This window comes from Phycodurus eques, chromosome 20 (genome assembly GCF_024500275.1).
Source record: "Phycodurus eques isolate BA_2022a chromosome 20, UOR_Pequ_1.1, whole genome shotgun sequence".
NCBI classification, from domain to species: Eukaryota; Metazoa; Chordata; class Actinopteri; order Syngnathiformes; family Syngnathidae; genus Phycodurus; species Phycodurus eques.
Window position 1 is genome coordinate 6,848,091 of NC_084544.1, and position 62,602 is coordinate 6,910,692.

Consider the following 62,602-nt stretch of genomic DNA (forward strand, 5'->3'; position numbering starts at 1 on the left):
GGACCCACCATAGTCAAACATTGCCAAAGTGCTACGCTTTGGAGCTTACCCACATTTTGTGGGGAAAATAGGCTTCAAAAGGTCAAAGCTTAACTAGTTCAGTCCATTGTTCTTGATGGGTCAAGTTAAGTCCTCAGTGTGCTTTGCCCTTTTTGTTTGCGATGTACCGAAAGGTACCAGTGATGGCAAAGATGTAAAGTGATAAATCACAGAACTTACTGTTACGCATGATACTTAAATACACACACATTTATAATGACAAGCATGAATATGACCAGAGAAGCTTTCAACCTCTGAGTATTCCTTTAATGTGAGCAAGTTAATGTTAAAATATTGGCCGTACATTTAAGTTGTTTTAGATGGCTTGAGTTTGAAACGTTAAGACAATATTGAAATTTTTGTTATAGGATAAAATGCTTTGAAATTAGAACTTTTTAAGTCAAGACAGGATTTTGTTCAACCTTGGCGGCGCCGCTGTGCAAACAACCCCAAGGTACGAAAAAATGCATTAAACCATGACCTGAATCCAAATGACAGCCATAAAAACCTGACAAATTACAGTCATCTGGCAGCTTTTATTTTACACATCACGACAGTAACAACAAAGGGCTCTTCCTTCTTCAGAATGATCCAGCCCAATTAAAAATGTGAGGCCTTTCACAAACCCCCGAGTGGAGCATTATTAGCGAACACGTAGCATTCTGTGGAACCAGATGGGCCTAAGGTTAAAAAACAAATCCAAAGAGTGTAGGCAGCACAATGTGAACTTAAACTCACAGCTATCTGTACGTTAAACACCGCTAGAGGAGACATGAGAACAGAGACCTGAAGAACATCACGGACCGTTCATGCACCATCAGAGTCCCCATTAATCACACTGCCACCCTCAAGAGAGCGTTACCATGACGGAACGAGTGAGTTGTTATTTAACCTTCTAGTAAGTTACTTGCATTGTTCTATCAACATTTAAAGACACTTTAAACAGTATGTGGATTAGATTTTAATATTGTCATCATGCCAAGCTCTCTACTGCTTACAGCCTGGGATGATGAAAGACTGCAAATTCAAAGTGAATTGGGGGCACCAAGGTAGAGAACAACATGTCAATCTAAAAAAAGAATCCACGTCAGTGTGTGTCACATTTTCGACAACCATTCGTGCCAAAGAAGCTAATCAGACATGAGTGGTTTGGAGGGAAACAAGTCTACACATCAAAGTCCTTTTGACAAGCAACTCTTGCAGAAAAACTATAACTCACAGGAAACAGGAACTTCTTGACTTCCTCCATGGCGTGGGCCATACGCAGGTAGGCTTCGGGCAAGGGGGCGAAAACCTCGACAAACACATGCAACTCCATGGACAGGTGGGCATACTTTGGCTCACCGCCGATCCTCAACTCCTCCTCCTTCAAATAAAATAAAATAATTTGATCATTATGAGAGAATATATTCCTATCCTACTAAGAGCCAACCTTCATATTTGTTAGTCTGTTTTATTTGATTGAATTTCCATGGAAAGTTTCCAACTTTGAAAATCCCCCGTGTTCATACCTTAGCTTTGTCTCTCATGGAGCCCTTGCCCAGCACAGAGATCTTGGCCCCAGTCTCCTCCTGCAGACGTTTGATGGTGTTGCCTTGGGGTCCCAGGATCTTGCCCACAAAGTTGAACTGGAGAAGGACAAACAAAGCACAGAAAGATTTGACTGAGAACACAAAGGCCAATTTGGCGTGGCGGGAGGGCGAGGGTGCAATCACTGTCAAGGGTCTAGCTTATTGACACTCAGGGAGAGGTTGTGAGCCCGAGGCTTGTAATAGTCACAACAAAAATGTGCAAAATAGCTACCTCGCCCACACGTGAAATAGCTGACATGTATGGTTTTGGTTTTATTTCAGGTATTTTGTGAAGCCACCACAGAAAGGTACCTCTGAATGTAACATGTGCTCATCACCACAGAACTACAGTTGGAACTTACAGCGAGATATTGAGCAGACCAGGCCCCTTTGGAAGTCAAGTCTCTCTCTTACTGATCTATTTAGTCTACGAAGTGTAATCAAGGGTTGAGTATTTAGTTCAACAAACCAGTAAACCTCTCTTAATACTTTTAACAGTTAAGAATGTAAAATTTGAAAATAGAAGAAATTGCCTGTAAATGTAAAGGTTTTATAATGGAAGTTCTTTGAACAGACCTAATAACTTTGCATCAAGTGTTTTGAAAATAGAACAACTCAGAAGCCAGACAACATCAAGGGATAGATTGGGACCCGCTTTGGTCATTCCACTGTGCTTTTAAAATTAACATGCAAATGAAGGATTAACTTGCATAATTATTTTAGTACACATAGAATCCTCACATCTATTGCCCCCATAGCCTCATGACTTAAACCAACACAGCTGCGAGTCTTGTTGTAAATTACATTTATATGGCGAAGACGTTGACGCATTTAGTGAGTCCAAACAGAAGAGAACCCCAAACAGCGGGACAGAATGGAATTGAAGGTAGTGGAGAAGCAATGTTAGCATTATGATCCCTGAAGTGATATTTATAACACTACACTGCTATAATCATGACACTGAGTCTCAAGATCAAGGTTAAGACTAGTAATTTGAGACTCCGAGTAACCCTGTGGTTTTATGTAATTGAACCTCAACTGCAGCGGGATAAATTGAATCACAACAGGGAATAAAGATGAGGTAGATTTGTTGGGGGGACGGGCGGCAAGTTCACCTTGGGGTACTGTTTCACAGGTATGAGGACCCGTTCCTTGAGTTTGATGAACTTGTTCGTGAAAAGATCAAGGTATGTGTCTGGCTCCTTCTTCGACTCGCCCTTCTGGACCCTGTCGATTTCTGCAAAGGGGGAGGGATTTGGCTCAGTCAATGTGATCATGCAAAGAGGTACCGGATTCAAAGACATGTTTAAATTACCAATTAAGCACAGATTTTTTAAGACTCAAAATACCACAATTAAGAGAGTATTGCAATTGAGTCCCCGACATGAGAATGGGGGTCCCCAACCAGGGATGCAGAAATTTCCATTTCCCCCCCTCTTCATCCTATTTTAGGGCAGACTAACCTTGGAATGGTCACCAGTCAACCACATGGCGATTTTGAATGGGAACCAGGCCAGCTGGATGAAAGCCATCCAAGTGAAGAACTACACTGCCAACATCCCCATGTGTTTTTGAAGTCTTACTCATATTGAATAAGAATTGAGCCTTCTTTGAAAAAGTAATCTACAGCTATATTGCAATAAATCATTGTCAGAAGGCGTTTTTTCACATCTTCACTGGCAAGTACACCAAATTCAAAATGAGTTTAACGAGTGCAGGAGGGCGAGTTCAAGCAATTGAGCAACATTACAAGGATAGTTCATCTACCTCTCTCCCCGCTCACAGTCAAAAGCCTAAATGTACACAAACTAGTCCCAGAACAAGATATGTTCACTACTGGAATTTACAAGATGGTCACAAAAACTTAACATTACCACTACTTTATTTGCTTTGCGTTGATAATTTCAAATGTTTTATGACATGTATTCATTTGATGCAATTATGATTAAAACAGGAATCTAAAGTAGTCCATACTCACTGCGGTTGAATGGGGCTTAATTCAGGGAGTCCTGACGTCGACCCCCCCCCTCAAAAAAATTAATATTATTGAACACTATCTAAGAGTCAAGTATGTGTGCTTTTTTTTTAAACAATATTCTCTCTTTGTAAAGCCTGCCCAAAAACGGCAAGTTTTTTTTTTTTTTTTTTAAATCAGTCTTCGTTACCCATGTCACCCCGCCCCCCCCCCCCGTCTCTCCTGTCCATAAAACTCAGCGACGCCCATGGTAAGAGGCACACTATCCCAGTGCTTACGTTTTTTGTTCGTGTGTTTTACCATAAAAAATACTTTAGTAATGACGTTACTACGTTGACATAGGTTTGTTTTAGACCACGGTGCATTCCGACTTGCGTACAAAGTCGTAGCCGTAGTACGAACGGAACTTAGTCGTAAACCGAGGACCCCGTGTAGTGTGTGAACGCAATAATGCGTTCGAAATGTGTGGTATATTGTATTTTCACATTGGATGTGAAACACCTAAAAGACAATTGTTTATCACAAATAGTTGCTTTGATATAACATATCGACAGACTAAAGCTAATTACGAACATGCTAAGTTTGCTAATGAAGACAAAGAAAGTCTATGGCAGTTGTGTGTGTGGGGGAAGGGCTTATTGCCACTTGAGGACTACCGATTTGACTAACTCAAAGCCCCACACATTTGAGAGTTAAAAATTAAAGAATGTAGGAGATTAAATAGGAAAGCGGTCGACGACTAACGTTTTGTTTCAAGAAGAAAAAGACGGGGACGGCGCTTTGAACCTTGCTCCAGGAAGCGGGACGTGAAAAAAAGTTAAAAAAAACAGTGCATCTTAAATGGCCAACACTCGTAACAATATTCCACACAAATTAGACTAATTGATCTGTAATTTAAATTTAACTGGGCAAAAAGCGCCGGTGGTTTGCTTCCGCTTTGAGCCATAATGGAGTATTCCGTCCCAACAGTCGCCACATGGCGCTCGACGGCGTCGTCGTCAGCCGCCTTTCCTCTCGACAAAACTTCGAACAAACGCACGAAAAGGTCCGACAAAAAAAACACAATAATTCGTTTTACCTGCTTCTAAAAGTTTCATAGCGTGTGTGAAAGACGAGTCCAGGCTGTCCTTCTCCGCCAGCAGCTCGGGGAGATATTTGTTGTCGCCGTTCTCCATTTTGAGTTTGGAAAGAAGAGAGATGTGGGGGGGGGGGGGGGTTCACTTCGGGTGGAGTTAAAAGCTTATGGCGACTAAAAAAAAATCCCAACGGAGGTGGAAAAAGTAGTCCTGTTATGTAGCTACGGATTGACGCGTACAGAATTATCCTTTTAGCAAATGCTCTACGGTGGTTTCGAAGCCGGACGTGTCCGCTACTTTGTAGTCACCGTGGTTGATCCCGTCCCGATCCACTCAGCGACGCCGACTGGGTTGGAATGAGAGAAGAAGAGGAAGAAGAGCCGGGAAACAGAACTGCGAAGGGCGGATGTGACGTTGAAATTGCGTAACTATCTAGAGCAACGCCCCCTATGTTTAAACTGAAGCTGATTTTAGCTGCGTGCTACAGTCTAAAATGCTAAATACGCAATCGTGTAATGCAATGATTTTTAATATTAGTGTTTATCATCAACTACACTGACTTTAAAAACATCCTCCTATTTCCTGAGCTAGATAAAGTCCTTAGAATCATTCTCATGATTATGTAATAGTTGAATCATCTAAACGTGGTTACTGTAATTGAAAAGAACAATAATCAACATTTAATTTAGTTTACCATCTCGACTACCTATTGTTTGCCTAATACTAAGCACGCCTTTGACAGAGGTGGATAAAGTATTCACACAGTGTACTTAAGTAGAAGTACAGATACTTTTTTTGTTTTACAGAAAAACAAAAAAAGTCTGGAAAAAGTTGATGTAATGATTCCTCTGATACACAACTATATGTTGTGTATCAGAGGAATCATTACATCAACTTTTTCCAGACTTTTTTTGTTTTTGATACACAACTATATGTTGTGTATCAAAAACAAAGAGGAACTATATGTTTAGTTTTACAATCAGGTTATTTGTTATACAATCACAGCAAAACTTTCTTTGCCACAAACCTGTTACAGATACTCAGCTGAGTAAATTCTTAATGGTAAATATAGAAAGTATGTATACATTTATTTGAATTGTTATTTAAATTTAGTATTACTGTAATTACATGAGTAACAGGTTGCAAATCAATGCTGTTAGTTTTGCTCAAGAGTACACACTAGCTTTGTTAGCTGCTATGCTAGCTGGTCAAGAACAAACATATAATAAAAGAAGAAAAACTGATATTTTTTTCTGATACTAGGAGTAACATGGTTGCATTGGTTAGCGTGGCACAATACATTATGCCGGAACACATTGAAAATATAGTAAAATAGTCAAGAGAACTTAGCTTTGGTCTTCCAACTGTTAGAGCAATTAGCTTGATGTAATTTCTGCTGAGTAATGTAGCTCACTTTTTTCCCTCTTAGGCCTGAGTAAAGGTGTTGCATATAGGTCGAGAGACAACTTCAGAGAATAATTACTACTTTTTAAAAATGTGTCTTTGATAAAAAAAAAAATTAAACAATTACCAGGAAGACATTAATCAAATCATACTCCAAAAAGTTCAATTTAAATTAAAATGTTCTATTATATTTGACATTTAAGTTTGTCGACAAAGGGGAAAAAAGCAATTTTAGGGATTTCTCAAGAGCTACATACTTGGCATTTGAAATAATATTTAGGAATGACTTTTCCAACAGTAACAGTTACATTTTGTCGGCTAAAAAATAAAGACAAGTACAAATACCTGAAAAATCTACATAACATTACCTCCGACCACGGGATAATGCATGCTGCTGTACACTGGCCTACATGACGTTCTGGAAACGCTCCTGTATTTTCCATGCTTTGAACGTGTAGCTCTTTACTGGCCCTCAGTGGCAGTGCTGATCATTGCAGAGAATGTGCCACATAAAAAGCTCCAATTGGTTCCATCAGAGGACTCCCTTTTCCTCCCCGCTAATATCGATCCCACACACTTAGTGCAGAAGTGAAAAGAGCGAGGAGGGAACGTCAGGAGCGGACCTTTCGGGGATTGATTCCTCTGGTCTGGATGCTTGTAATGAACCTGTCATGCCATTGAGTGGAGCGCACGAGCGGGTCAGACGGTTAGACTTGACCTAATGCATACAGAGCGAGTCCAGGTCAGTGCTCGCAGAGTAGCAGCAGCAGTGAACAAACCGTAAAAAAACAGCAGGCCATTTGTCAGTACGCCGCCTGAGAGAGAACCATTACAATTAACCGCAAGGTGCATCCAGGCGTACATCTACTCGGAACAAATGAGCTTCAAAATGTGTTGGCGGCGAACACATACAGCAGGCCGGAGACCAGCTCGTGCTATCTATGATCTATCTATGACCATTACGCCGTTATTAGGACTGGGGCTCGCAAAGGGCGTCCTGACTCATCTTGTCATTGACAGAATGCCTCTTCTTCGCCTGTGAGCGGATTTCTGATGGGCTCATAAAAGGAAGAGTTACTCCTCTTGGCAAGTGGATGAGTTCCAATCCGTTAGTTGTGTGCCGTCCCTGCAAAGAAAAGCTCCACAGTTCGGGGTTAACAGGTGCAAGATGGAAGCTGGGAAACACGTAGAAGTTTCTGCTCCTCCGCATCGCCGCCAGTCATGCTCCAAAGAGTTCACAAAATGGCAATAGTACAGAATTACCTTTGAGACCTTGGAGTACAACTTCACAAAGTTTAGAAAACAGTGGGGCCTTGAGATACGAGTTTAGTACAGTCTGTAACCACGCTCATAATTTTAAACACACGTATCTCAATTCATCTTTCCCCCCTTGAAATAAATGCAAATGCCATTGATCCGTTTAAGAGTCCCCAAAAAGAACAAAAAAAAATTTTTTGAGAAGAAAAATATCATTCTATATTATACTTTGTGTCACTGATGGTGTAGTGATACACTCGCCTGATTTTGGTGCAGCCAGCGTGGGTTCAGTTCCCACTCAGTGACAGTGTGAATGTGAGTGCAAATGGTTGTTCGTGTCTATATGTGCCATGCGACTGACTGGCGACCAATTCAGGGTGTAGTCCACCTTTTGCCCAAAGTCAGCTGGGCTGATAGGCTCCAGCGCCCCGTGACCCTAACCAGGATAAGAGGTGTTGAAAATGGATGGATAGATTATATGTGTGTGTGTGTGTGTGTGCATTTACAGTATGTGTGCAGCATCAGAACATTTATGTCAAGTAAATGAGCGAGAGGTTGCACAGACTCTTCCTCCTCTAAAGATATTCACAGGTGATTTATCATGCACAGCCTCATTTATTGGGCCCAAATGAAAAGCCAATAAGGGTTAATATATACACACACACACACGCACACACACACACACACCTATATATTTTATGTATCCGCACATTATAGGTTTTTATAGTCGTGCTCACCTCAGGAGGCAGTTTGCATTCGACCACATCAGTAAGCGAAGTGTAAAGTGGCAGCGAAGAATACACATTCAAGGTTATTAATGATATCAGTCTCGGCCGGGGTCACCAATTGCCGTGCTGAATCAGTCTTACTTTTTGTCGATTCCCACACTGGTTGCATTATGTTATTGTTTAAGGACCTTTAAGTGAATTGAGAGATTCGTTTTTAAGTAAAGTACATGTTTTTAAGATAATTACTGAAAACATGTGCCAAGACTGAGAACTATGTTGTACTCAGTTGTAGAGATATACTGTCGTCTACACACCGAAAATGCATCGTCCCTTTTAATAGTCCGCTAGCGTGGCCACTTTAGAGTTCCTTGTTGAAAGCCGTGAGTGTGTACACGCCACAGTGCGAAAGGCGAAAGCGCGAGGAGAAGAACAGACGGGGAGAAGGGGAGGGGGGTAGCATGACTTCACAGCCAGCGTGTGGATGGGGGCTTCGCACTAGTGTGGCTGCTTCGGTTCGCCTTCTCGGCCGTGAGTGCCCGCACGACTCAACCAGCAAGATGGAAGAGCGGTAAGGGAGGAAAAAGATAAAAAAAGAAGTCTGATTTAACAGCCAGTATGTGTACTAGGGCTTCGGGACGGCGCAGCAGCTTTAGAGCGCCTTGTTGTCGCGCAGTGGAAAAGCCCTGATATATTTATGCAGGTATATGTTCGCGGTACAAACATGTTGCTATGTGTAGGAATAAGAAAGATGCTAGACCAAGTAGCATCCATTTTGGCCATGAAATCTGATGCCAGCTGCCCAAGCCTCTCTTTATTGAAAAATGTAGTGTCAACAAAACACAAATGATGAAAACAAATCTCAGAATCCAGTCTAGGATTTTTTATTCAAAAGCAGTTTGTAATTAGAAATACAAGGCTTTCAAAAATGGACATCAGGGTTTATGTATTTTATGTGCTTTACCTGCTTTCCACCATATAATAAAATTTGATGCATTTACAGAAATACTACTTACTGTGAGTCATCCCGCGTCACGTTTTTTTAATGATGCTAAAATGATATCTACCTAACATCATACTGTTGCTTCAAAGATGTTTTTTTTTCTGTTAAGGTAGAAAACACAAAGAGGGGCCGAGCTCCAGCCTTTCAGCCTCCTTCCAGACTTTGCTTTGATCAGATTCTGCACGTGTATAGACGTGTGTAAGGACACACACACACACACAGCAGACACAATGTCTAATAATTCCAACAAGAACCATGTATCATTACCCTTCATCTTGAACGGTTTTTGCGCTCATCAAATATGCAATTTATCACCTCTTTGCTCCATAGCATGTCTACAGCAATCCATAATTCCATTTTCTTGTTCATTTAAGAACAATAGTTCTGACTCATCTTTTCAGCTGAGACTCAACATCCAGTTTTCCTTGATTCTCAACCGTGCATTGTTCTCTTTATCTTTACAGCACTGTGTGGCAATGGTAAAGCTGTGAAACGAATATGTCTCATCTATATATATATATATATATATATATATATATATATATATAAACACACACACACACACGCTGTTTGCTTGGAGTGTGAATTTCTTTTCCTATATTTAGCAATGGGAAAGAAAAAAAAAAAACTTAATTTGAACGCGCATGTCAGGCACGCTGGAATATACGAGTAGAAAAGTGCCCCAAACACCAAATAATCTGTAAACTGTGCAAAACCAGTGAAAGATTGAATCTGAATTGTTTATTTTGCCACATGTTGATAATTTTTAACAATACCTTTCTTTTGACTTTTTTAATGTGATGGTGTGTGCGGGGCAGAGAGGGTGCACCAACTCAGTCACGATCTTGAAGGGGGAAAATATTGCTGTAATTCAGGGATTCCCCAAACTGTGGTGAGTGCACCCCCGGGGGTGTGGATGTGCCTTCCACATGGTGTAAGAAGTGTAATAGCGGTCTGTACAATAATTCCACATTTACTGGTGTGATTTTGAGTATACACACTAATTTGGGATACTTAATCCGCAGTGCCTGTCGTGCCTGCAGTGCCATGGGTGTGTAATTACACATTTACATGTTTTAATAATAAAACAGTCAAATAAACAGTCAAATACAAAATGAAAACACTTGCAAGGAGCTTTGAGGTGACAATACATTTTTAGTTGTCTTTATGAAGGTAAAGCTTTGTCTCCAAAATGGCCATAAATCCAAATCCCTGAGGAGGTTTTTTTTTTTTTGTCAAAATATCAGGAAAGCCACCATTCCCCCCCCCCCCCCCCCCCCCCCCCCCCCCCGTCGTCTTGGAGAATCAGACTGGTTGTCAGGGCCGCATCCCACTCACGTCCAGGTGACAGGGTCCTTCTCCAAGTGTCGGCGCCAATTTGTCCACTGTGGCCTTTGAGTCAAATTATGCATATGCGCACAAAGCCCTGTGGAAATAGAGCTGGTGGAAAAAAAAAAAAAAACATTCACACACATGCCAAGGGCAAAGACAAGTTGAGCCCTTTTGAATGGACCAGCACCTGAATCCTGACACTTGCTCCAATGAGGTGTTATGATGGCCTTGAGCCGCTGAAGGTCTGCATTCTAAATGGAACTGTCTCCAAACTCAACACATGTTAAGAGTTCTTTTCCATTTCCCTTTCTGAGCAAGAAAGTGTGGAAGAAATGACATAAACTGTCGTTAACACACAACATGCGCATACACAGTAGACATACAGGGCACACATAGCGAACCAACCATTAGCACTCACACAGATGAATATTTTAGTCTTCAGTGAACCTAACTAACATGCATGTTCTTTGATTGTGGGAGGAAGCCAGAAGAAAAACCCTCAAAACTCTTGGTCTATGCACTTTTGTGTTGAAAGCTCTGTCGCACTGATGTTACCATTCTTCAATATCACCTTACCAACTCTCTCATCCATACAGAACTTTGCCCTTAGATTTGCCTGTGTCTCATTTGAAGATGCAAGAATTGCCTCCCAAAATTGCTGTCAGGGCAATTAATAGCTTCTCAATAGGGTTGAGGTCAGGGGAAGATAGCGGTCACACCATGAGTTTTCTCCCTTTATACCCATAGCCACTAAAGCTTCAAAGGTATTTTTTTCAGCGCAGCATTGTCCGTTGTCATGCTTGAGAATTATTTTACTGCTGAAGCCACAGTTCTGCTTTTAATAACATCGCAGGACAAGGTTAGTTAGCAACTCAAAACAGTTTTTCCTCGAAGCATACTGTTATTCAGCCAGCAGAAAGTCAGCACAGTCACCTCTAAACTGTGTGCAATGTTCTCCAATTTATTGCAATGAGACAATTCACCACTTCAGCTCTCTCTCCCCCTGCAGTTCTGATTATGATGATGAGCCGAGGAGTTAATAAGCTTATTAATTACCTATGTAGGAGACAAACTGGCTCCCACAGAGCACTCAGCCCCCCCATGCCCTTGTTCCCCTCCCTCCCTCTCACACACACTAACAAAGCACTGTCATCTTTGCCCGACTGTCTCCAAGGTCGCTCTGCTTATAACAGTGCTGGCTTTGCTACAGGAAGTCTCTAAAGTCACACGGTAATGAGCTTAATTAGAATAATTCAAGGTCAGGTAGGATGACAGCGATGTGTAGAGAGAGTGGGTCATAAAAAGGATGAACAACAAAATAAAACAAAACCATATTTTGCTGAGAGTGGGTTTAATGAGATGATGCAGTATTTCATGGTTAATCACTGCACATAAGGATGCCATCTTGTCTGAATTTCAACACAGAACTGCCTTTTTTAATTGTGGGCATGTGTAGAAACAGACAGACAACACAGACCCCCACCAGGGCAGAAAAATCACCTTTAAAGGAGATATGTTGTGTATTGGTTTACAATTTAAAATAGATCCCAGGAGTCATTGCAGTTTTTTCAGCGGGTGGGCAATTAATCTTTGAAGGGGCCATGTGAGAAACTGAAGGGGTTGTCTCGGTCCACAACAACACGTTAACCTCAATTGTAGTAAATATGAATTTGTCTTTTTATAAAGCAATCAATTATATTGTTCCAATAAGCTGCTACTCGTGTAGCTATGGTATATATTGTTATAATTACGGGATAAACATTAAGATAAAAACAGTTTAACATGTTATTAGGTATTGGGGTTGATCAGATGATGTCGCTGATCTTGGTCAACTGTGGGTCTGTGAAGCCCTTTGAGACTTATAAACTTGACATTAATTTTTCACACTAAAATGACTTATCTACACATTAACATTACATCACTAAATAATATTTTTTAAAAGTTATAAAATGGTTAAAGATCATTATTAACACATTTAAATAAAGTTTAAAACATTTCCTTTGTCATTGACATCATATTTCATCATTTCACACCTGATGGTTTGATATTTGAAAACATATACTGTGGGCTGGATTTCAGTTCTTTTTTGCTTGCTCGGGGCATGTGTACTGATGATGATATACAGTATAAAAAGCGAAGAGAGACAGTTATGAGAGCCAAATGGAGGAAAAAAATCAGGATAATGTATATCTATAAAAGAAAATTCTGAAGCTCAGAGGAGAGGCCTCTGAGGAGTATTTTCAACGAGTATTTCAACCTGCTTATGTCCAGGGGAGACAGCGTTAAGCAAGAAAAAAGAAAAAGGTGCAAAAGGGGTCTTTTTTGGACCATGTGGCCCTGACAGATTCAGGCCAACGTCTGCCACTGTGGCTGCGCTTCCTCCCTTTATTTGTCTTTTCAAAAAGGAACTTGGCATAAAAAGGTTATTTCTCATCGGGGCTCTTTCTTTCAAGGGCAAACTGATTGTGAGACCAGTGCCTAGGAGGGAGCTTTTTTTTTTTTAGTTAAACTGGAGAAAGTAGAATTTCCTTCTCTTATGCTGCCAATGTGGAGGTAACCTTAACAGACCCTCCCGCTTTTATCTGTGTGTGCACCATCCTCTCTTCATTGTATCGAAAAGGACACCGACATTTGAAGGAGAAATTCAAACAGATGGTATGGGACAGTTCACCAATTGGTACGAAATAAGTGAAATAAAAATGGGCAAAATCAGCAGAAAAAGCCTCAAATCAAAACTGCTGCTGGCCGAGCAGTGAAGCAATAAGCGCTGACAAATTGAATTGCATACTTTTCGTGCCACATGTGTCATTGGGGTCCTAAAAAGAAGAAGAAGAAAAAAAAGAAAAAGTTACTGAGGCAGTGAGATGGTTTGTTTCATCAGCAGAGAAGGTGACAGGTCATGAATTCAGTTTTCCACTGGGAAAGGAAAAAACACGCTCGAGAGGGAATGAACGATAGCACGACCACCTTCGTCTCTAAAAAATTAAACTGTGTCGTATAGTAAATTTGAATGTGAAATATTTTTTAAAAACTAAATAAAAATGACTATAGGAAAAATGTTGATGACTAAGGCAGACTGGACATGATGAACACGTTATGTAGATCATCTTAAATTTGGCACAGGGAACTAGATAACAATATGAGGTAACAATGGTGGTTTCTGGCATGTGCAATATGTGCGGCTGCACATGGCAGCATTGCCACAAAAAAAAAAATAAATACTGCGTGAAATGGTTTTCTATTGTGTAAAGGTATAACCTGTTATTCACTGGATTCACATCTGTAACACCAGAATTTCGTTCTTTAGCTGATAGAATGTTTACATGCCTTGACATAGCGATTAATTGGGGCATGGCGTCTATTAGGGTCTGGGCCTGTATTTGAGGAAATAGTTATTGCCCAATCCATAATTTACCGTATTTCCTCAACTAGTTGCCTCTGCACTAATTTAATAAGACACCAGACCCAGTAATTGCTGGATGCGTCATCCAATTGCATAAATAAACACCACACCTCAAATAGATGGCTCTTTTTCCTTCAGTATCACATCTGATATCACCATTATCAACTTTTTAACACAGCTACACTAGAATAGTGACTACACCAGACCAAGAAATTTATAAAGTGTAATATAAAATAGCTCCTCCGTTTTGTATCGTAATATATATATTTGCAATCATTATCAGTGTTATTTGTGAGAGAAAAAAATACATTTATAAATATGATTTACTGTGACAAAAATGGCCATATGAGTAAACATAGTACTGTATACTGGCTGTTATGAAGCTTTATATATAAAGACAAAAGAACAAAAGTTATGAATAATGACACATGATGACATAGTTGATTAATCTTTAGAATTTGCTATTCTCAAATTTTTATTCACACATGGACTGAGAAAAGAACAAGTCCACACATTCACAACATAGTAAAGGTCAAAAAAAGTGTTGCCAGTGTACTTGTGTATTTGTGGCTATGCAAGTAATAGAATATAAATTTGAATAAGGCCTTGAGGGAGTTTAAATGATTATTCGGCCTCTTTTGGCATGCTGCTTTAAATCACGCCCGGGGGCTGTCGAACCACAACTCAACCGTCTAATCGGATCGAAACGTAATTTTTAACGATGACGCAGCGTGTTTGGGAAGTAGAACGTGTCGCATGGGCGCATGAAAACACAGTTGATGTGCCGGAAGTTGCTTCGGGCCAGCTGGTGGGGAACCTACGGCGCGTGGGCGAAAACGTTTGATGTGGCCAGCCATACAATTCTAAATCAAATACACAAGAGGAACCGTTTTAAAAACACTTTCCACAGCGGTTGTCCTCATTGGGGGTCACGGGTAAGCTGGAGCCTGGCCTAGCTGAGTTTGGGCAGGAGGCGGGGTGAACTCTGGACTAGTCACCAGCCAATTGCAGGGAACATAGACAAACAACTCACACTCACATATCTACTAGACAATTTAGTCTTTGATGAGCCTAACATACAGTCCATGTTTTTGGATTGTGGGAGGAAGCCAGATCAAAAGAAATTTGACTCCTCAAGGCTCTATATCCATGAGCAGTGGTTCTCAAACCAGGGTCTCCAGACCCCTGCAGGTCCACAAACTGTAACTTGGTGATCCCGTGCCAGAATAATTATTTTTTTATTTTAAAAAAAAAGGGCATATTATTAGATGTAGTATAGTAGTACTATAGTATAGTCCTATTTTATTTTTTTCCAGATTTAAAAGCAACATTTTATGAGAATAAAGTTGTACTCTTTAAATGTAACTTTTAAAATGACCTACTTCCCTCGTTAAACTTTGACTTAAATACAACATTAGAACTTTAAAAATGAATTTAAAAAAAAAAGTTACGATAAAGAATTTATTGCAACATTTCAACTTTTTTTTCCTAAAAAATACCCAAGTTTTAATTCCCATGGTTTTTAGGGGTACACTTGCAAGTCCAGAGGCGTTAGGATTATGAGGGGGTCGTTGGAGAAAATGTCTCCCCTGTATGTGGTCCCTGGAGCCCAAAGGTTTGAGAAGTCCTGAGACATCAATGATCCTAACATGCATGTTTTTGGGATGTGAGAGGAAGCCGCCCGGAAAACCTGCAGAAAACCAACGTAAACAAGGGGAGAACATGCAACCCCCACACGGGAAGGCCTGATCGGAGATTCGAACCAGGTAACTGTTGATTGTACACCGCATTGCCAACTCAAAAACCTTTAAACCACAAATGTTCATAATAATGCCACTAAAAACATGTTTGGAAAAACCTTAATTAGGCCACTCCAAGCACCACTGCCCCACTAAAAATGTGACGATCAGGCACCAAGAATAAAAAAAGGTGTGTGCTAATGACCACAAGAAAATAAAATGACAAATAAAACTCAAGTCATTAGTTATGTTTAAGTTATGTTTAATAATAGTTAACAAATATCTTGCCTCTCCTAAAGCATGACAAAATATTGTTATTGACAACCTTGGATGACTTCAAACGCGTATTAAAGCACTTAGCCTTTAAGCGTGCATGTGTATGCATATTCAAAAGTTGATTTGATGCTAATGAATGGATTAAAAACATTTATAGTAGATTCAGACATGAACCTCGAGGCCTCAATGTGTCTTTGGGTAGTAAAAGTATTATGACTTTCCAAAATGCCAAATTTTGCTGTTAATTTGGCCTTACGGCACTTCGCCAGCATGCACACCGCTCAACCGCAGATAAATTTAACAAGCTGGAACACATGAATAGGAGACTGGTGATCACTTTCTACGGCTTATGAGGTGGTAAATGTTGGAAATGGCTGCGTAGTGAATTAGGGGCAATGGTCGGCCTGAACATCTAACCTGCAGGCAACATTTCAATGCAATTAACAATGATAGATTGGCTCAGAGCATCAATGTACATCCATGCCGACACAATGCTCGAAGAAATGAGCAAGTAAGTCACAAGAGTCATGGAAGAAGGTTTAAAACAAATTTGGACGGAATCACATGGCCCCATTCCCAAGTTACTGTGGCACTATACACTACTGCCATCTGCTGCTGAGAACTGATGTCTATTATTGTAGTACTTGTATTGTTTGATTTAACATGTTGGAAAATCAAATGAAGAGAAGCACATTTGTGAGTATTACTGGTACGATGCCGAAATGCATTACTTCAAAACTAAATTCTAGCTGGGTACTTATAATAGTCATTATCATCATAATACAGTATAAAAATTATAATAAAGTATACTTTAAGGTAAAGTACATACTGAACAAAAATACACTTGTTTTTGCTCCCATTTTTCCTGAGCTGAACTCAAAGATCTTATAAATGCTTTTAATCATGTAAAGCACATTGAGTTACCTTGTGTATGAAATGTGCAATATACATAAATTTGATTTGCTTTAATACTTTATGTACACAAAAGCCCTATTTTGCTGGAATATTGTTCACAAATCTGCCTACAGAGCACTTCTCCTTTGCAGACAATATTGAACAGAAATAGAACTTTTTGTGTACATAGAAAAAAACCTTTGCTCTTTTTCATCTCGTGCAAGAGTTGCATTTATGTTCAGTGTGTGTGTGTATGTATATATTATATATATATATATATAATATATATATATATATAATATATGTGTGTGTGTATAAAAAACATTTGTTTGTAGAATCTTAATAGCTCATAATGGTGACATCATATTCATTTTCATGACTTCATAAAAATGCTACCCACTTTATCGTAGTACTCTCACTCTAAATGTTCACATTTAAGTAACAGTAGCATTAAACAGAAATTAAATAAAATACAGAAATATAAGAACAATGACATAGAATAATGCAATATAAATGTCACTCAAACCAACAAAACTAAATATTCAAAACACAATTTGGAGTTTTCTACGCAAGAAAGTCACAGCCATACTTCTGGAGAGAGAAAGACGCTGGAAGATTATAGCATTTCCTTCCTTCAGATTGCTCTGATGTCATCCCACATTTTGTTCACAGTCCCTCAGGACCATGGTATCCCGGGACTGCTATGATATAAGGTGGTATATTAACCATCAACAGACAATAAACAGGACATAGTACATCCATCGTTAACAATACTTTTATTGTTGCTTGCTCTCAGATAAAAGCAGATAGCAAGGAGCATAATAACAATATTCAGGTTTGGAGGGTTTCATTTGGAGGGCGGACCACCCCTCCACTGACATAAATGCTACAAGACACTGTATCATGAACAGTCACAACAATGGTCGCCATTGGCTTGTAACACATGGATTCCTCTAAAAGAGTGTTGGCTAGTGTTGCACTGAACATCACCTCGACTACCATCCATACCTTTGGCATCAGGAGGTAACACGATCTCAGAAACATTGGCCACAGTCCCGCAAATAGTGGCTCCTCAACTGCAGGTGCGAGGGATGCGTTTATTAGGGGAACGAGTACACAGTTTTGTAATAATATGCATTATCGGTTTGCTATTGCAGTGGTGTCTTGAGATACGAGTTTAATACATTTAATACTGCTTTTTGGACGAATTGTTCACTAATTTGAATGAATTGCTCACTTGCTAAACTCCTGTATATTGTGAAGCGATTTGAATTGAGTTTACTGCCACAAAAGAGCAGTTGTATCTAAAGTTTGCGCTTGCAAGTCAAAGCAAAAAAAACTCATCCGAATGACAGCTTGTATCTCGAAAAACTCAAGTAGGGTCGCTCGTATCTCAAGGCATCACTGTATTAGTATCAAGCTAAACAAGAGGCAGACTGCGTAACTACAGTCCCATAGCTTACTGGAACATAAAGATGGACGCACATAATTGTGAGAGACCACATCTCAGCGCCTACTAGAACACTAATCGTCTTTAATACTGCGAAGGGAACTCTATAAGACGCCTTGTGTGAACAAAAGCTTTTGTGAACTGAGGTAATTACAGTTATGACCCTTTTTTCTCCCTCATGGGAAAAAGATGGCATCTATTTGAGGCAGGCATTGACTTGTGGATAAGACACTGGTTACTAATTGGGGCACAGTGCTTATTTGAGGGACGACCACTATTTGAGGAAATACGGTAAAAAAAAAAATATATAGAATTTCCTTCTTCAGCTGAAAGACTGTTTACCTTGGTAGATGCTGCGGTTTTGTTAGTGAAGGAGTTAACTCTTATGTCTGTGTAAGATCTGAGGTAATTACAGTTACGACCGTTTTTTTCCCCCCCCCGATTGGAAAAGGCAGGCTTTTATTTGAGGGAGGGGTTTCAATTTGTCTTAAAGTGGACCACGCATAGGGACGCCCACTATTTGGGGAAACACGGTATAGAACAAGCACATTTGTCCATTTTATGAACAATTCGGGAGCGAGTCCGGCACAGTTGAAGTCTGCTAGTCATGTTTCAAGTTTGACAACTCTACAGTATATTTCAGATAATGTCATTAGTTTGAAAAAAAGCACCCACAAACGCGATTATCCTCTGGGTTATTATGTACACAAGCGTTATTATTACTATTAGAGTGAGATCCACTTTTGAAGTGCAGTACGCAAGCAAAAGCTTTTAGCTTATTCCAATAAAGAGGGAAGAAGACTGCGTTGTGATTTTCAATCACATTGACGTTTGTTTTGCTGGAAAGAAGCTTTACAGGCTTGGAAAATGAGGTTAGATGAGGGGGGAGCAACAAGAGCAGCATCGAGTTGAACAAAGAAATGATGGATAGTCCTCGCTTTGTTCTTCTAATAAAAAAGAAAAAATGTATAAATAGAAAATCCTGTTTGGAGTGAGCGTGGATATTATGAAGAAAATCTCTTGAAGCGTACAGGCACAGACACACACACCATACATACATACATACACGCACATCTGGTGCACTTCTTCACTGTCTTGATCCACCATTGTTGGATTTCCTGAGATTCCAGGTGTCCCTCAGGGCTTTGCAAACTCCAACATTGGCCGAATGATTTGATCAATCGATTCTTAGAGGTTGGATGTCAGCACCAGAGAAAGGAAAATAAAAATAAAAAATAAGAAAAACACATTCATTCAGACGAGATCTTTGAAAACATCTCTCTGACCTGACCTGCAGGCACTTCAGCACTCAGCGTTAAAAATAAAACATGAGGCGAAGAAAATATAAAAAAAACAGAAAAGATTAAAATGGGTGAGGTATTCTTTAGGTAATTCTAAGGAATTTAGGCTTGTTAATACCACGTTGGAATGCACTACACATTGATATATATGTTTATGGATATATTTATATATGTACTGTATATTGCTTTTAACATAAGCAGGATAACTTTCGATAAATATGGCAGCCTCTTTCTTTTCAGAGGCACCCTTGAGTGAGCTTCAGAATCCAACGGTGTCGTCAGCCACCCGAGGAGGAAGCAGACCCTTTTTTCTTTTTTTTTTTTTAAAAGTATTTTGATTAAAATTCAAACGACTTCACCAGCTTTTGTTCACTCCTCATCCACAGTTTCCCTTTTTGGATCCTTTTCTTTCTGTTCCACCACCTGTATGGCTGGGCTGGGGAGGGCCTCAGGGGTGGCCCTCACAGAGGGGTCTTGTTGTTCCACCATCCTCTGGGTGGATGCATCCTCCTGTCAACAAGGAAGCACCAAGAATTCTTAAATTCAACATTCAATATCACTTATGCAATATGCCTATTATTCACTTCAGCAGTGACTTACCTGCTCTGAGAAACGTTGATTGACCTGATCGGCGAACTCTTGCATCTCCCCTTCTTCGCCGTTGGAGTGGCAGCTGGGACTCGGGACCTCAATGCCGTGGCTTTCCAAAATGGCGGCTTCTATACATATATAGACAGTGTAAAACTTTCAGAGGGGAATCTTCCTCGCTCTCATATCAAGTGCTCACCGATATTCGCTCTCCGCTTCATCTCCTTACGGCGGTTAGCGAACCAGTTGTACACCTTTAACGCCGTCACACGTTCAAACTCAGACAGCTTGCAACCTGAACACAAAAGATGCGTGGAATAATCACGACAAAGCTCTGTATTTTGCTTACTACGCCCACTTATATACATATTTAATTGTGTAACTATCCTCATATGCTCAGCTTCAAATGTCTTTTGGCACCTGGTTTCTGGATGACCGAGTTGCAGGCGTTGGCGATCTCTTCCCGCTTCGCCTCGTCGGGGTACTGATTCTCCACAAAGAAACTGGAAGAGCGACAGAAATGTTAAAATCATGCTGCTCCACTTCCTCCAAGGGATAAAAGGGAAACATTTCAGACACACAAATACAGAACTCGAGTTAAGGTGGTTCAGATCGATTTAAAAGTAGCCGGTTTGGAACAACTCTCTTAGTTCACTGGGTTGTCTTGCCAAGTGCCTGACACGCACACAAATACAGACGCACATACACGTCTGTCCTTGGGGCTTAAGCAGCTCCTTGGGATCCGCACTGCAGAGGGCCCCGTGTGGTCTTATTACCGTGAGTGCCTCTAGTACTTACTGCACGCATCTAATGGACAAATCAATTTCACACAGTGGGTGGGACTGTTGGCGGGGGGGGGGGGGCAATGCTACTTTGTCAGCATCCTTCTGGGTGGCTGAGAGAGTTTATATTCCAGAGAAGCAGAGGTAATAAAAAACTGCTTAATAAAATCAGCACATATGGGAAAAAGCATATGCTCCCAAATGTGCATGCTATGGCATTTGCTGCCCGGAATTAGAAAATAATGATAGATTTGTTCAAGGGTTTTTTGCAGTACTATGCTGAAATCGTGAAAACAGCACATGGTATGGTGTTTGCTGGGCGAATTTGATTAATTTGTTCAAGGGCTATTTGTAGTAAAACCTTCGAATAACGTTATAAACACCACTGTATGCTATGCTGCTTGTAATTAAAGCGAGTGAAGATAAGTTAAAGCAGGCAGTCCTAAAACGTCAGGCACTAAAAGACACCCACCATGTCATGTAGAACCTCTCACCTCTCCATGATGGACTGGCACTCCTTCCTCCAGGTAAAGCGGCTTCCTCGACGCAGCCTCAGGGGTGCCCCAACAATCGCCGGTCTGTCGGCCATGATCCCCGTCCGCCAGTCCGGTTCTTCCTTCACCATTGACCGCATGGATAAAGTTGCGCCTGTAGGAGAGAGAGCGTTCACGTGGTTGTCATAATGTAGATTGCAGAACACAGATACACAGGTGCACTCTGAAATTAGGTCTGGAATCAGTTTGTCTAGCAGAATGCTCTAGTTTACAATTCTGATATAATGTACAGGTGCATCGCAATACATTAATTTCAGTGTTACAATTAAAAAAAAAATAACTTTTATACTACACAAAGAGGGGAATATTTAATGGATTTTCTTTCTTGTTATTTTGATGTTAAAAAAACTACAATTCACCATCCCAAGAAATTTGAATATTGAATAGATGACAACCCATATATTTTTAACATAGAAATTAGGTAGGGATTTGCCTTCTGTAAAGTATGCATGTTTTTTTTTTTTTTTAAGTAATTATGTATAAAATACTATACAGTGAACACCCGCCATTTGCAGGGGATCACTCCAAAAATCATACTGTATACTAGGTTCACTTTCAGTTGAACCACTGCAATAAATGAACTTTTGATGATAGTCTAATTGATTAAAATGCACCTGTATAAGTAATACAAATAAAATCACCACTAAAATGATCTCAAAGAATGTGTGTCAACCAGGTTTAGGTCCTTTTTTGTAGCACTTCCATAGGGATAAATAGGGCAAAAGTGCCGCAAATGTATTGGAACGCTCAGCCTACAGGAAGTAAAGATAAGGGTCAATATTGTACATTTGCTGCTATAACAGCTTCCACTCTGCCGGGAATACTTTGTACAAGATTGTGGAGCTCGTCCGTGGGAACTTATAAGATAAACATTTCTTTTATGTCTCATGGGCTTGAGAGCTCAAGTACTACCGTACCAAACTCAAGAGTCTCTTTACGGACCTTGCTTCGTGGTCTAGTGCACACTGCAAAGTCACGCTGTAACACAAAGAGGCCTTACCCAAATAATTGGAAATATAAAAAAAGTCTTGAGAAGGGTTCTTTGGAGTGGAAGGGGGAGGGTCCAGGGTTACCTGGCTGGGCTGGGGTGGCGGCGGCAGTGTACCACGGCAGCAAGTGCATCAACAGCTCTCTCTGCCTGCTCCACGTGGGGTTGGAGTTGGGGTTGAGGTTGGTGTTGGGGTTGGGAAGGCAGCCGCTCGCCCCCGCCGCCAGCCCGTCTCTGTCCCCTCCCCTGGCCCTGGGACTCGCGCTGTACTGGCTTTCACTCCACCTCAGCCCTTCAGTCAGGGTAAGATTGCAGACATCAGTTGGGGCAAATGGAATTTGCATTGTGCAGTATTGTGCATCAGCCAATGAAAATTTGCTGCTTCTTTTTATTTTTGCCGTGTTAGCTGACTGAAGAGAAGCTTTAATCAGAAGCAAAGCGCTGTGGCCGCGTTGGATCGCAACCACCGCGGAGGATCATTGTCGTTATTGTTAGTATCAGCCCGTGTAGGAGGGAAAACCAGCACCAGAGTAGCTCTAGTATGAGAACTACAGCAAAGCGTCAAGGGTGGAGCAGGTAAAGATTTGAAAGCAAAGATGAAAGGAGGAAGAAGCAATGTATGTGTGTCAAGTAAACTATTTTTGGGCATGACAAGCCAAATCAAAGCTGTGTGCGTCATCTTCCGCATGCAGGAGGAAGTAGGAGTAAGCAAGCGTTCTTTGAAATCCCGGTTGGAACCGTAATCTTATCTGTCTTCACCAAGCCCTCACCTGGGTTATTTCTCTCCAGCAGGTACCAGCGGTAGAAAGCTCTGCGTTTGGAGTCGCTCATCTCCAGACCCTGCTGCAGCAACCACTGCGAAATGTAACTCTGACTGATGCCTGAGTGAAGGAGTTGAAGAATATCACAACTTAAAATTAACATGACTACTATTATTTTTTATGAGCAATTTAGGGTCAAAATGTTTTGCTGCTATATAATCAGAATCATCTTTATTTGCCAAGGAATTTGTCTCCGGTAGTTGGAGATGCTCTAGTACGACAACAGACAGCCATTGTGACAAAATATATTTTTAGGACATAAAAACACTACGGAGAGTCACTTAGTAATAAAGGGTTGGTAATGAATTTCTGTCTCCACGAGTGAAAATACAATCAATTGTGTGTGCGTCACAGTTCATACTCGCATTTTTAGATTCTGGACGAAGTGTAGCCACCCCTAGTTCAACGCCTAGTTGTTATGGTAACAAAATCCGTAACTCGCCAATGGCCCAGCGGAAAGGGCGGGCGTAATGGATGGAGACAAAACTGACTACTTGCAGCAGGACAAGAATAGGTTTGATCATTGGAGTAGTCTGAGGAAAGCATGTCACAAAGATGTTATCATGACAGCTGGGAATTGTTTTAAATTGTGCAAGAAAGGCATAATATGCCTCCTTCATATTAAAAATAAGGTGTATGCCATTTGCTACATTTCATCCGTCATTAAAATTCAGTGTTTTGTTTGTTAAGCACGATATAAGACTAGCTAACTTCTTATTATATTTGTATAACGATTAATAATGTTAAACTGTTACCTTAAACATTTCTTGCACAGTTAATGAAGATTTTATGCAGGCGACCATTTGGACTCTGGAACAAACTAGTCCAGTTATAATTGATTTCAATGGGAACAGATTCCGTTCGACTTTGGCCTGTAATCTTTTCTTACCTGTAACTTGTCCCACAATTGCCTGAGAGATCCTGCGGTTGTTGAGGAAGGTTTTGATCTCCTCTTTCACCAGGTTACTATCCCTCCTGTGAAAGTTAAAAACAAACAGCATATGTCACTGCAAAGGAACTTTTGCATGCTGCTGAATAGCTCAACTTATTCAGAGAAAAGTTTTTTTCCCCCAGTCATCCCAGTATACCTGACCTGAATTAACGCGACTACACTAGCGGCGGAACAGCCTGCACCTCTGGGGAACTCAAGTGCCATTACCTGAAGTTATAATAGTCTGTCTTTGTCTGTTCCTTTATTCTCTTCTATTCACCCTCACTCAGTGCTAATTCATGCCTGACCATCCTCACCTCATGTATTCCTCCACCTTCTCCTCCAGGTCCCACTCCTCCTCCCCGACAATGTCGTAGCTGAACGAGCGCTGTACGGCCACGCTGGTGGGGTACAGGGGAGGAGGCGAGGCTTCAAAGCTGTTGCTGGGGGACAGCGCCGCGCCGTCCAGCCCGGAGGTCTGCGTGGTGGCCGAGGCGAGGGAGAGAGATGAGGTGGACGACGAAGAGGACGGCGCCGGGGCAGCCGGCGTCGGGCCGGACGTGGTGGCGTGTGTGTTGTTGCGGTTGTTGTTACTGGAAGGGGTCGGGTGGGAGTCACAGTGAGGCGGACGGCGATCCGGGTCGAGCCTCTCCAGAGACTCTAAAGCGTGGACGATCTGCGGTTTGGTCATGCCAGAGAGGCGCAGACGCTGAAGGAGGTCGATTTGCTCGATGGTGTAGCGTGGCTCCACCCCGCAGCACTCCATTGTGACATCTGTTCAATAGATACACATACACCACACATCAGGTACACCTGCACAATTGTATAAAGACCTACATATAAAATTAAGCCTAAGAAAGATAACAACGCACAATTTTGATTGTGGCTAGATTAACATCCATCCATTTTCTATAGCGATTGTCCTCATTTAGAACGACGTGGACGCCAGTCAATCGCAGGGCACAAATAGACAAACAAAACCTTTGGTCAATTTCGTGTCTCCAATGAACCAAACAAGTTATGTTGTAGGAAGGTGGGAGGAGCTGTAGTGCCCAGAAAAAGAACTGTGTAAGCACACTGAAAACATACAAACTTCATACAGGAAGGCTGGAGTAGACATTTGAGCACAAAACCTCAGAACTGTAGGGGAGACGTTTTATCCACTAGTTCGTGTGTATTTTTCACCTCTCATTAATTCAATGCGGTGACTAAAATAGTCGAAGCATCTCTTGGTATGACGCATTGCAATGTGTTAAAAGGACTACTTATAGTATCCGATATTTAAAAAAATAAATAAAGAAAGAAAGAAATCATGAAAGTCTGCATTGACACATGTTCAAGGTTTAAAAAAAGAAACAAATACACAAACTTGTTGTACAACCATAAGACATCCAGGAATGTCAATCTGTTTATTCAATTAAGTCTAAAGTTGAAACTTCCTTTAAAAGTTGCAGTAAATACAACTCAATGCATTCACTGTTTGCAAATCATTACAGATAGACAATAAATTGCCTTTTACTGCTGCGACCCAAGAGCCCCCAGCCCCGCCGCTAGCCTACCTGATGGAGGGGGCGACACGGACAGGCGCTCCGTGCTTCGGGTCGCAGCGGGGACACACCACTGCCGCATGGCTCCACTCGGGAAGGAGTTCCGCTCGAGGTGGACCTCCTAGAGACAGCAGACGTACCGCAGTGTGTCGCGGTGGTTAAAAGGCTATTAGCATGCTGGCAGACCGACAGCCTCAAGATGACTTGCCGGAAGGCTAATTTGGCTAAGCTAACGTCGCTAACTCCGGCTGGTTCCCTGGAGCCTGCTCTGAAACAATCCGTTAAGTCAAACGTTACTAATCAAATGAAATGCGGAAATAATCGCAGTCACGTTTCAAAATAAAAGCACATTCCACGCCATATTTAACGCAGCGATGTAAAAATGTAATTTTATTTTGAAAAGCACAAGAAGCAAAGTTGCCACGGTTGTAAACATTGACGCCGTAGTCTGTCTGGTCTCGGCTAACTTATCTAAACTTGCACCTTGGTATTACAGTAATACAACCAAAATGTGTTGATACATAGCAGCAAATGTGGTGTCCATTCAGATTGCGAGCATTAATGGTGGCTGTTACTGTTGGGTTAGCTTTGTAGCTAGCAGTTAGCTCGTCGCTAGCACTGGGGTGGTCCCACGGCGGACGGCGTCTCGCTTACCTCTTCTCGGAGGCGGCGGACGGACAACTGCCCCCGGCTGGCTGGACGAAGACCGAGGGCTGGAAAGCTGTCAATAAAGAAAAGTGTCTATCGTCCCCCCAGTTCCCCGGCCCCCGAGTTTTTGTTATTATTATTATTATTATTTTATTTTTTACAGCCAGGAAAGGAGCACCCACCGCTGGGTCATGTTGTCTTTGGGCTATGCAGCAATAGTGTATGCAAATACAGTACAAGGAGTCTGGATTTATGACCCCCCTTCACCCGACACCACCGCCGTCAAGTACGTCTGGATTATTACGACTTCCGGTTGTGCTGTAAACACCGCACTAAACACCCAAACGGCACAGATGCAAATATATCTGCCTGCTTTAACTTATATCACACTTTTAGGCTAGAAAATGTAAACACAGAGCAAAGCTACACCCAGTGAGCACCATGTACCCTGATCTGTTTTGAACCAATGAGACAAATGGGAATTTATAACAATAATACTGGACATAGTTGTATTATACGTGTCTCGTTGACCCTCAAACGTCACACTGGACATGGATAGTGACAAATTATTACGATTACTATTAATGGTCTCACTGTTAATACCCCAATTCATCCACGCGGTGGCGCTAAAGGTACAATTAACAGTATATTTTCATGTATATTATAATCTTGGATCCCATAACTATAATGCTTTATTTCAATCATTTTATTAAAGTGATAAAAAAATGAAGCTTGAAAATAAAACCTTTATTTAGGACTATTTTAGATAATAATAACTATGATTGAAAATACATATTTTTTAATTATTTAAAATGATTAAATAATACTTGAAATGATTAGAAATAAAACGTTTTACAAATTATTTAAAAAAAATAAGAACTAGTATGATTGAAAAGAAAAACGCATTTAACAAAAGCCTGTGTATATTCTCATTCATTCAGGTTATTTCATTCTGAGCAAGACATTGAATCCATTGCAAATAACCAGAATAGCCCCGCTACGATCGATTCAATGTCTTGAGAATAAAAAATAAATAAATCAATCATATTAATTATTACATGAAGAATAATACAAAATAAAACCTTGAAAACTCAGTTACATTAATGAAATCCCTCACCCAGAAGTAGTTTGACAAGAACGACGACCTTATCAATAATAATATTAACAGTAATAATGATAATAATAATAATAAATTCATATTTCAGCAGTTTGTTGACTTTTATTAAATGGCAACCAGCTTTTGAAACCTAAATGATAGTAAAAGACAGGTGTGGCATCAACAAGAGCACCTGTGCTCACCTGTGACTTAATTAAAAACCAACAATGACGAATTACCATGTTGACTTTCAAGATAAAACTATGGTATTCACATTGACTTAATAAACCACTTTAAAAGCATTAGTTAGTTGACGCCCAAGTATGTATTCATATATCAACTGTAACCAAAATGTTAGTGCTGACAGAAAACTCAGTACATTTTAAAATGCCAATTCTGGATGGGTAGGATATTTTATTTTGAAGATCGCGTCTGTCGACATGCTTGAGCTGCCAGACTTGCTCGGCTGGACGTGGGGAGAGGACATGCGGCTTTTCTATTAACGCTTAAAGCTGTGAGTCAGTATAACCGAATGGTGACCAGAAGGAGATGGCCAAAACAGGTATTTAAGATGTTTTAGATGCAATATATGAAATGTTTGTAAAATATTATCAGGGTGTGGCTGGAGGGGATAAAGTTTGTGGGAACAACTAGACTCTTTAAATAATGTAAGGGCAATAATTATAGCTCAGTGAAATTTTCCATTTATCGTGACAATTATAGAGATGAGCAATATTGTAAATAATACAGGTTTTGGTGTATTTTTACGTGCATAAGGTGGAATTATTTGCCGATGCTAAAATATATACCTCATTCATGACACAGAAATTGGAAACCCAATAAAAGTTGACCCACAATTTGGGAACCCTTGATGTGGTCACTAAACCACCATTCGAAAAAGAATACATATGGTCCAGCTGGGGGTTATAAGCTTTGTCCTCTATATAATGTTGTCCTGTACTTTTTAATTGTCCTTTCAATGAACATTTTGTCAGTACAAGCCGACAGTGGGGTCATTAATGATTAATGCGAGTGACATTTCTGTGTTTGACCTGGCTCGCATGTCTCCAGTCGATACAACAGCGGGACATTGAACCGGGGACGCCGCCACCGATGTAACGCTATCCAAACATTGCTTTCTCCACAGGGGTGTGTTGCGGCAGCCTGGAGGAGCCCACAGCCCTGATGAAGATGGGCCTCAGCATGGTGCTGGTGGGCCACATCAACTTCCTGTTGGGGGCTCTGGTGCACGGTGTAGTGCTCAGGCACATCAACCTCCACAAACAGGCCCGTGCCATGGAGTATGCCATCTCCAATGTGGTGGCTCTTGCGTCTGGACTAGTGGTGAGTGTTTTCTGTAAACACATTATCTGCAGTCTGTTTTGGTGAATTTGTATTGCTTTTCTCGGTTCACATACACTATTGTTCACACACGGACTTTAAAGAGTTAACACTGAGGCCATTTGAACTCTGTTGCTTGCCAAAACAGCAGCATCTTAAAAGCATTGCTTGACATTCACACCCACGTTCTCTGCCATTTACAGTTACCTATGAAACATATTTAAGAAGCTTTTAAAATACAGCATTAGCAATGACTCATTGTTCATCATGTTACTGAAGTTTGTAAATTGATTATTGCAACAGTTCCATTCCACTTTTTACCTTTGATATCATTCATGTTAATGAAACATCGTTTTGACATTTGAACTTTATTCCTTTATTTTTGTTACTGCAGGGAATCGTCGTTGGGATTCTAGCTATTGTCCTGTCTAAAAACAAGAAAAGCAGAGGCCTGGTGAGTAGTGTCAGTCTATATTTTATTGGTCTCAAAATGTAGACTGTATAATATTTTTGTTATGCGCCTCTGACATCCAGCTAGTGTTTTGTCCAACACCAGTGTTTTCTTGACACATTCACGATACGTTTTTTTTTATTTTTCATTTTTATTTTTTCCCCCCCTGCAACTGTGTAGTTCAACTGCAATATCACCCTCATGAGGATTTTAAAAGCACCATAGCTAAATAGCTGCAGTTAATTACTTATAGAGGGTATGTTTTTAACTTGCAAAAAGACCTAAAAACATATAACACCCATATGTAATGATGTAATTTTCAATAAAAAATGAAGGAACCTCTGCCATAGACAGGTGACAAATGTTCAAACCCTGTTGTCTTAAAACTGCTCTCTTGCCAACTGTCAGCTGTCAGGCTGCTCAGACAAGAGTGGCAAGGTGGCGAATTTACACCAATGAGTGAAACTTGCCTTCATAAACCACTCCCCGTTGGCCTTTTGTTCGTCTGCAGGAGTGTCAACTGTGCCTTACGGCACTATCAGCTGCCTACCATCTCTTTTGTTAATCATACAGTTGTCACGGAGTACTGATATTATCATTGCTAATTGGATCTCTTAAAAAATAACAGTGTATAAATGCTATCAGATGATAACCCACTGCATAGAGCCAGAATAATAAACATACAGAGGAACATAGCCACAATCGGTCAAGGCTGGTTGACTATAGTTATAATTTCAACACCATTTATTTATTTATTTGAATTAACAAGTTTTCTAGCCATGTTTATTTTTAACAAACTAACTAACATCAGTATTGTCATTGAAAAGGCAGGTTTTTAGGATTTGATTTTAGTTTGGAGTTTGCATGTGAGTTTGTTTGTATCTTAATCACAGACATGGTCCCTCTTCAGTGTGAGCCTGGCGTCGTCGCTCCTGGCGTCGGCGTCGGCTGTCGGCCTCCTGGTGTCCGTGGTGAGGGCCATCATCCACGGCGGTCGGAGCCTGCTGACGCACTGTCGCTTCCCCGATGCCATCGGCTACTCCAGCATCACCAACGAGTGTCCTTTCGACCCCACGCGCATCTATGTAAGTGTGTTAACGCATATGCCCCTGACCTTTTTCACTGTTCTATAGCCTAAACTGAGCAGAGAGCAGCCAGGTTACAAATGCGATTGCATCAGAATTACTAAGTAGCTAATGGTTTTAGATATTGGTAATTTACCTTCCAAAATGAACTACTTTGCTAGCTGAAAAACACGCTAGCTATGTAGCTAATCCTATTATCTAACTTGCTAGCTAACCAAAATAGCAGGTTAATTATATTGTCTAACTAGTTTGCCAGATGACAATTAGCTTGCTGGATATTGAATGAAACAATGTTGTTCTAGTGTTGGTAATGAACGTAGTTCGAGCTGACCAACTAAAATTGCTAGTTAGTGTTGGGTAGAAAATGGCTGTTAGTTTGCTATGTCGATAGGATTAGCTAGCTGGCTAGTTGTGTTTGCAAACACCTAGCTGCCAAATAGCTAATGCTACTAACCAACTATTTCTGCCTAATCCTACTGCACTGAGTTCGCTAGCAAGCAAGTTAGATAATAGATACTAGTTGGCCCAGCTAGCTGCTAAATCTAATTTTCTTTCTAATAGGTTTGCTATTTGAACTAGCTAGATAATCCCATCTACTGAGGTAATTAACCCGTTTTCCAGCTAACCCTACTTACTGGCTTGCTCGTTGATCCGCTAGTAATTTAACTGCTTGGATCATTAGCAGGATTAGGAATAAAAATAATGTTGGTTAGTCGCATTATTTTTTACTAGTTTGCTATCATACAAAGTATCTCTCCTCATAGCTAATGCTTCTAACCAGCAATTATTATTTTTTGTGCCTAATCCTACTAATTAAGTAGTTTCTTATCTGATCACCTAACTTGCTAGCTAGCTGTAGTATGGATGCCAAAGTATGATGTCTATGATATACAAAGTAGCTTTTAAAGGAGTTCTTATAACATAGCTGCTTTTCAGACGTGTTCAGCTCTTGTTTTATTCATAGAAGTAAACACAACCTCCACACCTAGACTTGCAGACTAGGTGTGGAGGTTGTGTATCGCATCAACAGCCTCACTTAAGTGGATGTACTCAAGCCTCTGATTGAACCTTACACGGTGCAGCTGCTGTCTACATCTAACAGTCGGATGCTCCCCTCCATTAGAGCACCACTCTGATCCTTTGGGTGCCTCTCATCGTGACTTGTGTGGTCCAGTTGATCTTTTCCGCCCGCTGCCTGTCCGTGTGCGTTTCCTTCCTGGGTCTGCCCTGCCGGCCGCACAGGAAGCAGCCCAGAGAGGCCCGAGCGGGGATCAAAGCGATAAGGCCGCTGGAGGAACTGGTTGAATCTCGTGTCAACAACGCAAAGCGGCACATAGAAACTCCGCCTCCACTTCCCGCCAAGCGCTACACCGAACCCCCGAGAAGCTACAGTGAACCCAGAAGACCGGTGTCACAACCGGTCAGGCAACAGCGGCCCCATCCTCCCCCGCCATACCACAGGAGCCTCCCCCCCGCAGAGAGGCGGCCTCTTCGCCAGCAGCCTCGCTGGGAAAGCTCGCCGAGGCCCGACGCCGCACAAGGGAGCCAGCAGCGACCTCCGGAACAGCGCCACCTATTGGAGAGAGGCGCTCTGGAACGATCCAGTTTCTGGATATAGTCTGAAGGACAAGGACTGCTTTTTATTTCACACTGCACCTCAACTTCAACTTGCACACATTGGCCACTTCATTAGATACACTTGCACAATCTTTTGTTTGCCTTTTTGTCATAGAGAATAATTTTCCTAGGATCCTAGGACCAAGGGCCATACTTATTTTTTGAAAACATTTGGTGCCACAAATACAATGACATCCCCTGAGTTAACACTGTTTGCTATTGCATCTGGTTTACAACTGCACTTTGTCATACTGCCAAATATGATCAAAGAAACTCAACATATTAGAACTTCTTTTTTTTTTTCTCTTCCTAAAATTTCCTCCCCCATTCATTATTGTAAAATTGACTTTAGTACAGTTTTGTGGGGTGGGGACTCCTTAAGTGTATTGCGATAAAATTGTTTTATTTCCTTGTAATATTTTCATATTTTATGCAGTGCATTTATACTTGTCAAACGAATACCTCCCTGACAGTGTCAATCAAAATTGTATCAAAAACCTTTAATTTTTTTCATACATTTCTCATTAGCTTTTTATGCAGCTGTTTCTAATGTTGTGGACCATGAGTGTTTCAGTATTAGGGATGGGCCTTACAATAGATCAGGTTATCATGAAGTATTGATTGGATTGTTTGGAATTGATGGATTGTCTTGAAGTAAGTGAGGCAAAATGAGGTGCAACTAGTGGAGGTGCTGTTGATTAACTCAACTTGTTTGCTGTCTAAAGAGGTACATGAATTATGGGAAGCTGAGATGCATCACAAATGGTCCTCATTTATCAATATGTATCAGTTAAGTATTTATAAGTCTAAATTAAGATAAATGGATAATTAATTTCCCCCAATTAATTGATAAAGGAATTTTTAAACTGTTTTAACTTAATCGCCATGTGGTCTTTACACCTGACAAATACTGTACTATGTGAGGGTGTGTCTTTACCACCGTGTGTTTTGTGTAAACTACTTTAAGCCAGTATTTTATTTATTACCTTTTCAAAATAAACATTTGAGTCATCAGCTGTTTTGTGTTTTGCTTTTAGTAGAGCATATTCGTTGTGTGGTAATGTTTGCAGACAGTGACTGGACAGGAAGGACTGGTTGCACGGGCGCGCGCGCACACACACACACACACGCACACACAATCACATGCACACACATTCATACTTGTCGTTGATGGAATTATTAGCAAACACTTTATTTATCTTGGAAAGTTTGAGTAGAACAGCTGTCAAAGTAGCTGAACGTCTTTCATTGTAGTCATTCTGCCCTACTTTATTTCCCCCCAGTGTGGCCCTGTTGTCATGTTACAACTACTTATGTACAATTTGGAGGTAAAATTCAGCAATTTTTAAAAAAAAGTAATTTTCTTTTTTTAAAAATTTCTCAGGGAGGGTGTGGGGGGAAATAATTATTTCGGGACAGTTTTGTAAAATGACAATTCTTGTAAAAGTTTTTTTTTTTTTTTCCCCCTCATAACATTTTCTATTTATATATTTTGATCCTCTTGTAAGATTACAACTTTATTCTGTTATGTTTTGTCCTTAAATACATTTAGCTATGCAACCTCTGAAACACCAATTTCATTAAACAAAAACAAAACAAAAACTAAACCTAGTGACAGTTTGTGTGATTCTGTGAATTTTGGGCCATCTGGTCGGGGCCTAAAGTTTATTTCTACCTTAATAACCCATGAAATTAACTTTCTCAAACAGCATTTTCCATGTTGTTTTTATTCTCATACTTACTACGAATGTAATTTTTTAAATTGGCAACCCGATACAAATTTACACGGTACCCATTCTGGGTCTCGACCCACAGTTTTGGAAACCCTGCCTTTGTCTGTTAAATCTTATTGGTTACAAGGCTGAAGCAAAATCTGTTTTAAAAGACACCAAGAACGACTTACTAGTTTATATCCTCGTTTTATTTGGAACCAGAAACGACAGAAGAGTCCACACGTGCAGTTTTGAAACAAGTATATCTATATTGGTAGTTCAGGTCCAATAGAACAAATCCTCACATGATTTATTTGTCATGCAACAGAAAAATTAGGAAGGTTGCGTTTGCAGTGCAATGGTTTGATCAGAGGGAAGAAAGAATTCATCCAGCACAAGATAAATTCATGTGAGGCAGTGACAACAGAAAACAGTGTTGTTCCTTATCCTACCAGCAAGAGGCAGTGACGCTACAGAGTCTCCATAAGCAAAGACAGCTGGATAGGAAACTTGCAATTCAGACCTCATCTGGCATAGCTTGACCATACCACAAATTCAGGTTGAGCAAGTTAAGTGTTGGACTTCGGCAATACAAAAAACACACACTTACAATATGCTGTTATGCGAAATAATGGACATGTTTAAACCATAATGGATGAAATTTGTTTTTTGTTTAATGGGCTTTTATGGACACGAAAGTGACAAACTAAAGATTTTTCTCTTAATTGTTTTGATTGTGTTCGCTCTACCTTAGTCAGATACCAACAAAATGCGGGGAAAAAAACAGTATTGTACAATCTAATAAAAGAAAAAGTATTAGGGCAACACTGAGAAAATGTCAAATTGCAAGGCTGAAGTCTTAATGTTATAAGAATTCATAAAAGAAAAATGCTACGTTGTGTGAACAAACTTGTAATATTACAAGAAAAGTGGACTGTAAGGAAACATTTTCTGAACTAAAGTTGGAAGAATACAACCATGTTGACCAGATAATTAAGCCCTAAAATTATGGGGAAAAAGTTACAAGAATGAAGTTGTAATGTTATGAGAATAATGCCATAATGTTCCAAGATTACAGTGATAAAGCTACAAGACTCAAAGTACTATAAGAATACATTCGTAATGATACAAGAAAAATACTTTGCATGAGCAATGTAAAGTCAGAATATTATTTTCAGTTACAAGAATAAAGCCACAATATTTTGAGAAAAATGTCTTATGAGAAAAAAGTCTGTTATGCGAGTGAATCATTTGCAAAGTTATGAGAATGAAGTCAGTCATAGAAATACATTCAGAATATTATTATGTGGTACAATGGAATGTTACGAGACGTAATTTACTGAGAAGTCAAAGTTCCAAGAATAAAGTCGTAAATTTATATGAAAAAAAGTTGCAATATTACATGGAAAATGTTGAAAGAAAATAAAGCTTTACTTTCATAAAAAAAATTTCCTGGTTAAATGCAATTGTTTTCTCATGGTTATTCCAAGTTCTGTTAATTTTTCAATTATTATTTTTTTTTTTTGCATAAGGATTATGTCTTTCATAATGTGAAGATTTTTTTTCTCAAAATTGCAACTTTATTCTAGTAATCCTACATGATATTTGTTTTCAGTGTGGCCATAATACTACTTAGAGGAATCATGATCTTTATGGTATTTTCACATTACTGTTTTGCTGCTTCACACCCTGCATATGAAGTGCATTGAAGCCTGCAAAGTGGGATTTCCCCTGCCCCCCTGTATGTTTACAAGCGCGTATCATCTCAAATGTGGGCTTTGTTCAGTCAAACGTGTTTGAAACGAGTGTCAACAATTCCATATCCAAAGGCTCCAATTATACCAATCATAGCAAAACATGTCTGAATATCTCGCATGTAAACACAGTCACTACTTTGGAATTTAAACAAAATACTGGACTAATCTTGTAAAACATATCCCTTCATCCAACTTCCCGCTAAGCAGACTAATCCAGGAGGTGATTAAAGTGTTCCGAGTGATGAACGAGCCCTTAGTGAATGACCTGTGAGCAGAAAAACGTACAGTATGGTGCCGAGCTGTAAAAAGATACCACCGTGCATAACATAATTTTCCCGTCATTTTCTTTATGGGTTCATGCAGTGCTGATGAGTTACAACTATCTTCTTATAATAACAATACTGTTAAAATGAACCTCAAGCATTCCATACATATCGTCATGCACACACACAATCAGACTTGATACTTTACAAACACAGAAACTTTTTTTTTTTTTTTTTAATATCAAACGCATGATGGGTATTTCATTTCAACCAGCCTTAACTTAGCATTTTCTCAATTCTCTCTCCATCACTGTAAACTACAATATGATCATATTTAATACAACAATAAAAATGTACAAATAAAATGACGTGAGATCATTATGTACAAAACACAAACAAATAAAAATGAACAAACTATGACGATGAAAGTAACAGCCATGTGGGATGCCCCAAAATAGTAATTCCGTATTTTCTCAAATAGTGGCCCCAACTCATCCAGGCGTCACTTGAGCAAATAAACACCGCTTCCCAAATAGACACCTCCCCTTTCCGGTCATTAAAAAGGGTAATACATATAATAATTTAATTTCATCGGCGCTATTGTTCACGAGTTAACTGCTGAGTCAGTCTGAACTCTGCTCACAGTATTAAAGATGATCTCACGTCTTTAGTGATGATTAGCGCTCAATGGAGATTAGAGTTAACAGCCGAGCCCATTTGTACTGCGTTGGTAACCAAATCAACAGCACCTAACACGACACGAAAACAATGTCCCAGATTAATTAAAACGTGGTGACTTTTGAGTTTATCGCACAGTTACAGACAATCTAATGCAGTGGTTCTCAATGTGTGGTACTCTGACTCCCTCTAGTGGTATATGAAAGAATCACAAAATTAAATATTTAACATTGCATAATGTCACAGTGGCTTAAACCTTTTTTTTTTTAAACCCAGGACAGTACATTTGTTAAGTACTGTTTAGTTTTACAGAACCTTTGATAACAATGCATTATGACTGAATCATTTTCAGACATTTATTTAGGTAACTCATGTGCAATACATTTGAATCATTATTTAAGTGCCGTTTCTTTTTTCCTACGTCCAAACGCTGCATATTGTTTCAGTGTCTTCCAATAATATTAAATACACCTTTAAGGCATGAAACCTCTGCCTTTTTTTTTTTTTTTTTTAACCAATTAGGCCTACTATGCTAATGTATTTTTATGTTGTCATTATGATAGTACTTGGTGTAAAAAAGTTTGAGAATCACTGATCTAACATTATGTGGAGACGATATCTTTAATGACGATTAGAGTTCCAGTAGACTCTGATCACTCTACATTGTTGCGTGCGTCCATGTTCTTGTCTCACTGCAATTTTCCACAATTGTTTAAAATTTTTTTTTTAAATCGTTTCACTTGTCATAAATTGTAACGTACCAGAAATATTGTTTAATATGATTCCAAACATGTGTTTGTAAATATGAAGACGTGCAGTCATGTAATTAAATGCCCCTGGCCACTATTTGAGTAAATACAGTAGTTGTAATAGTAATAATAATAATAATAATAATGTCCGCCAAATAGCATCCAACATACTTAAACTGAAATAAATCAAATACAAATGAAATTCAAACCAACATCGCCCCACTAGCCCATACAAGTTACACCATGAGGCTACGCTACATAACACTGTACTGCCTTTGCAAATGAGCTTCATTTTATGATACACACTAGACATGATATGTAGAGATATATACATGATATACATGTGTGTGCTGGATGAGATGCTGCTCATGTTCCAGAGCAAGAGAGCCGTTTAGGAACATGAGCCGCTCTCATCGATACATATCTGCATGTCCTTTGATATCAGCCGACATATACAAAAATAAAAAGTAAGATGACAGTGATATGTTCCTTCTTATATTCCCTCCCTTTGCATACACGGACATTAAAAAAAAAAGATGATATGAGAAAACCGTCATGCATTTATCCTCGATGACCGTTGTCATAGCAACAGAGAGGGTGAGGGAAGGGAGGGTGGTGCCAAGCGGGCTTCCTGATGGCGCAGTTTGGGGTGTTCAGAACTGGGAGGCTGAACTGGGGTCACACTGGAGTAGCCGGACGATGGAGGGGTCACTTTTGGCACCTTTGATGAACTCCTCCAATGACAACTTGCCTGCAGGGGTGCATAGGCAAAGATGAAGTTGGCAGAAGTTTCTTTCTCCCCATGGCAATTTTTATTGTCGTCACTGTATGTTTTTAAAAAATATATTTTTAAATTATTTTTATTGTTATTATTATTATTTTTTTATGAAGTAAAATTTTTAATGAGAAAAAAAATGGGACAAAATGGGACTGGAACAGATTAATAGCATTTCCATTCATTCCAATCGGGAAAGATGATTTGAGAAGTGTTATAAGTTACAAGCGTGGTAACAGAACAAATTCAACTCGTACCTCAAGGCACCACTGTATAAGTTAAATGCAACCTTCATGCCTCACCGTCATTATTGAGATCCATCTGTCTGAAGATCTTATCCGTCCTCTTCTCAGGCGTGGACTCGTCCTCTGGCATCTTCATTACGGATGACACCATCTTATAGATGGCCTGAAAGAGAGCACAGGAGACGGAGAGACAAGGGTTTGAGTGGCAACAGCTAGAAAAGACTAATAGAAATCCATGTGCAAGACACTGATAACGGGTGTCATCGGGGTGGGAGTTATTGATCCGATGCATCTTTGTGTCCACTCATATGACCGCTGCGCTCCCTCTGGTGGCATTAAATTAACCTCTGCGAGGTAGCCTGCAACGCACATCTACTATACAATTATCTTATAGAGCCATTAGGACTGCTCCTGTGGGAGTGCAGAGCGTAAAACAAGAGAGTAGATCAGTGGGATGCCTCGAGAAGGGTTTGTGCAAATTAGACCCTCAAAGGCTTCGTAATATTAACTCCTGAGCTGTAAAAGAGATGCTGTTCGTTTTACGCCGAGCCAGTTTTGCATCCAAATGAATTAAAAGCTAAAGTGAAGTGACGACACATTGTCAAGCGACACATCAGGAGTGGCGCACGAGGGATCTGTTGTGCTGTGCAAACTCCACGAGTTGGGAGATAATCCCGCTATTGTGCACACTCAGGGATAAAGTCTGGTTAAATTTAACTTTCTAATCCACCAGAACAATCTCACACACGTGCACATTATTGGGGAAATATTATATCATGTGGCTCCTCTTTCTGTATACTTTCCTTCAGTGAATTAAATATAGAGAGGAATTTTAAACGTTTAAATGGAAAATGTATGATTATATATATATATTAACATTAGCAAGAATTTACAAGATTAAACTAGAAATGTAAGTATTGCCTAATTAAAGTAAGTCTATAAATGGCTACTTAAATAGAAAATATAATGTTCATTATTGTGTATCGAAATAACGTAATATATACAGCAGAATAAAAACTAAGTTCCCTTTATGAAATCCATTAATTCCTTTGAAAATAATAATACAATTATTATAGTTATAATCATTCAAATATGACATCGTCATCTTCAATACTAAAAGTCAAATACAATTTTTAAAAATACAATACACATATACATTACACCAACGTTTCACTTTATTAACATTCTTTCCTATTGATATAATAGAATCTTCAGAATTTTCAGTTTTGCCTGATACTGTCAGGGTTTTAAAGATTTCTCATATTTTTGTTAACTTGTTAAACTAAATGAGAGGATCAAAATATTCTCTCATTCTGATACAGTGCACCAAAGCTGACTACATTAATAATTGGCTCTATTAATACCTCTTTTACAGTGTCAAGAAAAGGTGAACATTTTTATCAGATTTTTTCTGTTTTTCTTTTACATAAAGCTCTCTTATTAGACCTTATGAAGTAAAGACCAGAACAGGGATCAAACGATTAATCAAATAATCTTAATAATAATCATATCGGTGAGATAATTGGTAGAATAATTGATTCTAAAAATATTTGATAGCTGCAGCCCTGGTCCAGTGAATGCATAGTAGTTTTATGTACATATACTGTACAAAGTGCGTTACCTGTACAATCTCCAGCATCTCCTCGCGGCTGATGTAGCCGTTGCCGTCCAGGTCGTACATGCTGAAGGCCCACTTGAGCTTCTGCTCCAGTTTGCCCCGCGACGTCACGCTCAGGGCGATGATGAACTCCCGGAAGTCTATTGTGCCGTCGCCGTTGGTGTCGAACGTTCGGAAGACGTGCTCGGCGAATTTGGACGCGTCGCCGTATGGGAAGAAGTTGGCGTAGATCTTCTTGAACTCCTCCACGTTCAACGTTCCGCTGGGACAGTCCTTTAGGAAACCCTTTGGGGGATGAAAACCGCAGCGGTATAAACAATATGACGCGTCTCCAATCTGTCTGCATCTATCTTTAAACGTATTACAGTTTACAATGTATGTTTGAAAAATTCTTCTACCGCAGTTAAAACAATTATAATTTAAGTAAATGTACCTTAGTGCGGAAAAGTCAAAAGCAATTCCAACTTCTTTTCAAAGAGTCACATTTGATTAAAAAGCATTGTAAGGAAGTAAAGGTAATGTCATGCAAGTGACAAGACCATATTTCTGAAAATAGTGCCCAGGCAGCAGTCTGTTTTTACAGCACTCAACTGCAGATGGGTGAGACCTTAATTTTTAATAAGGCAATATTAAACAGTATTACATTTTATGTCAAGTTTCATTGGAGTTTAAAACGAAATATCATGGAGAAATGTGGACGAGGTGTAACGAATAAATTACAGTCTTCCCTGGAGCATAAATATTTGGTAGGTGCTGCTGTTTTGGTTAGTAACCAAATTCAAATGGTCTCTGGAACAATTTGATAAATGCATGTGAACAATAGCATCTATCAACTGAAGCAATTTTTACTTTTTCTTTTTTTTTTCCGAATGTGAAAAGCCTTGCTCTGACCTGTGGAACCTGGGCTTCAGGAGCTTTAATGACAGTATGGCGGACTATCCGCCTCCGCAAAAAAATAAAATAAAATTTAAAAAAAGGCATAGCAAACAGAACAAAGGGACCCGAGGCAGCTGAGAGGATTCAGATGCGTTGCGGTATTTTTGCTCTACAGATATGTTCATCACCTGTTTTTAATTTTTAATTGTTCATTCCAAGAAATTAAATTTCAAACCAACAACTTTTAGTGTATAGTAGTAGAGCGCAGTTGGAGTCTATTTAAAACTGCCAACTATTCATGGGCAAACACCATCTGCGGGAGGTGACCTGATGTCAGTGGGGCTGAGGTCAAAGGTAAGCGAGGCACAGCTGCTCCTTGGACAGTTGTGAGCACATACTCTAATGTGTGCAGGTCTAATTCATCCATATGGCATATATAACCATCACATATGCACAAAGGAGTCATGCGGTCAGGTCGGCGCGCCATCAGTTTTTAATCCAGTACGACCAGTGGATTAACACGCTGGTGGAGGATGGCGCTCGGCCCGCTGTCAGGTCACTTATTACCTCTGCCAGGGAGATTCAGATACAGGTTTTCAAAGCAGTTAATTGGTAGCATGATGCAAAAACTGCTTAACCGAATTCCAGCGAACCCTTGTAGATGGCACCATCCTTATAACCATGTTATAAGGATGGTGCACCACCTACAGCTCTGGAGTGGAACAGTATGACTTCAACCCAACTAATTTATGATTGTTAGGTGGGACATGGGATGCAGAAAGGAGGTGAGAATGTGGACGTAGGAGCAGATCCATTTTTTTTTTCTTGAGAAGAATTGCTGACGTCTCCTGAATTTTTTTCATGGACTAATTCATGGATCTTTAATGACAACCTTTGAGTAGATGGGTATGCTAGTTCAAATTAGGATTGTTCGACACGGCACACTACTGATTTTCCACTGTAGTGATATTCTGCATTTAGTCCCCCTGCACAGATTTAACCGAATGAGGCTCATCCTATTATGTAAGCGTCATAATTTATTTATTTTAGCGACCAAGCTGTGTGTGAGGATTTACCTTGTACCACTCCTGCAGTTCATGGTCAGAGAACTCTGTGTTCTCCCTCAGGTCATGCAGCATCTCTGGCCTCAGCTTGCTGTTCTGTTTGCCCATGGCGACGGCTCGGGCAAAGAGGTGCGTGTCCTTTTTTGGGGGGTGGGGTGGGGGCTCGACAACGATGGCGACCACAGCACCGCTCAGGTCGCTTTTCACACCTGTCAGTCATACACAGGAACATACAGGGTCAGTTTTAGTTATGATTATGAGCTATTAATGAGTTTGTAAAAGCACTTTAGCAAGACGTCGTAAACGGCTATAAAAATTGTGAGCGTGACCTCATGCTTGCCAAATAGTGAGCCTCCCTTACACTTCACTGCTTTTTCCTTCTGTTAGCATAAAGCAATAGTTGCTAAGTAGTAGAGCTATAGGAAGCTTTACTGGAAAGGGAACCACATTTGGTAACTTTAGTCAAAGTGAATGCCTCACAACAAGACAGTAGAACCATGGGTAAACATCCATTCAATTAGCAACGAAGGGAATGATAGTAAATGAATAGTTAAATTATACAGAAATATATGAAAGAATATGTTGTATTTCTAGACATTTATATACATTTAAAAAAACAATTAATTAAATAAAAATGGAAAGTTTATTATAATTAGTAAAATAACTAATAATCATATTTGAATAGAAGTTATTCAAGCTTACACAAATATACTTTGAAAACTAAAATAGTATATTTTTTATGCATATCTAGTAATTTGAGACTCTCTTTAGAAGCAAAAATGGTTAAAACAAGTGAGGACAACATGATCATAGATTAAACACAATCGAGAACTTGCAAAATAGTGAGCCAACCCTTGTTTTAAAAGTCTTCATGAGTGTGTATTTATGACTTACATATTGTTACTTATAGTAATATTCATCTAAAAATGAGTGTATGAACATTCAATACAGTATTTCCCTGGCTAGTCGCCATTTACTACTTGAGAATTGACTACTGGCAGATTTTTTGGGGGGGAAACCTATCCTCCGTTATTTGCTGAAATAGCCACCCTTTCTCGAACAACCTAAGATGTCGCAAGATGGCTCCAAGCCCTGTCTAATAGAAAAGCAGTGCTTTAATGCCAATGAACTATGTTGAAATGATGGGGAGGAGTTTCTTTTGGACAGGTCGAAGCCCTGTCTACTATAAAAGTAATGCTTTGGCACCATCCTGTGGCATCTAGAGGCAATTTTCAAACCTTTTTAGCAGGCTAAAATTTCTTTCTGGGGATTATGGTATTCACCATAACGTAGTACATAGTTAGCGATCCAAGATGAGACTTTGACAATCACTTTCTTTTTGTACTAAAACCAGATTCCACGTAGGCAGCAAACTAAACCTAATCCCCTCGACGCGGAATGTTATAAAACACAGTAAACGATAGCATCACATTTGCAAAACATTAATACAAATAATCCGGAGGCCTAATGACGTCACGGACGCGCGCGCGCACACACACACACACACACACCTACACACACACACACAACTACTGATCACATTGACGGTGGCCAGATGTGTTTGTGTGTCAAGTCAGCTATGTGATGTGATGTGCGTGCGTTCTTAATCTTCCTGACCCACAAAGCACACATTTCCACGGATGTAACAAAACTATACAGTACTTGTGAAAGCTAAAATCTCCACTCGCATAGCTGTTAATATTACAAATCATTATCAGCCCCAGAAAAAATAACATTTCAAACTGGTATCATTTAGTGTTATAGTAGCACTCCCAGATAGATGCCATGACCCATTAAAGTAAATAAACACGCTGAGATACTATTTGCAGAACTACAGTAAAAAAGAAGGGGAAAAACGAAAAAATGAACAAACAAAAAAACAACTAAATTAAACTATAAAATTCAGCATCAATACATATTTGTAGAAAATAAACATTTTCATTTGTGCACACAGCAGCTCCAGTTCCTTTTATACTTAAGGATAGGCGTGCATTAACGCACTTAAGCGTGCTATGCGTGCCGGACGGTGCAGTTCTTAACCCACACACCTTGAACGCCTCTTCAGCCGGCTAATAAAATTATATAGTGTGCATATTAAGTCATTCAGCGTGCGAGGCGTCGGCGGAAAGGCTTGACGTTGATGCTTGTAGGCATTTATCAAAGCACCTAGGAGAGTACACCAGGCATCAATTATGATTTATTGGCACTTTGCCCCCTTGGATCTTAACTGTGCTTTGGTTCTGGATGATTTACCGGTCTTAAAAGAAATATAATTATCCTTTAGACCCTGAACCAATATTACAGTATTTCAAAGTAACAGTTATGCAGTGTTCCACGCACTCTGAAGGGGTTGGAAGAGTACCGGACGTCTGCTTGCCCCCATTGTACCAGCAAAGACTTCATGCGTCCTCATTAAAAGTTTCCAGTTAAAACATAAAACACTCACATCTCAATTATCTTGCATCAGAAGTAAATAGCAAAAACTGTTATTTTATCATGCGCCGCATACCGGTAATCATGAATGATGAATAGAAAAAAAACGGATCAATTGGACCTCCAGCAAGAAGCACGCAGCTTTAAATTTTTACAATACATGAACACAGAAAATAGCTTTAGTTGTGCCCCCCTCTCGCATTTGGCAGTGATTGCTTTGCTTTCAATATTGATTGACTCTTGTGTGGATAATCTGACCAATCTCGGTACCATGCAAGCTGGGAAAAGCGAGACTTCAACATAAAACAGGAGGCAGAGCGCTGCATCACAATGAAATCCCTCATATTGTTTCAATACGCAACAGTTTTAAAAGAAAACAAAGACATAGGTAGTGAAATCCCAGATTATTTATGATAAATATTTTTGTAGGATGTATCAAAAAAATCGGAAATGTATCTGGAAGTTTTGTGTGTTTCTTTGAAATATACATATACCTCCACATATTTTTATTCATTCATATTCATTTGTGTGTTTTTGTTTGTTTTAGCAGCTTGGCCTTTCAGAATCCAACATGGTGGCTCAAGAAGGTGTTTGATTGTGACACAAAGCCTTCAAAGTCCCAAATCACACAAAAAGTGTGAAAGACATCCCTCAGCCACAACTCTCCATTTACTACCCTCACTGACATTTGCACACCATTCACTTTTTCTTCCTCTTCTTTTTTTTGAGTTATGGAAAGCTCGCCATATGCTGTGGCTCCCGCCATCTCGTCGCGTTTCTTTCCTCGCCAGCCTCGGTCGGTCACGCTAATCCCAGAGCACACTTCCAATCCTCCGTACTGCCTCTTAATCGTTCATCTCTCCATCCTGAGCCACAAAGCTCTAATCTGACTCTCCGGTCCAAGTGTCTGCATGCTGGCTTGCTTGTCGGTAGTTGTTGCCGAGGCTTCGTCGTAAATGGACACACACGGGCACACGCACGCAAAGACTTGAACATGTGCTCTGGAGCGTTCTAAGCGGGTCAACGACATTGGCACGTGTGACTTGTTTTTGAAATGTAGCGGGGGAAGGAGAAAATCATGTGAGGTAATGTTGTCATCGGGGATCCATTGACGGTGTCACCTGTTCATTGAAGCAAGTTCTCGGGATGGTTTCAAGCTCCCTCTTACACATGGTTACCTCTGTCCCACAGAAAAATGCACACGTATGGTTTCACTATATGAAAATATGGTTTCAAGATTCCCACCATTGCCACCACATTCCTTGATTTAACACTCAGTGGTTAATCGAAAATGCATTTTAGTAAATTTGACCTGGAAAAGCCTCAGTATACACAAACCTTGTAAGACTGACATTTTGAAATGTTTGACTTTTTTGTGTATTTTGGCTCAATTTAGGAAAAGTCATCAGATTTCAACAGGAAAAAAAACACACCTACCAACAATGCGCTTTCTGCACTTTCACCATATATTGAAACGGACAAGCGACCAAACACACAAATACGAAATGAAAACACTCGCAAGGAGCATGGAGCCGATGTGGAAAATGGCTAATCAGAGCGTCACTATGTTTCTTTATTAAAAACACATAAGACACATTATGGTGTTATTTTGGGGGCTGGAATGGATTAATGGCATTTCAATTCATATCAATGGGGAAAAGTGATTTGATATACAAGTCAATTGAGCTTGTTAATGGAATGAATTAAACTTGTACGTCAAGGTACCATTGTTTTGTATGTCCCCATAAAACTCAAACTTTAAAGTACATCAGTGGAAAGTCATTCAAAATGACGATATTACTTATTTACTCCTCTTTCTGAGAGAACTTGAGGCAAGTTGAGTCGTGTCCTCTCACACGGAGTCGAAGTGATTTCTGTGGGCAGCGGTGAGAAATAGCAGATATTAAAGCATATCGACTGGAGGTAGGATTTTTATTATACCGCACATTACTGTGTGATGGCCCAGACGTCAGCTCCAATAGACCGAGTCGTGGCGGCGGTGAGCAAATTGAGATGGAGAGTGGAGGAATTGGGGTAGCGTGATGAATGTAAACTTTGATGAAGAAAAGCATGAAAAAGAAGCGTAAATATCAGTGGTTAGAAATAAGGGATGAGCGATTGTCTCCAAAGCAGACTGAGCTGGTGCCACATGAAAAGCAAGCCAGACAGGCACCATTGATCCCGTGCTTCCTCTACCAGCGCCACCTGAGACGACAACACCTTTCATCCGTATTTTTTTCCCTCCTCCCCGCTTGCAATTTCACATCACTTCTCCTGCACTATTTTTCATCCTGCGTCACACCGGAAGGAGGCAATAGCCCGGCATTGTCCGCCTTCTGATGACCGTAATTATACGCGGCGCACAGGCACTTTGGGCCACACTGTAATGGCGGCCGTCTGAAAAGCGATGATGTCAATATACTCGGGCCTTTCCTTTACTGTAATACCCTCAAAATCGACTGCAACTTCCCTTAAAGATGACTTCACTACGAGCCACATCGGTGTTACGGTTTCCCTGAAAGGGCCGTTATGACAGAAAATCGGATTAATATATGATAACCTCATAGTATTACTATGAATACACAATTGCCCCTGGATACAACCATTTAATTTATATAAGAACATTTTTCATTTGTGACAGAATTTCTGCCAAAACAAAAAGAACAGACCCAATTATCAAGAACCATGAAGCAGACTCACTTTCTTTGCTTACAGTAAATGGGATTGAGTTTGACACCTGTGGGCTATACTGTACGATTGCATTTCATACGCAGCAGTGCTCTACCTAATCCACCATTTTCTTTGCTTTTGATATGTATTTTATATGTAACACAGAGCAATGATTGATTAGTCCAATTAATGTCTATAAACTAAAGTCTCAAATTATTTTTGGTGTGTTTCAATTCCCATTCATGCCAGCAACAAGCATTTGTTTAATGATTTATTGATGTATTTATTGTATCATTATCCATCCATCCATTTTCTGAGACGCTTCTCCTCACTAGGGTCGCGGGCGTGCTGGAGCCTATCCCAGCTGTCATCGGGCAGGAGGCGGGGTACACCCTGAACTGGTTGCCAGCCAATCGCAGGGCACATACAAACAGACAACCATTCGCACTCACATTCACACCTACGGGCAATTTAGAGTCTCCAATTCATGCATGTTTTTGGGATGTGGGAGGAAACCGGAGTACTCAGAGAAAAGCTACGCAGGCACGGGGAGAACATGCAAACTCCACACAGGCGGGGCCATGACTTCAACCCCGGCCCACAGAACTGTGAGGCAGATGTGTTAACAGGTCGTCCACCGTGCCGCCATTCAGCAACATTTACATCTTAAATGCACTTTCTTTTAGGCTCACTAAACAGGGATTACATAAAAAAAACACGTGTATCCCAAGTTCAAAATGTCGACATTTTTAGGCACAGATGACAGCACATGACATTGTTTTCATAATCCCTCCTTCCATTTTCTATACCGCTTATCTTTGCACGGGTGAGCTGGAGCCTATCTAGGTAATTGACGATTTCTGCTTTAATTAACGTAAACGAGTCACTTTGAAAACTTTGCTATCGTGAGGGGCCGCGGTGCAGCGACATGTGACTGCCTGACTCCGTTTGATTGGTCAAATGCAGTCAAACGTCACTCGTAGTTACGTTGGATTGCCTAAACAAAACCATAAGAGTCTTTCTGACGAACCAATATCGATCACACGAGCAATAATAACGGTAGAGAGAAATACAAACAGCGAGTGGAATTTAGCTCAATGTACCGGAGTAAAAGTAGGGTTTCTTCTCAAAATACTCAAGGAAAAGTAAAAAGTATGTTGAATTAAAACTATTCTGACAAGTACAGTCTAGCCAAAATGTTGCTAAAGTAACGGAATAAATGTAGCTCTTTACTAAAAATAACCTATTACTTGATTATTATATATTACTTGAAATTTATTATATGATTGGAGTTGGCTACAAAACTGTTAGGAAGATACTGTATATTCAGCTCTGTGTGGAATACACACACACACACGCACGCACGCACACACACACACACAAAACCATACTAATGATCATATTTAATTCATTAAATATTTAATGAAAGGAAAACATAACACCTTTAATTTACGGGCGTTTTTATACACACTTGCTGTATTACCACATTAAAAAATATCGGAGTAATAAATCATATTTAAGGGAAAAACAAGTTTAGTCTCATCAGTGTTCGCTATAGAGAATAATTTACTGCGGCAAACGATTATACGATAACATTGGCACCGCTATTGCTTTTATGTACAAAACAACACAAAAAGCAATTTGGAAAGTGTAGTGCATAGTCCAATGTGCTTCTCACCCTCACTTCCCATTTGTGGTCGTGATAATGTTGCCTAAAGGCCTTAATGTCCGTAATTCATGTGCACTGTGTGCGACCTAAAAAGACGGAGGGATGAGAAGAGAAAGCGCGGTTTGCGTTATTGAAGGAAAAAGAGACCTTAATGGAGTGGTAAAAATAAGAATGAGGACTGGTCCTCAGCGTGGAGCGCTCTCATCTCTCCTTCCACATCCCGATAATAACTCCATCAAAGAGAGAGGGCTTAATTACGTGTGTACTTTGCACACCTTATGCCACTGAAAAGGTCTCAAGTCTCGGCTGCTTTTGTTGTGTTCTAAGGTTGGCGCAGAAAATAGGGCGAATGTGATGGCCTCACACGGGGAAGAAGGATAATGACTGTAAGATTTTAAAGGTAGGCAGGAAGTAGATTAGTTATGGAAATGTATTGAATATGACTCACTCTGGAGCGGTATACATATCAGAGCTCAAATCTGGCAAATACCATGCAGTACAGTGAACCCCCGTTTATCCTGGGAGATACTACCCAGACCCATCCGCAATAGCTGAAAATCCATAATATAGAGACCAACCATTTTCGGTAGTTTTAATAGTTTTATCCTTCCCACAAGCTTTAAACACGTTAAATATGAAAATAACTGAGTGTAACCCTATGAGAACTATAGCAAAGTCTTCCAGGCTTGGGACAAACATTCAACCCATTCGAGCGGAAAACCAGGACACAAGTTGAGTCTCTTTGTGAATTCAGACCTCCATCTGGGAGAAGGTCAACCTAATTTCTAACGCTGCGTATACAAGCACAAAGTCGATTACCTGCCGGAGCAACAAGCAGCAAGAGCGGCGGCATGCGGCGACACACAATGCCAGAAGAGTTTCCGAAACATTTCTCTATCAACTTGACTGCTGTGACAACGACTCTCCTGACTGCACTCATTTCAGTAGTCGTACCTTCATTCTCGTTCACTTTCGGACATGACACTCTTCTGAAAACTGTAAAGTCACTGAAAGATGATGGATGGGTGGATAGATTTGGGGAGGGCTGGACTCAAAGATGGTAGATGGATAGACAGAATGAAGATGGATTGATGTAATGAGGGACAAGGGACAGACTGCAGATGGTTGTATGGCGAGATGGATTGACAGATAACGGAGGAAGGGAGAGAGAGAGAGAGAGAGAGAGAGGGATGGATGGATTGAAAGATGTGGTAGATGGCTCAATGGAGGTAAGGAAGATAGATAGATGGATAGATGGATAAATAGATAGAAGTTCCATTCACCGGCCATAACATTAGGTACGCCTTGTGCAGCTGTCCATGTGAACGACTACATGGTGGATCTTGTTGTTGTGTAATCCCGTGGATGCATTGCAGATTACGGAGAGATTATTAGAACGGCTCTCGCCTGTGATGAGCATGCAACGACCTGAGCTACCTGCTGCACAATGAAGTTTCCGAGCCCATGTTAGTATCTCATCTATTGTATAACATCATTTTGAGGACATAAAAAGAAGACTTGCGCGCACAGTTCTCCAAACAAGAAGCGGAGTGTGCTTGTTTCAAGCTGTTTATTTGTCACTGCCAGTTAAAGTTTACTGTAAAACTACACAAGCAACCATACCATAGCATTTCGTCTATAAGGAAAGTCCTCTATCTTAATGCTAACATACAGCATAATGTGAAAAGCCATAGACGGCCTACGGAAATTAGCATAGATGTTACTATAACTATACCTTGAAACAACTGTTACTTGACCACGCACGGAGTAGCAACACATACAAACAGAGCATTCAACAGTACTCACAGGCATAGTGTATATTCTCTCTGCTCTGTGGGAACAACACGACAACATGTGAGGCACATGTGCTTAACGGCTAGGCTTACTAGTATAGTGTGCATGTAATAGTGACCTCTAGTCCAATATAGCCTCCGTCCACACAACCTCCTCCTACTGCTGCAGAGGCGACAGAGAATGGAGATTTATTTCCATCCTTAGCTGCGATCGATGCGCCGACACACGACACCTGCACGTCTTCCCATTTTCCTCCCGTTTCGCCTCCCTCCTTCCCGCTCCTCCTCACTCCGTCCATCTACCGTCTCCTCGAAACCTTCTTTAATGTCACTGTGCTTGATCTGCGGTAAATGCTTCTGGGCCCAGCGCTCGCCGCAACGTTGCAATCATCCCCCTGGTAGCGCTGTTCTAGATCTTTCTGCCAACGCGTACTGGAAGCAGCAAGCGCTGCAAAGCTCGGCCTTTGTCCCTGTTACTAAACAACCACAGGAGGCCTGATGCCAACCTAGCTATGGACACCGGAGAAGGCAATCAATCTCTAGCCGCTGTGCTACTGACAAATTAGGGCGCAGGTTTAATGAGCTCGATTGGCCCACGGCATGTATGCCCACTCAATGCACTGGCAAACACACGGGTGTTAAACTCAAGGCATGGGGGCCTTATCTGGCCTGTGACGTAATTTTAGAAGACAGTCATGTGAGTCTATTTCTTGTTTCTTGCGAATATCTGTACCAAAATTTCAAATTGTTTACACTGTTAATAAAGTTGACATATTACAAGCATGTTTGGTTAGCAAATTCCTTTTTCAAATGAACAATAGTTAAACAAACTATTTTTCTTGACTTCTGATTTCAACAATAGTTATCCATCAATTTGTTGTGAACATGTAATAATCTCACTTAAACTAAATGTAAAACAAAGAGAATTACACGTTGTGCATTTAAAACAATCACACAACCTTATATACGTCTCTTTAGCTTAATGCTAACAAACAATGCAAACTGCCATAGAAAGGTTAAAGAATAGTATCGGTGTTGCTGCGTTAAAAACCTTTTAACCACCAAATAATTGAACACATGTAGACAGACAATATAACAATACTCATGCATATATTTTTTATCCTCTGCAAAGAATGACTGCAGTTTAAGTAGCAATTGTGACTGTCTCCTTCATGTATAAGCAAAAAAAGTGGCAAATTGTTTTAAAAATTCTTTACATTCTATTTTATTATGTCATTACATATGTTTTCATAAAGTATAATATTATATAGTTCTGTTTTCCTTCGTAAAAAAGACATTCAAAAAGTTTATTGTTTATTTTAGGAGGCTGGAATGGATGAATGATATTTACATTTATTTCAATGGGAAAAGAGGATTTGAGATACAAGTGCTTAGAGTTAAGAGCGTGCGCTTGGAAAAAATTAAACGCGTCTCTCAAAGCCCGAATGCACTGAAAAAAAGTGCCATCTGGTGGGGCACTCTTCCCAGGTTAACCAACTCATAAGACAAGTGGCTCGCACCACATAAGACAAAGATTTACATGGTATTTTTTAAATATCTTTGGCTCTCAAAAAAAGCAGGACGTCCTTCTCCGTGGCCTTGCGCTGTCGAGGGACCGCAACACATGTTTCAAAATTCAACCCACCAGTGCTGCAGGGAGCCAAAAAAAGATAGACACTATTAGACTCTATGCGGGAATGGCATGCGGCGGGGACACACATCTCCCAGATGGAGGCGGTAATTATTATCGCAGCAGCAATTTGGAGCTGGAGGCAATCACTCACATATTCAGGACAAGGATCACTGTCATGCATCATAAAGTTTTGGGAATACACTGCTGACAAAAAAGTTGTACCGGTATATGGATATTTGCCTTTCGGGTGAAATTTCGGGATGAACTTAAACTGCACTATAACCTTTGCAGATGAACTTTATTTGACCTTCTCTAAATGTTTGAATGCCCACTGTTCAATATTTCAGTACATTTTGCACAAATTGCTGTTCTCTAACAATCAGCTGAATGGCAAAAAATGGCATAAACTCTATTTTTGGAAAGGAAAATAAAACGGATATATTTTCTCAATAAAATGGGTTTCCTATTTTATTCTGAAATTCTTCCTTTTGTGACAAACACATTTTACTTCCTGTTTTCTCGCAGGTTTGCCTCACACCTGAGAAGGTTTCTCAGTAATTAGCACTTATCCACAGTTTTGCACTCGTTTAATGTTAATTTATTGTTTGTCTTATAAATTGGTTTAGTTTTGATCACATTATGTTATCTGTCATGTTGCTGCTTTGTTTGGACTATTTCACATCTATGCTGCTATTATTTGATATCAGACGGGTAAGCATGTAAGTAATATTTGTATTTGTCTAAAACCACAAAATGCCAAATATTCAACTGGCCAAATAATGTTGTTGTGTTTTAAGAATAGAGTTGCATTGAACTGGCTTTAGAATGACTGTAAATGACTGTTTACATAATCCCATGGACTCCTCAGGAAATAATGTCATTTAAACATTAATTTAGCAGTAACGTTTTTGTTTCCCGGTGACATGAGATGAATATTACATAACCCGAAGACCCATGCTGGCGAAAAAAAAGACGTTTTTGTTTTTAATTGGCTTGGCAAGAGTCACATTTTCAGGCCCCGGAGAACGTCATTACTCCGTAAAATCAGTGAGAATTAAGAGAGGTTGGGGGGGCTGGAAAAGACGCAGAGAGAATGGAAATGGGAGCTTAATTGTGAGAAAATCATACAAGGGCGGCACAGTGGATTAGTGGTTTGCACATGGACTTTGTTTGAGCCTAAAATGAAAAAAAAAAATCACCATTTCTTCTTCATTTCATATGTTAAAGTTTTGAAATTAGAACAACTTGGAAGTCAACCAGCGTCACGGAACAGATCGCGGACGTCCGTAGTGCGCCGCTCGTCTAGTTTCACCGCTTGCGCGTTCTCGAAAGCGGCAGCAGCCAGTCGGGAACAGGATCAACCCTTCACGGGAGATTATGTGGGAAACTGAAGAGGCCCGCTGCATTGCATTGTGGGGGATTCTTGCTGGTGTTCAAGACGGAGGCAGAAAAAGATCAGAGGGACCCCTCGCCTCGCTCGCACTCGCTCAGAAGTTGCGCTCGCTCCCTCACGCTGCCTCCTTCAACTCCTGAAGGCTCGCCTGTGAAGTTTGAATGTCACGTCGTGGCTGCTTAGCAACCATTTTTGTTTTTCGAGACGAAACGTTTACGGGTCACAACATTAGGTACATTCACAATATACAATGTTCCCACAGAGCAGAGAGAATATACAGTATGCCCTTGAGTATTGTTGTATGCTCCATTTGTATGTGATGCTGCTCTTTGTGTGTTAAGTAGCAGTTGTTTGAAGGTTTATAATTACCGTAATGTGCATGCTAATTTCTGTTAGCCCCTCAAGTGTGTTTAGACCTGAACTTCTGGTTGATTTTTGTGGCCTATTTTTCCAGAAATATTGATTAAGCTTCAAATGGGGGATAATTTTGACCAGAAAGTTGCAATTTACCCCCTCCCCCCATCCACACATATCTTCACCTCCTTTATCACACTCTCTTTCATAGCAGGTCGCCTTCTTCCTTCTCACTGCGCCATCTCTTCTTCTAAATGCGCAAGCGGCACCGCCGAGACACCTCGGGAAGGAACAGCTTGCGGCCTTCTGATTACTCACATCCCGGTTAGCGGCTTCCACTTCAGCCCACGTGTACTCTCTTGTGTTTACAAGCGACAGTCAGGTTGCTGATCCCACAGTGTGAGAATTACAGAGTTTTATTCAGTGTGTATTAAAAACAGGATGGCGTTGTGATGCGGTGGTGTTATCAGGGGGCTACACAGGATTTTCAACAGCTGAACCGATTTATTTTTTTTCCCAATGGAAATAGATCCTACACAACAAATAATATAGCCAACAATATATATCCAAATATATATATTTAGTTTCCAAACAGATTGGGGACAAATACAAATTACTCTTAACACGTCCCACATGACAGGATAATCGGTCGGGATAATCTTTCCGAGACATCCCTCGGTCCAGCCTTTGCCGACTTTGATCGTAACGCCAGAAAAATGCTCAAATTTGCCCCGAATGTGTATCTACTCCGCGTTTATTTCGTCACCTCTAAAAAACATCAGGTTGCGCTGCTCCATGCGCACAATCTAATGAGATCCAACTCGAGAGCTGTAGCCTAAATTACAGTAGAGTAGCTCATCATTTATTACCCGAGCCACGAGCGAAGACTGCTTCTTGCTCACAGACCCATCGAGAGAAGAAAAGGTTGCCATACGATTGCTCCATCAGCGGCGTAAATGAGTCTGCAGTCATTTCTCAAGCTTGTAAATGCATCGAAGTCACCGATGCCACAGCCATTTGATTGTTTTTCCTCCTCCTGATTGGCCTTTTATAACCCTGAGAGCCCCTTGAGAGGCTTGCACGGTGAAAAAGAGTGAGGGGAAAAAAGCTCAAACAACTGTCACTGCTGTCGTGACATTTTTCACCTGGAACATTTTTCACTCTCCTTTTGTGTATATAAAAATCGAGAAATACGAGGAAAATGTCCAACATGCTCTTATATGAAGGAGTACCAAGGCAACAATGAAAAGAAAGAAAAAAAGATATACCCTGTACATATAAACGTATTGTAATTACATTTGCACTGTTATGAGAATATACTGTAGTTGACTAATAATAATATTCTCGCATTATTCTGACTTTTTGTTGGGGGTTAGGAAATTCTGATAACATTACAACTTGATTGTCATAACATTACTTGACGACTCGCAATTTGTTTTATGTAGAATTACAACTTTTTTATAACATTACTTATTCTCATAACGTTAAAGGCTATATTCGAAGAACATTTAGAGATGATCAGAACAATAGATACATGATGAATTTAATATAATGGTAAATAAATACTTTTTTTTTTTTTACTTTATCCAGATAATATTTCTATTATCAAATCATTAGTCTTATATTTTTTAACCTTAGTCACATAACTGAAACTTGATCATAAAATTCCAACTTTTTGTTTTTTTACTTTATTTGCATAACAGTAAATACTATTATTCAAATATTTGACTTGTCTTGAACTTCTTTTCTTTATTAGCGTAACATTGAAACTTTATCATAACAGACTTTTTTTCTTTTACTATATTTTCATAAGAAATAGACTATCATAATTTTTTATTTTTCGGGGGGGCATTTTTTTGGGAGGGGGGACTTTATTCACATAACATTGCAACTATGATAATGTTGAAGACTACATTAATTTTTGGGCTATCCACTTAACATTATGACTGACTATGATATTAAGGACTTCTCATATATTTTCTTTTTTACTTTTTTTTCTTTTTATTCATTGATCAGGTAACCTTCCAACCTTATTCAACATTCAAAACTTTATTTTTTAAAATTTCATCCATGTAACATAGCAAGATTTTTTTTAATGCAACAAGATTAAGAAAACTCTTTTTGCATTTCTTTAACTATAAGAGCAACATCACAACTTCATGATCGAATGTCTTGATGTTTTATGTGATTTCTATGTAATTGAATGACATTATTCCTTTTCCCCCCTTACTTTTTTTGTTTTAGGATTGCCTTTATACTCCTTCATAATGTGAACTGGAGACATCTAAGTTATTAAAAAATGACACACATCCCTATTGCAAATCAATTTACACTGTACTGTAAAACAACATTATAACTTTATACATATATAACATAAATATGTGTGTTTAACTTCAGAATACACTATGAATTGTATATCTATCTGATTGGAACAATAATCTTCTCTAAATAGCTTTTCTGTTGGCATAAAGGGACGATGTTAAACTTCTGTTTTATTTATGCTTTTCAAATAGAGGACAAAAAAAACATAAGAGAAGATAACAGGCAAAGTGAAGAGAGGAGGAGATGTGATGATGCGAAAGAGGAGAGAAAAAAGTCCCTTCCCTTGAGGGGCACACAATGGATCGGTGGAAGAAGGAGAATAGTTGGATGTGTATTGGAAAAGAGAAGGAGGCCACTTTGAGATAGGATCTAAAAAGAAGAGTGAGTGCCATTTTACTTGAGTCGGCCCTTTTATGCCAAGGAACGCATGCGTACAAACACACATGCCTTTTCTTTCTGTCCCTTGACTTCATGAAGAGTACCGAATGTTGATCTCTCGCAGTAAATGGCTGCCCTTTCAGCCCCTAATGGCTGCAAGAACCGAGCCTCCAAATGACTGTACACTTTCACATTTGTATACTTTATTATTGTTTATGCTTTGGAGGTGGCTATTGCTCAGAGGTGCTTGTGATGTTACAGTACAATCTAACTTCTCGTTCTTGAGTTGGCATTGGGACGAAGATACGTGGAGGATTCACACACTAATCTGGACCAGCGTCTTTTTGATTGGATTCCCTTAAGTCTAGTATAAAAATATGTATTGTATAAAAATGATAGTCCTATATAGGTACCCTGAGGTATCCCCTACAAGATGACCTACAGAGCCATCACTAAGTGGCTGTCCACCAAAGAATGTGGACTAAACCAGAGCGCAATGACATCATTGACTAGGCTGTTTTCACTGCAGACAATCACTAGTCCCACCATGCTGCTGAGTCCAGAATACAGTATCACTCAAATTGTAAAAAAAAAATAAAAACACATATACTAGAAATAGTAAAAAAAAAAGTTGTAGTGTATAAAACTATGGGTAATTTGAAACTCTTGATGTTCTATATAGGAACCCTGAGGTATCCCAAGCAAAATTACCTACACAGCCCTTTCTGTGTGTTCTCGGTCTGTCTATTGTTGGATGCACCTGCAGCAGACCACTGATTGCCTGTCGACCAAAGGATATGGACTAAAGGTGAGTGCTAGGATATTACTGACGAGGCTGTTATAACCGCACACACATGCAAAGTCTTGAGTTCAGCCTCACACATCCAGCAGAGCATCTGCTTTCTCAGCCTTATCGCAGACCTTATCGAGACATCACGGTCCCTCCCCTCCACAAAGTAGGATCAAAAGAGATTATAAGGCTGAAAACATGCATGGGGGCAACACACAGACCCCCCATCAACCCATGCTGACCACACCCCACTCCTCCTTCCCCTTCTCTCTGCAGATGAAAACAGTCACATGGGGGAGGAATTAGTCTTTTAAATCCTCTCGGATTCTCGCTAGATTCGTGATGAAACATTTCATATTGTGACAAACCTCCACTGTGCCACTTGCTTTGTTTGTTGCGATGATGTCATCAACTTAGTGCCTTGTTCTCAACATGATAAATGTACATGGTATGCCTTCGGCATAAAAAATAATTCACGGCTAAAACATGCTTCAGCTAATAATTCTAGCCAATAAATCAGTGAAAGTCAGTGAAAAACTGCAAGTAATTGACGCCACCCTAAACATTTTATAATTGCCTATATTGATATTTTAAATCGTAAATATACCACAAATTATGATCCTATAACACTTCCAATGTATTTCCAATAGAATATGAATGGAACAGAAGGTTGGGACAGATTGTCTGGGCCGTTAAAGCAGCAGACCACAGAAGCATTTGGACCTTTTTGGTTTGGCTCTTGATGTTTCTTCGAATCCTCTCTCCCACAAAGTGGTTAACGTTGTCCTCTGAAATAATTCCATTAGATTTCCACATCCATCATTCTGTTGGAAGACGTGCAAGCAGCAGGCCACAGCTGCGGGGGAGGGAGGGGGAGTGAAAGTTTGGTCCCAGAAACCCAAACCAAGGCTTTCTCCTGCTGTTTTTATGCTCATAAACCAACACTGACCTTCCTTACGGAGACGAAGCTTAATTCAAAGTGACTTTCCCGGCCATCATGTATTCTCTGCATACACGCTGACACGTGGGCTGGGGGCTGGGGCTGGGGCTGATGCTCCTGGGAACACCCAGCAGCATCAAGGTCGACATGAGCAACATGTTGTCGGTTCATGTGAACATATTGAGGGGAAAAAATACCCATGGAAGGGAATCCCAAGTTTCTCTACGCCTATAGAGCTTCACTTCAATTCATCTGTGCTCCAGGGTTTAACCTGAAAATATCCCATCATGTACAAAATGGTTAAAACAAAATTGCATATGCAGTGATAGTTTGTCATTTCTTTTTGTGACTGACTGTGATGAGTGCTCCAGCACACACTTAGCATCTTATGTAACAACTGGATTAGCACATGCAAGCTAAACGCTGCCTCAGCCCCAAACCACATCCGCAGCATAATTCAGACTGTGTCACTTTCCAAGCAAGCCGCCGAGCACATGTTGTTGGTGCATGATTCCCACTTATTCAAAACAAATAATAACAATACAAATAAAAACGACCATAGCAGCCTCTCTGCTAATGTATGGTCAAATAATTATCAAGTGTCTTGGTAAGGAAGACCTTGCCGACTTTGATGTTGATTTTATCGCGGGGAAAAAACATAGTTATGGCCATTTTTGCTTGGCCACCTAACAAGCATCTCTCTTCGAGACTCCCATTAACCAGAAGTCCCCTTAACAACAGAGATTCCGTAAAACTGCTATAACAGAAAAACTGATTTATCCATCTTTCCCTTTTCCAAGGAACCCAGAACACAAACAGATCCCAGTTATTATGTTTTAATAGACCAACTGCTTACAAATTGGGGGGGAGGGGAATGCCAGCTTTTACAGCCAGTGTCAAAGGAAAATTTGACACTGTCAAGACAAGAAGTGTAAGCTCTTATTTTGTTTTAATAAACCAACTGCTGGCAAAAAGGTGGGGAAAAAAGGCTTTTACAGGCAGTGCAAAGGGAGTTTGTTTTGAAGGCAAAGACAATGCTGTTTAGACAACAGGTCACTGTTGTTTTGTTTTAAATCAACCGACAATAAAAAGCCTGCAAAATGCCAGCTTTTACGTGAAAAAATGAAGCTTGTTTGGAAGACGAACAAAGACTTAACATTGTCAAGAACATATCGTCGTTATCTTGTTTTAACAAACCCACTGCCGACAATGGATAATGACCGTTTCAAACGGTGACTGACACAAAAGGTAGATTATCCGTGAACTCGGAGTGTATGGAGGTCAAAATGCAGTGGCGATAGTCTGTTTAAACAGTTGGAAAAATTCAAAGAAAACCCTGAACGTCTTTGAGGGCAGTTGCCGCCTCTCAGTTTTCCGTCCTCGATATCCCGAGTCGAGCTGGCATCTCAGAGCATCTGAGTGACAGGTGATAATTAGCGTCCTCACTCTGGTGGTCCTGCGGCCTCTGTTGACTTAATTCACGGATGTTGTTGCCAAGGTTGCCATTCGGCGAGAGAGATAGAATGAGAGAGAGAGAGAGAGCGAGAGAGAGAGAGCTTTGTGGGTGCACTGACAAAACGGACTTTCAGGGCGTGACCTAACTCCAACAGAACAGAACCCAAGTGACATATAATTAACTTCCCCAAGAAAATAGATGTGCTAAACAAACAAACAAACAAACAAAAAACCAAAGTATGATTTGTGCATGAATGTTCCACTATCTCAATAGTTACAAATATCAATAGATCAAAGTGATGCTCTTTGTGCTGGCCTTGTGCCTACAGCTATAAGATCATTCATAAAATGTTACAAAAAAAATTAAATGAAGGCCCATCTTCTTATTGGCCGAACAAACAAAAGGTCTTTATTGAAGAACCCTTTATAGCCATTTATAGTATACAGAAGAAGAAATAAGTCCAAGTGCACAATTACAAACCTCCTCCAGGAAAAATAAATAAATAAATAGAAATAAATACAGGCATGCATAGAACTCTCTTACCCGATATAAGACGCTCTACGGACGGAAGGATGTCTTCTGTGCGCGATTAGCCGGGCCGGAGTGCAAGGACAGCCGGGGAGAGATGCAGGGATGCAGGGCGCCTTCCTCCCGGTGCTCCGGGGACAAAAAAAGCGAGCGGATGGCTGGCTCGACCGCGACCCGCTTTCATCCGCGGTCGCCCCGAGTGTCTCGATGCCTCAGACGGACGGACGGACGGATGGATGAATGGATGGATGGTGTGCCCCCCCCCCCACCCCTGAACCCCTCCGGACTTACAGGAGCCGAGTCCCGCAGAGCATGTTTCGCGTGATCTCCTCCAGAGGAGTCTGAAGACGGAGGAAGGACGTCGTGTTTTTTCAACGGTGTGCGCCGAAGGATTGGATTTAAAGAAGGGTGATGTAGGGGTGGTGCTGTCCGGGATTACTTGGTTGGGTTTTAATTAGGTAGCCCGGCGCCTATTGGCACAGACGTGGCGCACAGCCACGCCCACTTTCTCCATCTCTCTCTCTCTCTCTCTCTCTCTCTTTCTCTCTCTCTCTCTCTCTCCCTCTCTCTCTCTCGTTGTCTCTTTCCTCAGTTAAAACAACGACAACAACAAAAAAAGTACGTCACCACCAAGGAACAACTAAGGCATATAGTAGTATACTGTCGTGCTTCTGTGAGCGACGTGCATGCAGGACATGGGTGGTGGGGGGGGGGGGAGATATTTTGATTTTATAGAAGGTGCACATAAAATCCTAATGGGGCCAGAAAAGTGGCTACAAAACTGCAGTGGTAGGCACTGACCTACATTTACAAACTGAATTCAAAGCTCGTAACCCAAAACACTCGCGCTTCAAGTCATCTGTCCCCCCTTGCAATGAATGGAAATTCCACTAATCCCTTCCAGCCCGACATAAAACACCGATAAAAAAAGTCACATTTTTGAAAGATAAATAGAACTCTACAGTGTTGTACTTTATTTCAAAAAAATTGTAATAACATGAATAGAATTAAAGAAAACGGTCACAACTGCTTAGTAAGATGTGGTAATATTTGTCATTTTTCACAGAGGATAAAGAATATATGCCTGTGTGTGTTGTTGTATTATGTGTCTATACGTGTTGATGCATTATTTTCTCTCCAAATATCCGTTGCTTTAAGGGTTATAATGTCGCAACAGCAATGCTATTCGTTAGCTCGTCTATAGCGTTCTGTATTGTGTATTAACATTAAACTAGCGGATTTATCTAAGGCAGAGTTATGTGATTGTTTTAAATGCATAATGTGTAATTCTCTCTCTCAATAAACAGCTTGAAGCCTCTTTTCGAATAATTGTTCACTATTATTACTACTATTATGCATTGTGCGTATAGTACATATTATATGTGCACAATATGTATGTTCAAAATGTTAATATATTAAGGATCGTGTTTCCACACATTTTTGCAAAAGTGTTCCCCCCCCCCCGCCCCAAGAAAAATAATTTTTTTAACATTATCTGGAAAGGAAAAAGAAATCTTTTTCTATATGATTTTTATGGAAGTTGATGCAAGTTAATAGTGGGGGGAAAACTTGATGGGCTGAAAATGGTATGAGGAGAAATAAATACACATTTGACAGCTAAGAATGTTAAAATGTTACACAAAACATTGCCTCTACAGTGAACAAAGGTTTTGTGATGGCGACGTTTTAATCCTGGAACGAAGCATTTCATTTCACATTCATTTTTCGTGGGGAAAATTTGTTTTTAAACTCCCACAACTTGGAAGTCAACCAGCGTTACAAACAGCTTGTGTTTTAATTTAGAGGTCCCGCTGTATTCATTACATCACGCACATCTTTACGGCCCCCATAACAAATGTTTTGCGATGGTAACATTTTGATCCTGGAACGAATCAATTCACTTTACATTTCCTGTGGGGACATTTTTACATTTTCCACTGAAATGCATCAAGCCAGGCATAGCAGTAGAGTTGTTATTAGAGAGCACACAGATGGCAAAAGGCAAAAACCTGGCGCGAATACAAAGTTGGGAATTACCCTTGCGATCAAAATGAATGATTTATTGACAGCTGTTATTGATGAGGCATTTTGATGAAGGTGACTGGGGTAGCAATCACAGCACAGTGGTGGAAAGGTGGAATGGGGGCTGGGGGGTGTCAAATGTAGAGGTGAGATGCAGCAGCCGAATGGCGATTTTTATCCACTGCATGAAGAGGAAAGCGGGGAGGTGTCATCTTTTAATGATGATAAAGTATCGCACAGGAGTGTCTGTTACCCCGCTGGAAATGTGGATGGAAGACCGGTGGAACCGTGTTATCTTCCATTCGTCCAACTCCGTGATAATGACAAATGTAGCAGGAGTGAAATAGAAGAAAAAAAACAGTGGTACTTGAAAGATTTTGGACATGAAACTGTCATAATGCACACCCCCACTCTGCCTCATTTTAGCCGTCTCTTAAAGAATGGCAGTGAAGAAGTATGCGGAACCTCTTACAGGAGAAAAAAAGACTCGAAGTGTCCAAGTGCTTGTGTCAATTGTTTGAACAAAATCTGTCAAAATATGCCTTGGAAGTCAAAACACAAGTCAGAAAATCTTTGGCTTAATGACCATT

General features: G+C 40.2%; 4 protein-coding genes across 12 annotated transcripts in view; 1 reads left to right on the forward strand and 3 right to left on the reverse strand.

The window, feature by feature from the left end:
* The window catches only part of khdrbs1b (KH domain containing, RNA binding, signal transduction associated 1b), a 13,386-nt gene extending 8,354 nt beyond the window's left edge, over positions 1–5,032 (reverse strand). For all 3 annotated transcript variants that reach the window (XM_061664743.1, XM_061664744.1, XM_061664742.1), the window contains exons 1-4: positions 4,664–5,032; positions 2,726–2,847; positions 1,551–1,667; positions 1,259–1,405 (exon numbers count right to left, since the gene is read on the reverse strand). In XM_061664743.1, coding sequence (XP_061520727.1) covers positions 1,259–1,405; positions 1,551–1,667; positions 2,726–2,847; positions 4,664–4,760 — 483 coding nt within the window. In that variant the 5' untranslated portion in view covers positions 4,761–5,032. The remainder of the gene's footprint in view (positions 1–1,258; positions 1,406–1,550; positions 1,668–2,725; positions 2,848–4,663) is intronic.
* A 5,332-nt stretch (positions 5,033–10,364) lies between these two features.
* Positions 10,365–26,566, reverse strand: zgc:91944 (uncharacterized protein LOC436941 homolog). Of its 7 annotated transcripts, none has more exons than XR_009767299.1 (12): positions 26,311–26,566; positions 25,669–25,777; positions 24,427–24,883; positions 24,068–24,153; positions 23,128–23,238; positions 22,443–22,649; positions 21,310–21,463; positions 20,454–20,536; positions 20,233–20,328; positions 20,046–20,164; positions 19,211–19,955; positions 10,365–10,490 (listed from the first exon to the last, which is right to left on the reverse strand). XR_009767299.1 is itself a non-coding variant. In XM_061665226.1 (11 exons), exons 2-11 carry the CDS (start codon positions 25,736–25,738, stop codon positions 19,815–19,817), a joined length of 1,521 nt encoding a protein of 506 aa, XP_061521210.1. In that variant the 5' UTR covers positions 25,739–25,777; positions 26,311–26,566; the 3' UTR covers positions 17,355–19,814. The 7 variants fall into 7 exon arrangements, 5 of the variants coding, with proteins under 5 accessions (XP_061521210.1, XP_061521207.1, XP_061521212.1 ...); XR_009767298.1 differs by lacking the exon at positions 10,365–10,490 and adding an exon at positions 17,355–17,770; XM_061665226.1 differs by lacking the exon at positions 10,365–10,490 and having other exon boundaries at positions 17,355–19,955; positions 20,046–20,161.
* Positions 26,567–27,871: 1,305 nt separating this feature from the next.
* tmem54b (transmembrane protein 54b) lies at positions 27,872–32,896 on the forward strand. Its single transcript, XM_061664946.1, has 5 exons — positions 27,872–27,962; positions 28,548–28,744; positions 29,136–29,195; positions 30,086–30,277; positions 31,401–32,896. Exons 1-5 carry the CDS (start codon positions 27,950–27,952, stop codon positions 31,893–31,895), a joined length of 957 nt encoding a protein of 318 aa, XP_061520930.1. The 5' UTR covers positions 27,872–27,949; the 3' UTR covers positions 31,896–32,896.
* Positions 32,897–35,834: 2,938 nt separating this feature from the next.
* On the reverse strand, positions 35,835–60,416 carry LOC133395772 (hippocalcin-like protein 1). Its single transcript, XM_061664954.1, has 5 exons — positions 60,006–60,416; positions 41,644–41,840; positions 39,695–39,976; positions 38,131–38,236; positions 35,835–37,804 (listed from the first exon to the last, which is right to left on the reverse strand). The coding sequence occupies exons 2-5, from the start codon at positions 41,737–41,739 to the stop codon at positions 37,707–37,709; spliced, it is 582 nt and encodes a 193-aa protein (XP_061520938.1). The 5' UTR covers positions 41,740–41,840; positions 60,006–60,416; the 3' UTR covers positions 35,835–37,706.
* Between the last annotated feature and the right edge of the window lie 2,186 nt (positions 60,417–62,602).

Excerpts from the sequence above, each read along its gene's own strand:
- LOC133395772 (XM_061664954.1), bottom strand. The coding sequence starts at position 41,739 with ATGGGCAAACAGAACAGCAAGCTGAGGCCAGAGATGCTGCATGACCTG. Across the intron at positions 39,977-41,643 it reads AACTGCAGGAGTGGTACAAG|GGTTTCCTAAAGGACTGTCC; the intron begins GTAAATCCTCAC and ends CATCCCCCAAAG. Across the intron at positions 37,805-38,130 it reads GATGGATCTCAATAATGACG|GCAAGTTGTCATTGGAGGAG; the intron begins GTGAGGCATGAA and ends GCACCCCTGCAG.
- tmem54b (XM_061664946.1), top strand. Across the intron at positions 28,745-29,135 it reads CTCTTGCGTCTGGACTAGTG|GGAATCGTCGTTGGGATTCT; the intron begins GTGAGTGTTTTC and ends TTGTTACTGCAG. Across the intron at positions 30,278-31,400 it reads TCGACCCCACGCGCATCTAT|AGCACCACTCTGATCCTTTG; the intron begins GTAAGTGTGTTA and ends CCCCTCCATTAG.
- zgc:91944 (XM_061665223.1), bottom strand. The coding sequence starts at position 25,738 with ATGCGGCAGTGGTGTGTCCCCGCTGCGACCCGAAGCACGGAGCGCCTG. Across the intron at positions 24,884-25,668 it reads CGTGTCGCCCCCTCCATCAG|ATGTCACAATGGAGTGCTGC; the intron begins GTAGGCTAGCGG and ends TCTATTGAACAG. Across the intron at positions 23,239-24,067 it reads AATTGTGGGACAAGTTACAG|GCATCAGTCAGAGTTACATT; the intron begins GTAAGAAAAGAT and ends TCCTTCACTCAG.